The sequence below is a fragment of the Xyrauchen texanus genome, chromosome 30 (genome assembly GCF_025860055.1).
Source record: "Xyrauchen texanus isolate HMW12.3.18 chromosome 30, RBS_HiC_50CHRs, whole genome shotgun sequence".
NCBI lineage: Eukaryota > Metazoa > Chordata > Actinopteri > Cypriniformes > Catostomidae > Xyrauchen > Xyrauchen texanus.
In genome coordinates this window covers 13,181,668-13,251,603 of record NC_068305.1, presented here as the reverse complement: position 1 = coordinate 13,251,603, position 69,936 = coordinate 13,181,668, and the positions used below count along the sequence as shown (strand labels likewise).

Sequence of the window (69,936 nt, the reverse complement as noted above, 5' to 3'; positions counted from 1 at the left end):
CAGTGTTTTAGACCATAGCATGATTGTTGGTGCCAGACGGGCTTCTTTGAGTATTTCTGTAACTGCTGATTTCCTTGGATTTACACACATAACAATCTCTAGAAAGAGAATGGTGCTAAAAACAAAAAACAACCAGTGAGCAGCAGTTCTGTGGATGGAAATGGCTTGTTCATTACAGAGGTCAAAGAAGACTGGCCAGACTCATCCAAGCTGACAGGAAGATGGCAGTAACCTAAATAAACACACATTATAACATTTATATGCATAAAAGCATTTCTGAATGTACAACACGTTGGACATTGAGGCGGATGGGCCGCAGCAGCAGAAGACCCCTCAGGGTACCACTTCTGTCAGCTAACAACAGGAAACTGAGGCTGCAGTGGGCACAGGCTCACCAAAACTGGACAGTAGACGATTGGATAAACATCGCCTGGTCTGACAAATCTAGTTTTCAACTGAGGTACACAAATGGTGGGCCCACTACAACCTCGGTTTTCTGTTCTTGAAAATATAGACTAGCTGCATAGTGGGAAAATATCTTGAGAAATATGCCAGTAGATGTTACAGTGTTAACTCTCGCTCTTGTAGAGATAATTAAAATAAAATTCTCTTATTAAAAAATCATTATAAAAACACACACACACACACACACACAAAACATCAGAGATAAGCTGGCCGTCACCAATAGCAACCTGTTTCCAGTGGTTTGAGCAGAGGGCAAAGTGGTGCTGTCTGAATGGTAGAGGTGATTGGAGGGGGTTTATGAGGGATTTGGTGCACATGCCGCTCATTAAGGGACAATCAAATCTCAGTTTCTAATTAGTCCCAACCCAGATTCCTGCTGCAATATGACATAGCACAGCAGCTGGAGGTGCTAATCCATTTGTAGTTCTGCAACATATAAAAGGTCCATAGTAGTTGGATGGTATTTATTAGTAGGGACAACACACATGATCTGCTATGTCAAACATGATCTTTTTTATGCCTATATAGCATATGTCAAAACACAATGCAAATATTGCTTAAAGAATTAAGGAGGTACAGTATGTTGAGGAAATTATAGCTTCAACCATGTTGAATGTGACAAGAAATGAAAATATTACATTAATGAATATTTAATTGATAAATGTAAGTAAATAACAAAGGGGTAGTTGACGCACAATGTGTCAATGGATATTTTTGTAATTATTACCATCAAGATTTTAGGTTATAATGTATACGAATGTATAAGGGAAAGTGTGTATATCCTAGGTCATGTTACAAATTTCAATCACCTTTTTACCTTCACTATTTAAGTTTAAGTGGTTTTGCAGTGAAAAATATGACTACAAATGTTCCATGTAGTTTTTCAATTAAAGGGATAGTTCACTCATCATTTATCACCATCATGCCATCCCAGATGTGTATGACTTTGTTTCTTCAGCAAAACACAAATAAAAATTTTGTAGGTTCATTCAATGCAAGTGAATTGTGACCAGAACTTTGAAGCTCAAAAAAGCAAATAAAGGCAGCATAAAAATCATACGACTCCAGTGGTTAAATCTGTAATCAGAAGTGATATGATGTGTGTGGATGAGAAACAGATTAATATAAAATTATTTTAATATTTCCACTTTAACTTTCACATTCTTCTTTTGTTTTTGCCGATTCACATCCCTAGTGCGTATCGCCACCTACTGGCAAGGGGGGGAGAAAAAGGATTAAAAAATGTATCTGTTTCTCATCCACATCTATCATATCGCTTCTGAATATATAGATTTAACCACTGGAGTCTTATGGATTACTTTTATGCTGCCTTTATGTGCTTTTTGGAGCTTAAACGTTCTGGTCACCATTCACTTGCATTGTGAGGACCTACAGAGCTGAGATAATCTTCTAAAATCTTAATTTGCCTTCAGCAGAAAAAAAAGTCACATCTTAGATGGCATGAGGGTGAGTAATTGATGAGAGAATTTTCATTTTTTGGTGAACTATACATTTAATATGAGGTCATAAATGTGGCATACATAATAATTACAAAATAATGTATGGCGCTGTAAAGTGGCAATGTGGTAAGAATCAAATAGAACACTTTCTTATTCTAGCCAGTGTTTTATATCATGCTACTGGTAATAAAAAATACAAGGCTTGCTGCTTGTTGTGATAGAGTTGGTAATTTCTAGAAATGTGTTGAAATGTAACATCTTCAATGTTTCTGTGTGTTTGGCGCAGGTTTTGGGATGACAACACCTGTCACTATCGCAGGCAAGATTTTCCTGATCTTTTATGGGCTCATTGGTTGTGCAGCCACTATTTTGTTCTTTAATCTCTTCCTGGAACGTGTTATCACCACGATCGCATTCGCCCTGAAGTTCTGCCATGAGCGTAGAGAACATCGCAGAGCCGGGCCACCTCAAAACTGCCAGCACTCCTCTACTAGCTGCAGAGAGCGCCGCACAGACAGCTTGGCAGGCTGGAAGCCTTCGGTGTACTGCGTGATGCTCATCTTAGGAGTCGCCGCCATCTTGGTCTCCTGCTGCGCATCTGCATTGTATTCCGCAGCGGAGGGTTGGAACTACCTAGACTCCCTCTATTTCTGTTTCGTGGCCTTCAGCACCATCGGCTTTGGGGACATGGTGAGCAACCAGTGTGAGATGTACAAGGCACAGGCTGCCTATAGGGTGGGAAACTTCCTTTTTATCCTAACTGGGGTGTGTTGCATCTACTCGCTGTTCAACGTAATCTCCATCATTATTAAACAAGTTCTCAACTGGCTTCTGCAGAGGCTGGAGACTCCTTGCCGGTGCCCAGGCCGAAGGAACCGTCATCCACGGAGGAACATGGTGGCACCTGGGCACCTGAGAACCCATCATGACAACTCCATCGAGACCGATGCAGTCAATGATAGTGAGGTGGATGGACGCCGAATGTCTGGAGAGATGATCTCCATGAAGGACTTTCTGGCAGCTAATAAAGTTAATCTAGCCATCATGCAGAAGCAGCTGTCAGAGATGGCCAATGGGCATCCTCACCAATTAGGGTCTAGCTCGCCGCACAATGAGTTCTCTGAAGGGATTGGTGCGCTGGGAATAATGAACAACCGATTGGCAGAGACATGTGTAGATAGATAAGTCTACCATTCAGAAATGTAAAAATTCTGAAATAAATTTCTCTCATCATTTACTCACCCTCATGCCATCCCAGATGTGTATGACTTTTTCTCTTCTGCTGAAAGATTTTGAGAATATATTTGCGCGCTGTAGGTCTATTCAAAGCAAGTGAGTGGTGGCTAGAACTTTGAAACTCCAAAAAGCACATACAGGCAGCATAAAACTAATCCATACTGGTTAAATTCAGTGGTTAAATCCATGTCTTCAGTAGCGATATTATAGGTATGTTTGAGAAATAAAAAAATATTTAAGTCAAATCTCAAGTTTCACATGTACTTCCACATTCTTCATCTTTTGTTTTAGCCTATTTGCATTATTCGTGCATATCGCCACCTACTGGACAGAGAGGAGAATTTATAGTAAAAAAGGACTTCAATATTCATCTGTTTTTCACCAACACCTATCATATCACTTCTGAAGACATGGATTTAACCACTGGAGTTGAATAGATTACTTTTATGATGCCTTAATATACATTTTGTTGCTTAGAAGTTTTGGCCACCATTCACTTGCATTGTATGGACCAACAGAGCTGCGATATTCTTCTAAAAATCTTTGTTTATGTTAAGCAGATGGCATGAGGGTAAGTAAATGATGAGAGAATTTTCATTCATTTAAAGGACAAGTTCAACCAAAAAATAAAATTTGGTCTGTAATTACTCACCATGATGTCATTCGAAAGCTGTATGTGGATATTTTTCTGCAGAACACAAAAAGTAGAAATGTTGGACAAAAAACACAATTCAAGTGTGGAGCTGATTTTGTGCTGATTTTAAATAAGTAAATTAAGTTATAAAAATGATAACCAATTAATTTTCAAAAAGTGTCTGCAAAAGAATGTGCTAAAATAAATAAATATTCAATTTAGTCAATTTAAATGCATTTGCTGATATGACATTCCTTTTTCACTACAATCTTGAGGTAAAATTGCCATCATTAAAATGAAATGGCAAATGTGAAAAAGTTCATAACTTATCATTTTTTCAAAAGCATTTTCTGAATGTTAACGCAATAACAGTGACAGATTACAAATTAAAATGCCTAGTTCATGGGTTTTTATCTATTATTTTTTAAGTCTTCTGAAGAAAGAAACAGGCTGAAATTCAAGTCATTATTCACTGATAATCTTCACGTCAAGCCTAGATTAAAGTCCAGATTCAAAACTGGTCAAAACAACATCTGTTTTCACATGTAACCAAATATAATGTACCATTTTTTTTTTTTATTCTTGGCCAACTTTTAGGTCTGTTCTCACACAAAGTCAACATAAGGCTTCAAAAGACTTGGAATTTAATGCGCAATTCATTTGGAATACTTAAATGATACTTTTATGGCGCTTTTTGTCCTTTTTGGTACTAAACAGCTATGGTCACAAAGAAATGCCATTGAATGGGAAGAGCTGCGTGAAGATTCTTCCAAAATTCTCCTTTAGTGCTCCACAGAAAAAAAGGATATGTGTTTAGAAGAAAATGAGGTTGAGCAGAGCCTCGTTCACAAGGCCAGCAACGAGCGACAACGATCGTTGGCAACAAGATGTGGGCATGGCGAACGACACGCCAAAGTTGAGAAAAGTTTTACTTTATGCAAATGATGAGTGACATTCGGGAGGGACTACCAATAGGAGTGAAGACAGCGGAGCTCATGTCATCCGTCTCCTCTAAGATACTGGAGTCGAGTGCAGGCAAGACGGTGCCAAGAGAAGTTATGATGTTGTGAGGGATTTTTACTGTTCAGTATCATTTGACTGTAACCACATACCTGGATATAATAAAATAACAGTCTGCATTCTGAGTGATTTTGATTCATATTTTAATATATTGTACGTTTTGTTCAATATATGATGCATTGAGCACTGCTGCAGGTTATATAAAACACTCTCCACTGCAGACTGTTCATTTTCAGAGGTAAGAGAACTGATTCCTTGTCTATTTAGAATGATGACTTAGTTTTACCAGTAGTACATTTTATCTGTGATCACATTTTCTAAAGCCATGGCCTGTTGTAAAGCTGACCACTACTCATAAAATGTACCTACTACCTGATGGATATCACTTAAAAGGGCAATGTGGTCTCATGAACATAAAGTGATCGTGGCAATATTTTTGAAAAACGAATTGACATGATTAATTTCACGTTTGGCTGCAGTTTCCCAGTGAAATGTCCAGCGGGGGGCACCAAAAGCGGATGAAATGGTGTCATAATCATATGAAGGTTTTTTAGGTGAATATTAGATTAGAGGTTTTAATAAAATGTAAAACATACCTCCCTAACCTAAAACTTTAACCTAAACCTAATCAAAAATGTCCTAAAAGCAAATGAGAGATGAACTTTTGAGATGAAAATTAGAAAATCACATTTTCTAAAGCAGTCACGTCATTTTGTGTGTTCTATGACACTTGTGTCTCTCACATGTCAGCTTGCGTGCTTGGCTAGACTTGAGCCTCGGTCTCCCGAGTCCAAAGTCCAAAACTCAGGTGAGCTGCCTTGGAAGCTAATCACATTAGCTTGTATATGTATGAGGGTCTGTAATTCAAACGTTAAAGGGATAATTCACCCAAAAATGAAAATTCTCTCATCATTCACTCACCCTCATGGTATCCCAGGTATGTATGACTTTCTTTCTTCAGCAGAACATATTTGAAGAAAAATATCTTAGCTCAGTAGGTCCTTAAAATGCAAGTGAATGGTGATCTGACTTTTGAAGCTCTACAAATCATAGACAGTCAGCATATACATCATCCATACTGACTCCAGCGGTTAAATTAACATGTTCTAAAGCAAAACGATCGCTTTTGGCATGAAAAAAATCAATATATTAGTACTTTTTAACTACAAATCATTTTCTTCCATTCAGCAGCGGAATGCACGTGTGACGTAATCGCGACACACCCGGAAGAGCAGCTGTATTCACAACTGAGTAGGAGGAATGCTGTACAGAAGCTTAGTTGATTTTAATAAAGATCTGTATTTGTATCTGTAGAAAATTAAAGGTGCTGTAAGCCATTAGCAAAATGACTGAAATGGCTTACCGCACCTTTATTTCGTTAAAGGGGTCATGGCTCGAGGAATTACATTTCTTGATCTTTCAACATATAACAGGTCATTGTACTTGTTGTACTTACATGTTGTAAGTTTCAGAACTCAAAGAGCATTTGTTGAAACCAGTCTGCCAAAACGACCCGTTCTCTACTTCCTCCACATTGCGATGTCACACTGTGGTAGACATTTGCGTCTGACCGCCTCCACAACAACACATCAATGCCTACTTTACCAAATCACTACCAAAGCCCCACCCAGCAGCGAAGAGCAGAGGGCCAATCATAAGAGTGGCGGATTACTGTCTAGTCTTAAAGGAGAAGCAGCACCAAAACTGAGTGTTTCTGACAAAGGGTGGTAAATTATCGTTTTACAAATATATTTATGTTATAAGTGAACCTCAAGGAACACATTAAAATAGTAAAAAAAGGCATGTCATGACTCCTTTAAAGCAAAGAAGTCTTGAACTTTCAGTCCTCCCCATTCCAATAGAGGACATCAGAACATAAAAACTAAGTTAAGTTGCATTATAATGACTGTCATTATGCATTGCAGAATCAAACATATTTTGTAAGTGTATAGATAATGAACCAGATAATGAATGAAACCATTCATGAATGAAACCATTAGTTTGTGACACTTTAACAAAATAAATAAATCTCTACATCCAACCCGTCTTGTCCTGAATGAATTATGGTCTTTGTTGTTGTTTGTGAGTGTATTCCTGGGGTTGCCAGACACACAATACTCATAATAGCTAATGGTTTTTATCACTTTGTGACAGCACTCGAACACAAAGATGGAGTGGAACATCTTTGGATAAAATTACCGGAGCTATTATATTCCAACACAAACAGGCAAGCTTAACAACATGATGCTAGAAGGTTGCTATGGAAACTATTATACTTAATGTGCAAAAAGGATATCTCATATTCCCCAGACTCAGATGGTAAAATACATTTATGCCTTTATTTCTGTGGTGTTTGTGCATTGGTCTTTGTCTTTTGTTTGAGCATGTGGCTTATAATGTGTGTGTGTGTGTGTGTGTGTGTGTGTGTGTGTGTGTCAGCCATGTGCTCCCTTGACTCAGCCTCCTTGTTTCCCCTTGCCACACCCACTCTAGTTTAGTCCTTGTGTTAATTGGTATCACCTGTTCCTCCTGTGTTGTCCTCCCTTTATATTGTGTCCTCTACTCTCATGTCTTTGCCTGTTTGTTTCATGGGTTTTGATGAAATGTTGTTTTGGCCCTCATCAGCTGGTCTTAGATTATTTATGTTTGATACTCTGTTTAAGAGATTGTTGCTGTTTTTCCTCCATCTTGAGAGTTTTTTCCCCTGTTATTTTTACGTTATAATAAAGCTCATTTATTGCACTCCTGTTTTTGTGACCTCACTTCCAGTCATGACAGTTTGAAGGAATTGTTCCCCTCAAAATTAAAATAATCTTATAAGTTACTCACCCTCATGCCATCCCAGATGTGTGTGACTTTCTTCTGCATAACACAAATGACATTTTTTAGAAGAATATCCCAGCCATGTTGGTTTATACAATGCAAGTGATTGGTGACCAGGGCTACATTTCCCAAAAGCATAGTAAGCCAAAGTAGATCGTAGAGACCATTGGCACTAATGGCTTTTATGATCTACTTAGGTGTATGATGCGTTTGAGAAACGCAGCCCAGAACTCAGAAGGTCCAAAAAGTACATAAATGCAGCATAACAGTAATCCATATGAATACAGTGGTTAAATCCATATCCTGAAGCGATATGATAAGTGTGGATAAAAACAGATCAATATTTAAGTCCTTTTTAACTGTAAATCTCCACGTTAACTTTCACTTCCACATTCTGGTCTGGAAATTACTTTCACTTTCACATTCGGTAACCTGGCTGGGGTTGGTCAAAGGTGGAGATTTAAAGTAAAAAAAAAAAAGGTCTTAAATATTGAACTGTTTCTCACACTCATATCACTTCTGATCACATTGATTTAAGCACTGGAGTCGTATAGATAACTTTCATGCTGCCTTTATGTGCTTTTTAGTCCATCTGAATTCTGGTCACCATTCACTTGCGTTGTATGGACCTACAGAGCTGAAATATTCTTCTAAAAATCTGTTTCTGTTTTGCAGAAGACAGAAAATCATGCACATATGGGATGGCATGAGGTTGAGGAGATTATGAGACAATATTAATTTATTATTCCCTTTAACTGAAAACCTGACCTGTAATTATAATTCTATGTAGGCCTACAGTTTATTTTTATTTAGGCTTTTCTTTTTGTTTGGTTTCAGATGGCTGCAGCTAAAGAGCACAAAAAGTAAGTGTGGCCTTTTTGTTTTACAGCAACAGGCTACTCATTATTACAAAAGTTTGAAGTTGATTTAAGAATTTACTAGCCATAGAAGAACAAGTACTGTGCGCGCTCAATGGGCATACACAAAGGTCTAACATGCTACACATTCTAATGTGCCAACTGCTACTGTCCCAATGATGCTTGTTCAATTTGCACATATGAGACAGAGATTTATACATTTAGTTTAGATGACCAGTTGTATATGTTAACTATTTGTATGATTTTTAAGGATATAATGATATATAAAGGGCAGCCAAGTATTGAAAATACATTAGCCTATTTTATATACTTGAAGTTGGAGAGAAAATCCAACATGTGTGTACAGGATTGGCTATAGGCTACTTGTGAGGACTACACTTTTTAAAATGACATTTGAAGAAGTCACCTTAAAATCCAAAAATGTCAATATGTAAGAATGCAGGCTCATTCAACTCAATTACGGGAGACATGGTTGTGTGATCATAAAGAAAAACTTTTATATGGCCAATTCATTTTTGTCATTGAATGGCAAAACCAGCTTAGTAACTTGGCTTTGTTAAAGTCCTTATTCTGCCTTTTCATACACTATTTAAAACAAACAAACAAACAAACAAACAAACGAGTACTTTGCATTCACGGACCTCCCATTTCCCATACCTCACAAAATAATATTTTTTTATTTATCTTACTCGCCTAGTTCAGAGAGATAATTCACGCTCATATCCTAAAGCTAACATAATCCCCACAACTAAAAGGGTTGATAAATTAGTTTCCTTAGCCAAGTTTATGAAGGATTGGCTAAAGCCTATCGTGAATAAACAAACGCGTTTCGCATTGCATTTCTTTTGTCGCATGACGCTCTCCGTAGTGACGTTAATTGTGAGAGACCAGCGGTGAAAATGGTGAGTGAGCCAGCATTTTATTCTCTGACACATTTTTTATAGTTGAATCGGGTTATTTATCTTCGCATTAGTGATGTGATTATAAGATGAAATATGTGAAAACAGTAAACTGACGTGAGAATTGTGTATGTAGTACATAACAGAATTAACCACATCACATCAAACACGACTTCTTTCGAAAGAATAAATCATCTTAAAATCGTTACAAGGCAACTACTAAACAGTAACTACTAAACATAAACATGTTGCGCAATCTAGGATAGCAATTCTATACTCTTTTGCTATATTGTTTAGGCGAGGATTAAAGAAGCCGTAATTGCATTGTATTATGTATTTCTCTATAAAGCACGACGTATTAAGATGTTCATTGGTCATAATGAGAGTTTTCTTAACCCTTGTGCAAAGTTCGTTTTTTAGACTTTAGTGTTCGCTGCCAAATTTGATCGAAAACGATAAACTTGTATTTGTGTGTGTGTGTGTGTGTGTGTGTGTTTTTAAGAAAGAAATGTAATAACACTAACTTCAATACGATAAATACACTAATGTGAGAATGTGTCATGTAATTGGGGCAGATTGCTGCCATCTGGTGTAAAAAAAAAAAAAAAACATAGCTTGAAAATGTATTTACAAAAATAGCCAGTAGGTGGCTGCAGAGATCCACTAATTTATCCCAGTAATTTGTGTGTATTTTTTGTATTGTTGCTAGGGATGTCAATTTTCAGACATTTTCATAATCGATCATCTTGGAAATTAACGATAATTTAATGGATAAATCATTACCATTAATATCGCAAAACGCACACGGAGGACTCCGAATAATGTGTGCATTTAGCCTTTATAATTTATATTAATACACTTAAGGAATGCAAGTATTGGCATTTTCCTCTTTAAATAATTTTTTTTTTAGTGTATTTTAATAGATTTAGGCTGTGTTTGTATGAATTTGTGAATTGTATAATTTCTGTTAAAGAATTTGGCAACTGTTAAAAATAACCTGTATACAAAATATCACTTATGCATATTTGAGTTAATTAAAATTCATGTTGTGGATCGTGGGATATTTTGGTCAAATCTTGACACTCGGCGTAAACAATATTACTTAACATGCTGTTTCTAAAATGACGATGATGTCAGCTGAATGTAACTTCGTGCTTTCCCAGCGATCACTGTCGTAATTGTAGGTTGGGATGAAACGAGGAGATCAACAGTGCTTGTTGTTATATACTTTAACATACTGTCACGGTGTGTGCAGAAAACATTAATGTTAATTTAAAGAGAAACGCTCCAACACTGTTTAAATTTAGCCTGCTCCATCTCACATCTGTGCATCGTCTTCTGTGAACCAGATAATGACATGCAGCCCGCAGGTGACGTTATAGACAGTATAATCAACGTCTGCTGGCTTGATAGCAGCAAACATTTATCCTGAATTAATGAATCGATTACCTATAAGCTTAATTGACCAAATTATTAATGATTATGATTGAACGATTAATCATTAACACCCCAAATTTTGGCTGAATTATTCATTTTATTTCACAAATGAAAAACAAATGCTCTGTGTTATAGTCTTGCCCATTCATTTCCTATGGTCAACTTGGTCAAATTTGACCCCAAACTACACAAGTGCTGATGTTTTTGTAGGGCAGCCTAAACTCATTTTAACCGATCCTCAAGCCCCTCAGATGAAGTGTGACTTTTTATGAAAAAAACAAAATTGATTTCATATAATTGTGACCGAACAGCACACAAGGTCTAGTTTACTGTTAGTATGAAACCCCTTGAGTCAAGAAAACCCTTTCTTGTAATTGCAAGGCCATTGTCACTAAGGTTTCTTTTGTGTTTTCTTGTTTTTTACAACCGGCTTCAGCCTACAGCTAAGCTACTGTATGTTTAAGACAATAATCATTCCTATTTCTCATCACAGGGCCAGAGCCAAAGCGGAGGACACGGACCAGGAGGTGGAAAGAAAGACGACAAGGTGATCAAAATAACAAATGTTTTAAAATAGCCAGAGTTTTCTCCTCATTTAATGTTTATTTAATGGTGATATCTGTCATCTGACAGGACAAGAAGAAGAAATATGAGCCACCCATTCCAACTAGAGTGGGCAAGAAGAAGAGGAAGTCCAAGGGTCCTGATGCGGCCAGCAAACTGCCTTTAGGTACAGGAAGTAACCTTTCCTGTTTGAGATTATGGTCAAATGTTATTACCTTGGTTTATAACATTACAGGCTGTCTTGAAGACATGATGTCCATTGTGATAAAAAAAAATGTGTGTAACAAGAATGTTCTCTGATGTCTCTCACTCTGTGTAGTCACCCCTCACACACAGTGCAGGTTGAAGCTCCTGAAGCAGGATAGAATCAAAGATTACCTGCTGATGGAAGAGGAGTTCATCAGGAACCAGGAGCAGATGAAACCTCTAGAGGAGAAGCAGGAGGTGCTGTTCCACCCATCCATCCATCCATTCATTCCATCCATCCATCTATTTTCCATCCTCACTCACTCCCTCTAAAATGCCTTTGCTTACATTGACTTTTCTGTTTTCTATCTTCTTAGGAGGAGAGGTCAAAGGTTGATGACCTCCGTGGTACCCCCATGTCTGTGGGGACTCTAGAGGAGATCATTGATGACAATCATGCCATAGTTTCGACGTCTGTGGGCTCAGAGCACTATGTCAGCATTCTCTCATTTGTCGACAAAGACCTGCTGGAGCCCGGCTGTTCCGTCTTACTCAATCACAAGGTAAAAAATCCACACGGCCAAGACTATACCATAAATCGGGCTGAATTTTTGATACACAGATATTAATCTCTAATCAAAAGCTTCAAGTCTCGCCCCATTTTAATATTTGTATTTGTTTCGTATAGGTCCATGCTGTCATCGGGGTGCTGATGGATGATACAGACCCCCTTGTTACAGTAATGAAGGTGGAGAAGGCTCCCCAAGAGACATATGCAGACATCGGTGGACTGGACAATCAGATACAAGAAATTAAGGCAAGCTGACTTTATTTGATTGGAAGACCAGATAAACTTTGGACAGGGTTACATTTTAAAATTGAAAAGTCATGGTATTAAAAAAAAAAACATTGAAAGTCATGGGAAAGTAATGGAAATGTAATTATTATTCACTATGCTCAGATCTAAAATATGAATCTGTTAGACATTGCTCTTTTGGAGTGAAATCGCTAAATAATTATTTTGAAAGTCCTTATCCAGTAATAACAAACAACTGGAAAAGTCATGGAAATTGAACCGAAGTTGTACCATTTAACAAAGTGTCAACATACTTTAATGTCAGCTCCGGAAACCATCTAGTCCTCATATTAAGCAGCTAATAGTATTTTTAATATTTTTTAAATTGTGAAGTAGTCTAATATGTATCTCTGTTGCTAAACTAATGCTGTGGCTGTTAAAATGAATCATAGGAGTCAGTGGAACTGCCCCTGACCCATCCAGAATATTATGAGGAAATGGGGATCAAGCCACCTAAAGGAGTCATTCTCTACGGTGCTCCTGGAACAGGTGAGTTTGATTTTCATTCATCTAATAATAATTTCATTAAATATGACCATCGAAGACAATTGAAATATTTGAAATAATATGATAACCAAAAAAGTGTGTTATGGTGCTGTGGTACCCAATTGTGTTTAGGGAATGTGATGACGTCACAAATATTGATCAATTGCATAATTGTTCTGATGCTCAGGTAAAACCCTTCTTGCCAAGGCGGTGGCCAATCAGACATCTGCAACATTCTTGCGGGTTGTTGGTTCAGAGCTGATTCAAAAGTATCTCGGTGACGGCCCTAAACTTGTACGCGAGCTCTTCAGAGTGGCTGAGGAACACGCACCTTCTATTGTCTTCATCGATGAGATTGACGCCATTGGAACTAAGAGGTAGTGCAATATTATGGATGTCAAATCTGTGAAATTTATGAAAAATTCAGCATATGCCTGCAATACATAAGCTTTTTAGGTCTTAATTGAAGATATTGTGTAAATGGTCACACGGTACACCCTGGATGCCTCTTTGCAGATATGACTCAAACTCAGGTGGTGAGCGTGAAATTCAGAGAACCATGTTGGAACTCCTCAACCAGCTGGATGGCTTTGACTCTCGTGGAGATGTGAAGGTCATCATGGCTACCAACAGAATAGATACCCTCGACCCTGCCCTTATTAGACCCGGTAAGAGACTTACTAACTACTGCAGGTCCAGGTGTAAGTAAGGGACATCTACAGTGTTCCTTTTCCCTCTGTGGCAGCAAAAACACTAATCTACAGAAAGATCTATCTACAACCATATTCATGATATTTAAGTGTATGTTACAGGGCGTATGTAAACAAAAATTTTTCTTGAATCTGTGTGAAATATTTGGAGGCACAGTCAGAGGTCATTGCTATTAAGACTGTTAAAGAATTACTACAGAATTCAAAAACAAAGGATGCTTGATACATAACAGACACATTCTCTGTTTAACCTTTTCCAAGTTAACCTTGCATTCAGCACCAAACATCAGTCTGATCACATTAAGGCAGCATAAAAGAAATCCATACGACTCTAGTGGTTTAATCCTGTGACTTCAGAAGCAATATGATAGGTGTGGGTAAAAAAAGAAAAAAAAGATCAATATGTAAGTCCTTTTTTTACTATAAATCTCCACTTTCACATTGTGAAAGTAGAGATTGAGAGAATTCTAATTTTTGGGTAAACTATCCCTTTAAGTGATTTTATTGATTGAACTGAAGCTGAATCAAAGAATGTCAGTATCATTTTTATATGTTAAGAAAAAAAACATAAACATAAAAAAAATACTCTGGCCATGACTGGTCATGTAAATATGGAAACGGCCGCAACACTTAAAGGTAGTAAACGCACATTTCTGTTTGATGTGCTAGAATTTTCTTTGTTTTTAAACATTTTGCAACAATGTGAATTAATGTAGGGATAAATATTTGTGTTATGGCATTATGCAGGTTGTCATAGAGACAAATAATTCCCAAGGAAGAAGAATTCCAGCCACACTGCATTAAGGCAAAGTCTTTCTAGCAAGTCAAAAAGATTGATTGGCTCTTTTATCTGTAAGGCGGTACTTCCTTTGGGCTTTTTCTCTTAGAGTGGTGTCAGTGAGCTTGTGTTCATTGATGGACTCATGAACTCTGCAGTGTAAAGACAAATTATGAATGCAAACTTGCAAAAATCGGTTAAGAAATTATTTAAGACACGGAAGTGGCTCTTTCGACAGGATAACGATCCAAAGCATACCAGCCTTCTATTGAAAGAATACTTTGCAAAAAATAAAATTTGTGTCCTAGAACGGCCCTCCCAGAGCCCTAAAACCTGTAGAGCACCTATGGAATGCAATGGAGAAGAAAATGTCGATGTTATAGTGTGGAGAACTGAAAGCTTTGGTGGCTGAAACCTGGAGGAAACTTTCACCACAGAAACATGTTGATTTTATGCCCAGACGTTGTCAAGACGTTCTGCGAACAAAAGGATTGCAAACTAAAATCTAAAAACACTTGAACATTTAATCTTTAATGAAACCATTATCAAGTGTCCAAATAATTTTTGTCTTAACTTTAAACCATATATAGTGCATTCATAAAGTATTCATACTCTTAATCTATTGCCTTATGATAAAATCCTTTAAATTATTAATTTGTTTCACATCAATCTACACTACATACCCCATAATGACAAAGCAAAAACCAGATTTTTAATAACTTTGCAAATTTATTAAGAAGAAAAAAAATGAAATAACTGATTGATATGGGTATTCAGACCCTTTGCTATGACCCTTGAAATTTGACTGGGGTGCATCCCATTTCTCTGGATTATCTTTGAGATGTTTCTACACTGTGATTTGAGTACACCTGTGGCAAATTCAATTGATTGGACATGATTTGGAAAGGCACACACCTGTCTATATGAGGTCTCACAGCTGAATATGCATATCAGTGCAAAAATCAAGCCATGAGGTCAAAGGAACTGCCTGCAGAGCTCAGAGACAGGATTATGTCGAGGCACAGATCTGGGGAAGGCCACAAAAAAAAAAAAGAAATTAGGCTGCATTGAATGTTCCCAAGAGCATAGTGGCCTCCATAATTCTTAAATGGAAGAAGTGTGGAACAACCAGGACTCTTCCTAGAGCTCGCCGCACTGCCAATCTTAGCAATCAGGGGAGAAGGGCCTTTGTAAGAGAGATGACAAAGAACCAAAAGATGGTCACTCTGGTTGAGCTCCAGAAATCATGTGTGGAGAAGGGAGATCCTTGCAGAAGGACAACCATAACTGCAACACTCCACCGATCTGGGTTTTATGGCAGAGTGGCCAGATAGAAGCCTCTCCTCAGTGCAAGACACATGAAACCCTGCTTGGATTTTGCAAAAAAGCACCTAAAGGATTCTCAGACTGGGAGAAATGAGATTCTCTGGTCTGATGAAATGAAAATTGAACTGTTTGGGCTCAATTCCAAGCTTCATGTCTGTAGGAAACCAGGCACCACTCATCACCTGTGTAATACCATCCCAACGGTTGGTGGTAGCATCATGTTGTGGGGGTGTTTTTCAGCAGCGGGGACTGGTCAGGGTTGCAGCAAAATATTCCATAGACCTAAAAATGTCTGTCCACCGATGGTTCATCCAACCTGACAGAGCTTGAGAGGGTCTGCAGAGAAGAATCGCAGAAAATCCCCAAATCCAGGTGTGCAAAGCTTGTCGCATCATACCCACATAGACTTGAGGCTGTAATTGCAGCCAAAGGTGCTTCAACTAATTACTGAGTTAAGGGTCTGAATACTTATGTCAATGTGATATTTCAGTTTTTTCTTTTTTATAAATTTAATAACTTTATTAAAAGTTATCAAAAATCTGGTTTTTGATTTGTCATTATGGAGTGTAGACTGATTTTTTTGGTTTTCATAAAGCCCCATTCACATTGTCAGTGATTTTGTCACTAGATGTCGCTAGTTTCTATATTCCTTGTTGCTAGTGGGCATTCCTACTGCTGTCGCTCTAATGTTATTGGTTGGCTGCACAACTGGCCATAGCTTCAGAAAATCTGATCACAGATGAGCTAGATTGCCAGTAAAACAAATATGTCCTCATTATTTGAAAAGGAATTATTAGTTTTGCCTCTAATAATGAACATATAAACTACAGCTGTCTCAATGCATCCTATCATGAACAAGAAGAACAATCTATAAATGTATGAATTAAACTCACTCACAATGTAGACTATTTCGGGTACATTATCCCGTTTGACAAGAAATCAGTTTACTTGCCACTAAAAAGGATCATTCTGGAAGGCAAAGTTTTATAAACTGCAATACTCAATGCATTATATCAACACAAAGATTGATCTTTCAATGAATCAGTCAAACTCACTCAGAATGATGACAATTTCTGACACTTTCCATGCAACACTGTGTTATTATATCCATAAGTGGTTACAGAAACATGACATACAACAGTGAAATCGATGACACCAACATCAACTCCATATTTCCTGCACTCGTCTCGATTATCTCACAGGAGACAGATGACATGAGTTTCACTGTCTTTTCTCATTGGTTGTTGCTCTGCATTTACATCAAGTTGAACTTTTCTCAACTTCGTCATGACTCTTGACGCGCTCACATCCTGTTGCTCGTGTCGCCGAAGTCGCCAGCTCTCATTGAAAATCAATGGTCTCTTGTCGCATACATCGACAAAATCACTGACAATGTGAATGGGGTGTAGCTTAAGACTGCAACATAACAAATGTGAAAAACAAATGAAGGGGTATGAATATTTTATGAATGCACTGTATCTGTTGTTTTATCATTTAAATTGTAACGAGCATCTTTTGTGTTAAATGTTCTGCTTGAAAAGTGTGCTTATGTTTTCTTTCTTTACAATTAATTCAAATTGGTTTGAAGTTTTGTTCTCAAATGCAAACGAATTCATGCATTAAGTTCAGCTTAAGCATACAAATGCTTTTTGGGGCTCTGAGGGTTTGGTTTCAAGATGCGATTTTATGACGTGATAGTATGTCCTGATACTTGCACACTTTTTTTCCCCTAATACACACTAAAAAGTAGACTCCTTTCCATCACAAAGTAAAATTAGGCAAATTGGGACGAAGTGTCAGTTTCTGCGTTTGCTTGAGTGAGAGATGTGTGCTTTAAAACGATGCTCTTAATGCAAAAATAAGTAGCGCGTCACTTTTAAGAGTACTTTGAATATGAGGTAAGATGCTTTGGGAAGTTTTTATTCTGATGGCAGGCTACAGTGTCATTTCATAAGTTCGGGTCTTGCCAAAAACCAGTTTGGCCAAAGAATTTTCCACATTCGCATGCAGTAATTTTCACTCCGAAATGCTCGCTCCGTTGATACCCAGGTAAAGAGACCTAAAACATTTTTGCTAATTGCATTTAAACTACAAAAAGTATATTTAAAAAGGGAATTATCCATTTGGTCGGGCACCCACGTTGAGCTTTTTGCCGTTGGACGTGTGTGCTTTTGGTTCGTTTTTTGCAGGCCATTTTTCACCTCTTTGCTGTCCCCCACCTTAGGTCGCATTGACCGTAAGATTGAGTTCCCGTTACCTGATGAGAAAACCAAGAGAAGGATCTTCCAGATCCACACCAGCAGAATGACTGTGGCAGAGGATGTGAACTTGGACGATCTCATTCTGGCTAAAGACGACCTTTCTGGAGCCGACATTAAGGTTGGCTAAATGGTCCATTTTTATATGTTAACATTAGTTAATGCACTCTGAACTAACATGAACTTACTATGAACAATTGTATTTTTACATTTATCAAAGATTAAGAAATGCTATAAGAATATTGTGAGCCAGTTTTCATTTGAAAGTGTTGCAGAAAAGCTCTGTTGCCCTCTTGTGTTTGTTTGTTTGTTTGTCCATATAATTTTCAGAATGTACTAATGTCAATAGAGTACATGGTGAAATATAATGAGTTGTTCATAACATCCTGTCTCTGCAGGCCATCTGTACAGAAGCAGGGCTCATGGCCCTCAGAGAACGCAGGATGAAGGTCACCAATGAGGACTTCAAGAAGTCAAAAGAGAATGTTTTGTATAAGAAGCAGGAGGGTACCCCTGAGGGTCTCTACCTCTAATCTTTTCCCCATTTTCATTTCTGTGCTAACCAGTTAGTGTTAATCTCCTTCTTGAGTGTATGCTTGGCTAAATTTGTGCATGCCAGTTTATTTCTTGCAGTTTGTTTTTCTGTCTATTTGATCAGAAAATAAATACTGGAACTGTAGCAGAGGGATTTTAATTGTGCTGTTTCATTGTCATAACCATTAGAAGGTGAATAAGGGATATGACTCTTAATCTTCATTGAATTGGAAAAAAAAAAAAAATATAATAATTTTGTATCAAAAATGTAAGAGGTTAATAAACAAGGGACTGGCCTCATCTGCAACATATCAAACAAATCAAATCATTAATTCTTCTGCAATTATGTTACACATTGTTCAAAGTTTAATGCTTTTTAATTATTTTACACAATTTCTCCTGATTTTACTGATAAATAATAAAATAAGCATTTGTGAACGTCAAAATGAATTTCAGAAACCAATTTTAAATGAATAGTTCACCCAAAAAGGTAAATTCTCTCATCATTTACTCACTCTAATGCCATCCCAGATGTGTATGACTTTCCTTCTTCTGCAGAAAACAAATTAAGGTGTTTAGAAGAACATTTCAGCTCTGTTTGTCCTCACAATGCAAACGCATGGTGACCAGAACTACTTCTAAAACATTTGTTCTTTTTAACTGTAAATCTCCACTTTAACTTTCACTTCCACATTCTGGTCTGGAAATTACTTTCACATTCGGTCACCTCCTGGGGTTGGTCAAAGGTGGAGATTTAAAGTAAAAAAAAATTACATGATCACGTTGATTTAAGCACTGGAGTCGTATAGATAACTTTCATGCTGCCTTTATGTGCTTTTTAGTCCTTCGAGTTCTGGTCACCATTCACTTCCATTTTATGGACCTACAGAGCTGAAATATTCTTCTAAAAATCTGTTTCTGTTTTGCAGAAGAAAGAAAATCATACACATGAGATGGCATGAGGTTGAGGAGATTATGAGAGAATTTATATTTTGGTGAACTATTCCCTTAATCAAATATGTTTAATGCTCCATATTCTTTTATTTTAATGTTCTCAGTTTTTAATTTCTAAGAATTTTACTGAGATTTTCTAGAGTTTCTCTGAATTTCATTATTCTAATCATCAGAAAGTCACAGTAACAGACAGTGCCTGCAGACAAAAAACATCCTCCGAGAGAAGAGCGATTCATTTCCCTGTAAGAGAAGTTAATTACTAGAGGACCAGTGGCGGCTTTCCTACTTCTGCAGAGATTGACATGATTATTCCAGTTTTTTCCCCATCTTATTCTGTTCCCTTTAATTGTTTAAAATAACACACATCACACACTGTACTATATTTTCAGATGTGTGCGCTGCAGCTCCTGTCTGTCAACAAAGTCAATCCCATTTAAAAGCGTTTTAGGAGTATGCTACAGTATAACAAACGAAACACTCTGAAAGTGCTTTAAATCCACTAAGAAAAATGTTTTCTCAATTTTAAACCGAATGCTGCACAAAAAAAAATGCTTTGAGAAAACTAAACCAGAGAAACAGTTTAAAGGCTGCCTTCTTCCTTCAATTTTTATTGACCACTGCATAGCAGTGAGAAGAGTGATATAAATGCCTCCCTGTGATATAAAAAAGCAAGTAATGAAAGTCTCCCGTCAGCAGAAAGCTGCAGTCTGTGGCCCTTCACAATACCAGTACTGCACTCCATAAATCAGTTGAAGGATACAGCCTCTGCCTGCACATTCAGCAAACACAGTCTGACTGTCTGTCTGTCTACTGTATCTGTCGGGCTATTTAAAAACATATCCATCTAAATGATCTTCCACACCAAGTTTACTCTTAAGGAAACTAGGTGTCATGTGAGACCATGTTTTGGCATAGGTCTTGGCGTATCTTTAGTTTTTAGTGTGACTTATATTACTGAGAGTCTTATAGTAAATAAAATGTATGAAATTGAATTATTTTTGGGTTTTTTTTACTCTCAAACATGCCACATCCTTTATAAATGTGTTTTTTCAGGCTGTCATATATATATAGTGTGTGTGTGTGTGTGTGTGTGTGTGTGTGCAGAACATGAATATAACTACTTTTGTCATTGAGAAAGTATAAAGTAAATAACAACTTAAATAGTTGGGATACGATGCACAGTCTCGTTTGTTTTCCCCTGAATGTGATGCAACAGGGCTTTGCATTCTAAAGCGGTTAGAGCTGCTGTTCAGGTGATTTGCAGTATGAAGTGCTGATCGTTCAAGGTGGGTATAAGCCGATGCGCTCCGTCTGTATTCTCATAGCGAATGCACTGCAGTGTGATACATTATGAGTAATGCAGCCAAAAACGTTCTTTCTAAAGTAATAAAAGAAACAAATATTTTTGATAAGTTTTTACTTGAAGGCATTTATTTCTATTGCACTACTGCCTGGTGCATTGCAGATCTAGGGCGGCCAATAATGCCCCTCCCCCCTTAGCATTGTGTATAATATTGCAGGTCCGCGTTAACCAATCAGGTGCTCTGTAACAAAACGACGCAACAAATTCTGAAGCGAAGGAATATCCCAGCGTATCCTTCCGCAGAGGGAAACTAGTGCACCACATATCCCAGCTTGCGTGAGCGATTGTCCATCATAAAGCCGGCAGAACCGACGGAGCACGATTTTATTTAGTATTATGCAAGATTTTAAATTATCTATCTATCCATGCTACCTGTCTGTTTGGCTGTCTGTCTATCTATCTAATGTCTGTCTGCCTATCTGTCTCTCTAGTTTATCTATGTCTGTCTGTCTACCTGTCTGTCAAGGCTATTTGTCTGTCTGTCTAGTTTATCTATCTCTTGTCTGTCTGTCTGTCTGTGTAAATTTGACAAAGTGTTGTATTTTTTCTGGAGACCAAATATAACTTTTGTAGAGGGGTCTTACATTTGTTCCTATGCCCAAAAGGGCCAACTAGGAACTCAGAGGGAACTTTACTAATATCTTTCAGGTCATTTTGGTTTTGAATGAATTTTCCTCAGTTCCTTTTATTGAAAAATCTGTATGGGAACAACCAGAAAAAAAGGGTCTCCTTTTATTAGAAGAACATTAGATAGAAATGTTCTTTTTAGACATTTTACCAATCAGGATTCTATGGATAACTTGATGAAACAATGCAATGCCTTAATGTTGTTAAAATAAAACTGGAATTTTGTTATGAAACCATCGGACAAAGGTTCAGCCAGTGATTATGGATAGTAGCCAATATCTTTTACAAGCAAATATGCCTCTTTCAAATTCAATACAGGAAGAGACCCAAAAACGCATAAGACAAGTAGTAAATGTAGATACTTTATGAGAAAAAATATATAAAAAGCAATTAAGGTACATTTTAGGCCCAGATAATCCACATGCGTGTCAGTTTTATCTCTTACCAAAAATACATAAGGATCCAACAACATGGACGGTTCTCTTTGAAGTTCAGTGTGGTCAGCCCATAGTATCGGACTGTGGCTTGGCATCATGTCGGGTGGCAGAATATATTGATTATTTTTTAAAACCTCTTATCACAGATGCATCCCAGTTACATAAAGGATACATATCATTTTGTTCAGAGACATAGAAATATTGTAGTAACTGAAAATATGTTTTTGTTTTCTATTGATACTGATAGCCTCTATAAAAATATTGATACAGCCTTGGGACTCAAGGAAGTAAAGAACAACATTTTGAGATATCCGGATCCAAGAAGATCCGTTGAGATCATTCTGTCACCGCTGGAAATGGGTCTAACTAGAAATGATTTTGTATTTAATTCTAAACACTATTTACAAATACATGGCACAGCTATTGGAAAGAAATTTGCCCCAGCTTATGCAAATATTTATATGGCAGACTGGGATCAAACTATTTGTCAGAAATGCCCTGTTATACCTGTCATGTATTGTAGAAATTTGGATGACATATTTGGGCATATCACAGGACATACACAATGTTTGAGACCCTTTAAGGTGATAGCAGCATCTAGAAGATATCGAAATTTAGAAGATATGGTAGTGCATGCTCGATTTACACAACATTCTGCTTATAAACCTAAGTTTCTATCTTGGCATCTTCATTTTCCTACTTGGGGAGTCCCATTTGACAAACTTTTACATTGCAATGTTGCAGTGATTAATGTTATAGTGTACAAAGTGTGGGGAATTATACATAGCTGAAACAAAACATACCATAGCAGTTAATTTAAAACAACATTTATATCAGGTGGGTTGCCAGAAGCCTGGCAAAATATTATATTATCTTTTTAGAGAACAATCATTTACAAACCTTAAGATTTCAGGCCTAGAAAGTAATCGGCGAAAAAGAAAGAGGTGAATTTGCTAAAAACAGCCAACATTTTTAAACCAAAGATATTAATAGAATATAGTTCTAGAATAATTTTGCTAAGGCTTCTGGCTAATTTTAACCTCACCCCTTTTTTCTGATATTATCAATTTGTAGTCCTGGATTCCATCCCTATACCGACCCAATATATCTTTAAAAGTTCCTTGTCATAAGAAAAATGTTTAGGGACTTTTATTTTGAATATTTATTTAAATAGCTATCAGAGTCTTTAAACAGTGTACAGAGGTGTTATTTGGCATTTAGTAGTTATTCCATCAGCCCGACGCTCAACATAAAGTCTATTTACTACACTGGTAGGAAATAGTGCGCGCTTCGTGCTGAGTGCGCTGTAACGGCGCGTGTCATTGGCTGAGAGGGAAAGGCGGGGCGTTCCGCTCGCACTCAGTCAGGAAGTGAGTGGCGGATGAATACACGTCCAGTTCTCGCCGAGGACAGAGTCAGAGCCGCACCAGTGGACGCGCATCTCGGAGAGACCTGCGTTTAGTCTAGTCTGGAGATTATCACTCTCTATTCCCTACAAATATGGTACGTAATCTTTTATGTCATATAGTGCGTTATGGCTATTTTAAGCCGTACGCAATTGCTCTAAAACAGCCTGTTTACCCTGATAAACCTAATAAGAATATACAATATGTTGGTAACATCCAGAGATCATTTGCTGTTTGGAAAACGTCTTAAACCTTTTATATCGGTATTTATTCCTGCCATTGCAATCTAATCTAGTTTAGCGACGCAACAGTCAAACTCAGAATCCACAACTGCGCAATTCTTACATTCTTTATCTTACATACGGGGTACACACACCAGATGATGTGGAATAAACACGTTTCTCCACAGGAATACATGCAATAAATTACTTTCTTAATGTATCCTATAGTACAACACGGAGGTGTTTTATTTACATCGACATGACAGCATATTTAAAAGCTGTGTTTGCGCGCGCGTGTGTGTGACAGTTTATCCAGGTTTAACCTGTTAATTAGACAGGCGAAGTGGTAGAGGGTCAGTGGGTTTGGATGATGAGGATGTTTATGCTGGTGTTTGTTTTATATAATCGCTGGTACATGATGGTAGATGGTGTCTCAGATGAGGATGTGGCTCTGTTGCATCATCCATCTCTCTTTTTATACACCCTCTAAAGACTGGATTTCCCATCTAAAACCACTTTACAGACATTTAAAGGCCTCCTCGCCAACATGCAGTTGTATTTTAACCACACCACAATGTTGCATGTGTTATAGGGTGTAGGCTTATGGTAATGGCTGCACAGTTTCCTGTATTTTCTCTGTTCTCATTGCAGCTTATGCAAATAAAAGGTGTGTCATGGTGAAATATCTGTCATCAGGCTTTTGTTTGCTGTTGAATCTGTTGAGGGGTTGTTTGGGTTTTCATAAATGATGTAATTGTGGTGCATTCTATTTGATCAGAAGCGGTTGGTTTTTGATGTATTTTCCCATAGGAAAAATCACAAATGAAATCTCTTTATTATTTCAGTTGTTTCTCTTAGACATCCAATGGAGACTTTAACTTAAGGAATGTTCCGGGTTCAATGCAAGTTAAGCTCAATCAACAGCATTTGTGGCATTGTGTTGATGTACATAAAAAAAACATTTGATTTGTCCCTTATTTTCATTAAAAAAAAAAGTCTGAGTACAGTGGGGCACTTGCAATGAAAGTGAAAGAGGACAATCCATAAACATTACAATGTTTCAAAAGTATAGCCACAAAACGTAAACAATATGTGTGTTAACATGGTTTTAGTGTGATAGAAGTTTTAACAAAATTATTCATATAAGTGCTTTTATAAATTTATAAGCATCACATTTGTGTCTTTTAAACCTTTCCAAAATTGGCCCCCAGTCACTTCCATTGTTGGTGCCTCACTGCAACCTCCATTTTTGCTTTTGTGATTATCAACATTGTCACAAATGCTGTCGATTGAGCTGAACCTGGAAAATTCATGCTCACCTTTTCTCCTGAGAAAACAAGACTATTATAAACGAATGTGTTTCTGTCACATTGGGTTTCAGAAGTGATTTCAAGTTTCAACAATGCTAAGATGTGCCAAGGTACAAAAGTCTCAGTCAAAAGTCAGAAATCTCAAATTGAGAATAAAGATTACTCATCAAAATCCTCTGAGATCAAATGATCTAAGCTATTCTATCCACATACATTTTAGCCCTACGCTCTGACTGTATATGTCAACAAATGTCTTTTACCCCTAAGGAAATTTAGGAGAAACAAATTTATTCTTAACTGAGAGCTCCTTTTGTGTCTACATAATTTTCTTTGGGTTTGTGTATGACAAAGTATTCCTGGGCTGGTATTGTCCTATAATAGACATCAGCTTTGTGAAGGTGTTTTGATCTTCATGGCATCTTTGTATTGGGCCTGCATACATTATATTCTAATAGGGTGGAATAGCATCTGGTAGGAGACAGCTGTCCTGGGTGAAGTTATGATGTAATGAAGCCTGAAACTCAAATGTTATCTGTTTGGACTCCTGAGGATTATGAAGTGTATTCTGACCTACATTCATTTGCCTGGAAATTTTTTAATGAGCCATAGAACAGCATTTTAGACAAAAACATCTCGCACAAGAAGGGTGACGTTAGTGTCACAGTGCACAAAGTGCACCAGACAGGATTCAGTTGTGTACTTTCTGTGCGTTATCCTATAGAGCTGAAGTGACTGTGAATCCTATAATTTGGGCATTCAGGTGCGTTCCCAATGAAATAAAATAGTGCTGCAGCGATTGAAATTTCTCATATTTCAGTTTGCATCACTGTTCTTTAGTCATAATTTTGGTAAGTAGCTGACTTGGTATGTCACTATTAGGGGTGCACCAATAAGGAAGACAGAACCAATATTTGAACACAGCGATTAGGCACTTGACCACAAAATTCATCATGTGCATTGTGCTGCAATGTCGACACCTATTGAAATAGACAATATAGAAAACAGATTAACAATTGAAAAGGGCTTCTGACTAGGGATGCCCATTTTAAGACATTTTCATAATCGATCGTTGTAGAAATTAATGATCAATAAATCGTTAACGTTAATGTCGCAAAATATGTATGTAGCCTATTGTATAAATATAATTTATGTTAATACACATAAGGAATGCGAGTGTTGCCATTTTCCTCTTTAAAATATTCTTAGTTCAGTGTATTATAATAGATTTAGGCTGTGTTTAGTTCAAATTTGTAAATTCTTAATTTAGTTAATTAATTTCGGCTACTGTTTAAAATGTCCTTGTATACAAGTTATATCACGTATGCATATTTGAGATCGATTTTCTGTACCAGCAGAACCAGCACAACTATCGTTTGAATCTCAAAATGACCAAATATCAGACTGGCCGTCATTTTGAGTCACCGGCCAAAATTGGAAAAGTACCATCAATCACATGTTTAGGTAAAACAACATGTTGTTGCATATGTTACTTTTGGGAATTGTTGCATCTTGACACTTGCTTAAAGAATGTGTGTCTTTATTATGTTTATTTTGACCTGCAACCACCTCACTGTTAGACCGTACCATGGTTTTTCTACAGTAACGTACTGGCAACACTGTTGCCAGCTATTTACTGTAAAAACCTGATAACGGTAAGCTACTGCAATTGTTGTGTACAGTAATTTACTGATTACTGTATTTGGTAGCTGAGGTTTATTACTGTAAAAATATAAATTGTATAGTAACTTGCTGTAAATATCCCTTTCATTATAATTTTTTATATTTGATTGTTGTTATTATTATAATATACAATTTATGAATAATAAAGGAAACACTTTATTATTTTTTTATTGGAGCATGACAAGAAAAATGGAGCTGGATCATTACATACAGTGATTCTATATAGTAAAACATTAAAGGGATAGTTCACCCAAAAATACTAATTCTCATTATTTCCTCACCCACATGCCATCCCAGATGTGTATTACTTGCTTTCTTCTGCAGAACACTAATAAATATTTTTAGAAGAATATCTCAGCTCTGTAGGTGCATATAATTCAAGTGAATGTTGGCTAGAATTTTGTAGCTCCAAAAATCACATATAGGCAGCAAAAAAGTAATCCATAAGACTCCAGGGGTTAAATCCATGTTTTCAGAAGTGATATCATAGGTGTGAGTGAGAAACAGATCAATAATTAAAGTCCCCCTTTTTTTTTTTTTTTCTGTAAATCTCCACCTTTGAACAGCCTCAACCAGGTTACATGCGCAAAGAATGTGAATCGTCAAAAAACAAAAGAAGCTTAATCTGGAAGTGAGATTTAACCACTGGAGTTGTGGATTACTTTTGTGCTGCCTTTATGTGATATTTTTAAGCTATTAAAAAGTTCTGGTCACCATTCACTTGCATTGTATGGACCAACAGAGCTGAAAAATTCTTCTAAAAATCTTTGTGTTCTGCTGAAGAAAGAAAGCCTACACATCTGGGATGACATGAGTAAATAATAAGATATTATTATTTTTGGGTGAGCTATCCCTTTAAGTAAAAGACAACACAACATATACAGCAATTAAAAAGGTAACAAGGATACAAATGTATACAGATTGAAGGAGAAGTTGTCATCAGTCATTGCAGGGCCACTAGGATCAAGTGAACACTGAAATAATAATATATGATCAGTGTTAATGTTAAGTCATAAAGTCATCACACACAGTACTCTCCAAAATCTCCTTTAACCGTGTGGCCGTTTACATAAGACACGTTTTTTTGCCCAAAACAGCAAGATGAGCACAACACAATAGTGAACGCGTGGGTCTCGTTTATCGTGACACACCGTCTTAAAAACGCAACTCTCACGATGCAAGAAAAAGCAGCCTAACTTGGGTCTCGAAGCGCATTTTCAAACGTTGAACTGCTTTCAACTGACGAACCGTCTTAAAAATGCAAGATTCAAGAAAAAATCAGCGAGACGTGACGCAGCGATTTAAGACATAACAACACTTAAAAATAAGGCAGATGGAAAGAAAGAATGCATCCTTTGTGAACAGCCCCAAAGTAAACTGTAACCTTTCAATAAGAAAACAGTTTTCTTATTTTTCTGTAATCATTTATCTTGAATTATCGTGTTATTACTGCTTGTACTTACTGAATTTGATGTTTTCCACTCGGATTCCTTGGAATCTGCTCTGCTGAAATACAGCTTTCCCTCAGACAGGTGTGCGGGGCGTCAGGTACCTGAGGTAAAGTTTGCATGTCACCGTTGGGGGTGGAGGAAGGCCGAGAAAGAGACAAAGCCAAGATTACAGTTCATTATCATTACAAATATACAGTTTATCTTACTACCAATACCAAACACTTCATCGTTAAATTTACCTGCAGTTGTCTCTTTGTGTACTCCATAATAAACCCTGATGGCGGAGGCGCTGAAGGCGCATTTTTCCTCTAGAAATGTTATGAGATCAAACGGAGTCTGCCTATGTGCGTGATAATGCAAATAATTACTGGGATTTATGAATGAAAAAAAAAAGAGTGGACACCGAAAGACGTAATCCCTTCAGGAAAAGACATTATGGGTTTCGCGCTGATATACAAATGCAGTCATTTGCTGTATTTAGTTACAGTTTGTTACTGTAATTTAATGAATGATGTCACAAAAATTACCCATGATGATTATAGTATAGTAATTTACTGGTAATTTTACAGTTATTTATGCTATAAATACAGTAAGGGTTAACAGTGTACTTTCCATTTATTGAAAATGGTCCACACAACAGGACAGATAGTCTTCCTTGGTTGATGCTGGATGGCAGGGAGTCCCAGAGCAGTTGTGTTTGTCCTCTGGTGCAGTTCCCCATCTCCCAGACAGGGGTGAAGGGGGTAAAATGGGTACTGGGCACACATACAGCTGGAATCAGGAAGGCTCATTTCCAACAACAATCCACCATTATAGCTGTCAATAGGGCTGGGTGATATAGCAAAAAACTTATATTGTGATATTTGTCATCCTTTTGAAGATGCTCAAAAAAAATGTTTGAGCAAAATGCACATTATAATTTTCTTTTTTTAACTTTTTAGAATGTAGAATTTTTATAATTTTATCAATTAATATTATCTCATGAAATTGTATATGCAATAATGATACAAGCTGTCGATGTTTGAAATAATGTGTACAGTTTACAAGGAATAGCTGCCTTTACATTCATTTGTATAACAAGTACTAAAATTGTACTGTCACTTTAAGAGTCTCTGGCGTACTGAATCTCACTGACTCGCACAGTGTTCTGGTTCTTTAACAAGAGAGAAGTCCCGTTTTTTTTTTCTTTCTTTTTTTTTTTCCACATCCATGCTGTTTATTTAAAATAAATTTTTCTTTTTTTGTTTCTTTATCTGACTGTAAGGAACAGAAATTATATTAAAAGACACATTATTCAATGAAAGTGGATCTCATCTTTAATGGACACGTTGCATGGAAGAAGTGGTCCGTTTTCATTTCAAGCGCTTTTCATCATATCAAGGTGATTTTTTTTTCCAGGTATTCCATTACTTAAATTTCTAAAAGCTAAATTCAAGAACTTTAAACACTTCAAGGACCTTGCGCGAACCCAGTAAACAGTGTAGAAAAAAGACTATATCTTCCCATCTCTATTCTTTATACACCAATCAGCCACAACATTAAAACCACCTGCCTAATATTGTGTAGGTCATCTTCTTACCGCCAAAACAGCGTGCGAGGAACAGGGTGAAATGTACAAACTTATGAACTGATAATTTGCTCCTTTACTTGGGATTTGTGTGTGTAAGGAAGTATAAGTCATTGTTATTGTTGCACTTCTAGTGTTCATTTTCCCAGGAACTGCTACGATATGTTCACAAAGCCATGTAAAAATCATTTTGTAAAAATATAGGTATAGTAACATGATTGTATGAGACCATGTTGAATGACTCACTCATTTGGAAACTTGATGGCCAAATTAAAAGAAGTGCATTAAAATTGTAGCGATATTGACAATGTTGCTTAATTTTATATCGCCATCAAAATCATTGCAAATATGTGAATATTCAATATATCTTCAGCTGCAACCACTATTGTACCAAGCATGCATGCATTAGAAAAGATCTTAACTCCGTTATCTTAGCAGCATGTCATATGTCATGCGAGTATGGCTGCTTAATGCACAAATTAAGTAGAATGATTAGGAAGCATGAGTCTTCCTTTGTCTTTGGCCCATTAGCCCCTCTCCCCCTTTATAATGTGGGTTATTTGTTTCACTAGCATCCACTTTAGCAAGCTCTTGAGAGTCCTGCATTACTCACAAGCCGCTTTTCCATTATCGGGCAACTTACAGCGGGACGTTGTTCCAGCACACCATCCATGATCTCGAACCATGGAAAATAAGTTCAGTTTTTTGGCAATTTTCAAACATTGTATAGCCTTCATTCTTCAAAACAATAATTGACTGACAAGTTTCTAGACAAAGATGTTTCTTTTTTGCCATTTTTGACCCAATATTGCATTCAAAAACACAAAGACAATGTTAAGTTTCATTTAATGAACCAAATAGCTTTCAATTGTGTTTGATATAATGGCAAGTGATTTTCTACTTCCAAATTATCAATTTATCATGATTACTCAAGGATACAGTGGTGGAGTGATGGCTGCTGGAAATGAGGCCTGCCTAGATTTAATCAAAAATGACTTTTTTCAAATAGTGATGGTGCTGTTTTTTACATCAGTAATACTTTTAGAGCAAATATCTTGAATATGCGTATATGTTTTCTTTAATGCACAGAAAAAACACATCAAAATACACTTTAAGATACATACTCTTAAAGCAAGTCTAAATATCTATGTTGCTTCTCAAGTAAATGTATCTTGTTTTAAGGATTTGTAGACAATGTTTAATGGAAAACAAGACGAAAACACTTGATAACAATAAGAGTTTTTGCAGTGAAATGTTTTATTAAACAATACAAATCCAAGTAGTTTTCCCCTTTATTTCAGTGATTGTCATTTAGAGGTATTTTTAAAAGATCATTTTGTACTCTTTATTGTTATTAAGCACGTTTAATACAACCTTTTAAGTCGAGGCACAAGCTGAATAGTCTGTTAATCTTTGCTATAATCGCCCGAATTGTCGATTATGAAATAATCGTTATTTCCAGCCCTAAATTCATAACAGATTACAGAATACATCATGTAAAATGTATTTGTAATGTATTCCATTAGATTACTCAAGGACAGTAACATTTTCTAAGTACTTTGGATTACTTCTTCAGCACTGGTAGATTTGTTTTCACTTATTTTGACTATAAAAACTCAAAATACAAAATAATAATAAATGATGATAATAATAAAAGACAAAATATACATGTTAAAATACATTCTCTGAGAAACCTAAATATCTTATGCAGTGTTGTTTCTAAAACAAGATAAATCAAACTTATCTTATTTTAAGGATTTTTAGATATTTTAACAGGAAAAAAAACTATAAAAATATTATTATCAAGAATATGATTTTTGCCCTAATATAAAAGGTCTTACTAGAAAAAAATAAATTCTGCTCCAATGTGAATTTTCTTGATAAATAAATATGATCATGCCTGGAAACGTGTGCATGTAAAATGGCTAATAATAGCATTTTAGCTTAGTGTAAAGCTGACAATTTACACAAGGTTTATTTCTATTTCTTTTGCTACAAACTTACTTCAAATTTCTCTGTTTGCTTGTATGAATGTAACACATCATAAGAAAGTGTTTCGCCTCTGTTCAAATTCACTTTGGATCAAATAATGTATATGTATAAATGTTTTCCATCTGAAAGGAATAAAATATTAAATTAAACAAATTACAATAAAATGCAAAGTAATCTCTTCAGTAATCAAAATACTTTTTGAATGTAACTGTATTGTAATTACCAATTATTTAAATGATAACTGTAGTGGAATACAGTTACTTGTATTTTAAATATGTAATCCCATTACATGTATCCTGGTACTCCCCAACACTGTTTATGTATATACACCAATCAGCCACTACATGAACACTGAATCTCAAAATAGTATTCTGAGATTATATTCTTCTCACTACAATTGTACTGAGGTTATCTGTTACTGTAGACTTTGGCCAGACTGGTTCGAAGTGACATTCTCTGTTGACCTCTCTCATCAACAAGGCATTTCCATCCACAGAACTGTTGCTCACTGGATATTTTTTGTTTTTGGCACCATTCATAATAAATTCTAGAGACTGTTGTGCATGAAAATCCCAGGAGATCAGCAGTTACAGAAATACTCAAACCAGCCCATCTGGCACCAACAATCATCCATGCGATTATCTAATCAGCCAAACGTGTGTCAGCAATGTAGTGCATACAATCATGCAGATACAGGTCAGGAGCTTCAGCTAATATTCACATCAACACATCAGAATGGTGAAAAATTTTTTATCTCAGTGATTTGGAGCGTGGCATGATTGTTGGTGCCAGACAGGCTGGTTTGAGTATTTCTGTAACTGCTGATCTCCTGGGATTTTCATGCACAACAGTCTCTAGCGAGCGAGCATGTGCGATCACCTGTTACTACACCAAAAATCAGAGATGCAGCTTTCTGAAGGTCAGTTTTCTCAGTGGAATATAGAGGTCTAAGCGGGGTATTCCTCTCTATTTCGGGGTAGCCGGTGCACAAATGTCATTCACTATAGAAACAGCAATGTCCTCCGCCATTCTAAACAGTATGTATCCAATGTGGAAACTCACAGAGCGCTGTTCTATGTAAACAATGACTAACGGATTCACTTTACATCACCAATTGGCTCATATTACACACATAAATTATTTTTTGCCACCACCTGCTGGCTAACATATGTAATTTCAAAAATAAAGCCAGTAACTCCTTACAGATACACTTTCAGTTTAGAACAGCATGAATATGGAGTGATACACACATACAGCTGTCACACCATCAGTGCTCATGGAACTCTCGTCCAGTCAGATTCGAGGACTGGAACTAACTGTGGTGTGTATATGTATGTATATATATGCTACAAGCTTAATTTGGTTAGCACTTAAAAATAGAGCATTTTAACAGAGCCAAATCCATTTCATTTCAAAATAAGTGTCCCCGGTGTGTTTCAGACTTTGTTTATATTCACAAAATATTTCTTTTCAATTCACAGATTAACAAAATGGTGGCCAGTATAGTACATGTTTGAGCTGGAATGAAAAAAGACAATTTCTATGTGGATTGTGCACCAATATACCATTGCAAAGGCTACTTTCTTAATTTTTTTTATCAAAGAATATTTGACATTATTATTATTATTATTATTATACATTGTCAACAAATTCTAGAAATGAACACTTGAGAAAATAAAGAATAAATAAATATAAAATAAATAGCTTTAAAACGTCACTACTGTATGTTCAGTATCAGTCAGTTGCTGACCATTAAAATGAAGAATAAATACATATAAAAATACAATAAATGGCTAAATAAACAACAGTACTGTTTAGTATCAGTCAAATACTATATTAATACTGCCAGTCAATTATTGGCAGGTTGTAAAACAAGAAGCATTTACACCTTCAGAGTCAAGAGATAAACAGCGGCAGCGGTGTGACACTGTATTCTGCTATACAAGTTCAGGGGAAACATTCAACGGTGGAAAACCAGACTTTTAAATATTACTTTTTATAAATGCAATGACTGGAATTGTTCAGTTGAAGAAGGTACCAAACTGTGAATGCTGAACAAAACAGTTCGGTGAATACATGTTTACACATTAGCTTCCACTTAGTTGATAAGCAATGAAAGTAGCTTCGTGATTAGCTAGTTAGCTATAAGCTAGTTGTCACGAAGAGTAAAAGATGAACCAGCATTGCGTCTCACCAACTAGGTAACAACGAAGCATGAAATCAACACTCAACAGGCACAATCCACCACCGCACTGCTGAGCTGAAAAAAGATGCTCTGATACTTACCTTTCAATCTGCTACATTACTGACTGCACTGACAAACTATAGCTGGCTAACAGCAAACAGACATAAGTGACATCGGTCATTGTTTATTAACTTTCCAGTATGTATTTCACAAACTATTTAGCAACTTCCCGAGAAAACACGCTTAACGCTGCACCGCTTAACACTGCACTGTCAGCTCAGAGTCCACTCTGTAAATAATGGATCTCTGCTGGGCATACTACATTATGACACCAATTCTAAAGCATTGTTTTCTGCATTATATGTTCTGAAAAAAGTTTTCATATCTGCGCATATTGGTAAACATATATGCTGATACCGATATATCGGTGAAAGCCTAATATCGGCTGGCCGATATATCGGTTGGGCACTATTACTGAGTAACCAACATCTCTTTTTTTTTTTTTTTCTCTCTTTGATTTATAGGCTGATCAGTTAACAGAGGAGCAGATTGCAGGTGAGAGATGACTTGTATAGCATAATCACTTTTATTTGAGTGTTTTGATGTGTATTTTAAATATAGGCATGACCCTCTTCCCTTCTCAGAATTCAAGGAGGCATTCTCCTTATTCGACAAGGATGGCGATGGCACCATCACGACCAAAGAGCTTGGCACAGTCATGCGGTCGCTTGGTCAGAACCCCACAGAGGCAGAGCTGCAGGACATGATCAATGAGGTGGATGCTGATGGTGAGTGGATTTGAATAAGGTCAACATGAAAATTAAAAGTGATTAATTTCTGCGCAACTAGCAGCACCAAACAGAATGGAACGCAACAGTGTACCTCCATGTTTTGAGCCGTCTTGGTTCTGGAAGTATTTTTCCCATTCATTTTTTTTCCATAGAGATTTCATAAAATCCTTCATAAATTAGTTCTAAGCAATGAACTAAAGCAACCATCTCTGAGGTGAATCGCAACACTACAAACTTCGATTTGAAGCCAAAGGTATTTTGAAAAAGGACATCAACTAAAATAACTCGAAGCATTGAGAATGATGTAATCAAATAAAAAACAATTGAAAGTTTTTTTTTTTTTTTTAAAGTAGGATGAAATAATGTGCACTGACAGCTTCAACATAAACATATATTGTCCATCAACAGCCTCTGAGCTTACAGTAGATCTTAGGTCTTTAAAAGTTATCTTTAAAAATCTATTTACCTATGGGAGAAATGAATGAGATTATTTCTTTCTCTATTGCGAATGACTGTTCCCAAACAAGTTTCCCCAAACACTCCCACTGTCTGCCTAGGCTAGGAATTGGCCAGGATAGGAGGAACCTTTTAAAGGTGAAATGTTTGATTTCTGCTCCTCTAATGGAGCCAATTTTCCTTTCATTTAAAGAGGCTGGAGAAACGATGTGGTTTTAGTTTTGGTTTGCGACTGTCATTGGAGGAACTTGTCCACTCATCGCTATGACATAACTTCATCCAAATGGAGTGACGGTCCTCTCACTCAGCACTACGTCTCTCTAAAGAGTGACACCAGAAATCTCAATTATCAGCCTCCTGTCACAGACCTCTCAGACGGACAGCCGCTAGCACAAGCAGAGGTGATGTGGGTTTGGGAGGCCATGAGAGTTTTGATGCCATTAGTTTCAGAGCCGTTCTGTCGGCCTACATTGATCAGCGAATCAATAGGCCATTGGGATGCGTCCTGCCTCTTTCCCACTGACGTGATCTAGGTCAGACGGCAATAATGCAAGTAGTGGAAAATAAAAGTAATTGCATAATCCACTCTTTGCATTCGTCATACATCTTGTTCCCACACACTCGTCGAACTCAGTTGCTGGGAAACAGGGAAAGAGCTTATTTTGAGAATCGACACTGGAAGTGACCTAAAGATGGCTGATTTCAGCACTATTGTGTGCTGTTGAGTGGCCGTTCTAGTAATGAATTCAGTTCTGCTTTGTTTGCCCCTTTGGTACCTGTCAAAGGCTTTTCTGATATGACTCAACATCCTGTAGCGACCAAAGATCTAATATTTTTACCTACCATGCTAAGATTGAGGCTCATTGTACAAGTCTTCATTGTCAGTGTCTGAAACTGTGTGTGTGTGCATCTCCTGGGCAGTGTTATTCTCACCAACGCAATAATGCATAGAATGTTCATTGATTATGCTGTTTTCTATTTCATCAACGATAAGACAAAAATAATAGATTTTGATGATAACTGAATTTTTCCCCCATTTTCTTTTTTTTATTTATTTATAAAAAAGAAAAATAAATAATAACTTTTCCATCTGCAGTGTCATTGCTTAATTTTCCTCTACTTCTGTCTGTCCATCTGTACTTGCTTGATCCCTCCCGGAATCTACGCCCCCGACATACAGTATTTCACTTGAAGTTCATTATAAGCGGTACACAAAATATGTCTTTTAAAAAAGGAACAAATACATCTTATTATTGCATACCAATAATTGCATACAGTATTATGAGTGCTCACTTTTTAATTGTTCAATAGTAGCCTTTATTCATTTGTAATAATATTTAAATGATATGAAAGGATTAGTTCACCCAAAAAAGAAATTCTCTCTTGATTTACTCACCGTCATGCCTTCCCATAAGTGTATGACTTTCTTTCTTCGGCAGAACACAAATTAAGATTTTTTGAAGAATATTTCAGCTCTGTAGGTCCATAAAATGCAAGTGAATGGGTGCCAAAATTTTGAAGCTCCAAAAAGCACATATAGCCATCACAAAAGTAATCCATTCAACCCAGTGGATTAATGAATGTGTTATAAAGCAAAACGCAAAGTGTGTATAAGAAATGGATCAGTTTCAGAGCTCCTTGCTCACACCACTGCATGAACTCGTACCGCGGCCCATAGAAACAGCTGCTAATAAGGGATCGATGTATAAATATCTATGCAGAGGAGGCTTATGTGCTTATGTCATGCGAGAGGCAATTTGAACTCCACCCTCGTCAACGTACAAACCTCAAGCTGGCCGGAAGCGAACATTTTTCTTACACCTAGCGTTTCACTTCAAAAGACATTAATTAGACCACGATGGAATCGTATGGATCATTTTCATGATGGCTATATGTGCTTTTTGGAGCTTTTAAAAGTTGGCACCCATTCACTAGCATTGTATGGACCTACAGAGCTGAAATATTCTTCTAAAATCTTCATTTGTGTTCTGCTGAAGAAAGACAGTCATGTACATCTGGAATGGCATGAGGATGAGTAAATGATAAGAGAAATTTCATTTTTGGATGAACTGTTCCTTAAGCTTTCAATTTAAATGAATATAAAATAAAGTGAAATAAAAATGAATATTCTAAATAAAGTTTTTAAGCTATTAATATTACTAAGCTTGTGTGTTCTTGTTTGTGGACCTATATGAATTCTCTTACACGTTCATACAGAATATCAGCTGCATGTGCACGTACACTAATCTTAAACTCAGGATCAAAGCCTGAGTTGACAGAGAAAGTTGATGAGCAGCATCATGGTACCAATTAAGCCTGAATTGGTTTGGATTTGTCCACTCAAAACCAATCCTGTAACCCTTAGTTGAGTGTTCAACAAGCTTCATGGGACCGGACCCAGATTTTCACAACAGGGACCATTTGTATTTTGTTTAAAGGAATATTCCAGGTTCAGTACAATTAAGCTCAGGCAACAGCATTTGTGGTATTATTTTGATTACCACAAAAATGTATTTTGGCTCATCCCTCCTTTTATTTAAAAAACAAAAGTAAACATCAAGGTTACAATGAGGCACTTGCAGCAGAAAATGTTTTGGAGGCTTTAAAGGCAAAAATGTGAAGCTTATAATTTTATAAAAGCATTTGCATTTATTCTATTTAAACTCGTGTATCATTTGGGCTGTAAAGTTGATTAAATCATCGTTTTAGGGTTTACAGTGTTATTACGTCATGGTATGGAACGATTGTAAAACTGGATATAACTACACAGAAATGGTTAGTAAGCGATTTTTAGCTAAATAAAATGGACACACATTTTGCTTGCATTTCGCCTTGTGGCTACACTTTTTTTTATTTTATTTATTTATTTATTTTTTCTCCCCAATTTGGCATGCCCAATTCCCAATGCGCTCTATGTCCTCGTGGTGGTGTAGTGACTCAATCCGGGTGGAGGAGGACGAATTTGTTGCCTCCACGTCTGAGACCATCAATCTGCGCATCTTACCATGTGGCTTGTGGATGCTCACGCTATTCTCTGTGGTATCCAGCACAACTCGCCACGCACCCCACAGAGAGCAAGAACCACATTATAGCGACCACGAGGAAGTTACTACATGCGACTCTATCCTCTCTAGCAACCGGGCCAATTTGGTTGCAAATTTTGGTCTGAATAAAATTTACTAAAATTTTAATATTAATTATGAATTAATGACTAAATTTGAAGGACCTTTTTGTCAAAAGCCAAAAACTGTAAAAATTAACACTGCCCCCAACTTTGGTCTCTCTATATTACACCAAAGAATAATCCCACCCATTAAATCACCATCTGCTCCTGCACAGAGTACCATGGAGTCAAAAATCATTGTCCCTTTTAGGTTGGCTAATCCAGTGACTCCACATATCCAGTCAGTAATCCAGCCTGGCTTTGATTACCGCCGGTTTCAGACCTCTGTTGACATTAAACTCTGAACTGAAGTTAAATTCTTATATGGTCAGCTGCGGTTCGTCCAGTCAGACATGGAGATCTGTAGCCCAGTGACTCCTTTTATTATTCATCACTCTCTCTCGAGGAATATCATCCTCTACTAATCCACATTGAGTCTGACATGACTCTTGATCTCTTCAGATGAATCTCCACCTCCATGTACACTCATCCGTTAGATGGTCATTGGTAAGCTGTCGGTGACCACAGTGTGTCCCAGGCACCACTGCAGTTTGCATTATGAATGCACATAGAGCTTCCTAGGCTTATGAATCTGTGGTGAGGTGCAGATAGCATCACCAAAAATCGAATTACATCATTACATTTCGGTCTGATTTGTGAATGGTGGCATATATATTTGGTATAATCACCATTAAAGACGAACACAAAATTTTTATTGAAATCGTCCTGAATATAGGCTTCATATGCTTTATGTCTCATTTACTAATTTAGATGTAATTTAATTCATTTAAAAGTTCAACTTGACCAAGACATAAACATATACAGGTTTTGTAAGAATCACCCCAGTACCTACTTATACATATTATGCCTTACTTAATGGTTGGGACACCTCAAATGACCACTATAGCATTACTCCTGAACTCAGTAAAAGTAATGATCTATCAGTAAAATAGCTATTTTGCTTCATTTTCTCTAAGGCAATGGAACCATAGATTTCCCAGAGTTCCTGACGATGATGGCCAGAAAAATGAAGGACACAGACAGCGAGGAAGAGATCCGTGAGGCCTTTCGGGTATTTGACAAGGTGCATTTGAACAGCAACTTTTTTTTGCATTAATCTGTTTATTTCAGCCAGAATTGACCCTAAACTCAATGTAGTGGCAATGAGGGTAAATCGTGTTGTGTCCTGCTCTTTGTCCAGGACGGAAACGGCTACATCAGCGCTGCGGAGTTGCGTCACGTCATGACAAACCTCGGTGAGAAGCTGACAGACGAAGAAGTGGATGAGATGATCAGAGAAGCCGACATTGATGGTGACGGTCAGGTGAACTACGAAGGTAAGTTCTAATGTCCTGTTAAGTCGCTTGTCAGTGCTTTTCTCTACTGTGCCTCTTTTGGTCTTATTTTATTTGGTAACAATATCAAAAGCTATTATACAGTATTCCACTGTTATACACAACTATTTGGGGTGTGCCATATAGACATTTTGACAGATAACGATGCCCATTCATAATTTTTTACAGCTGATAACCAATATGATTACGAATATTACAAGTCTGTATGTCTCTGTTTTAAAAAAGACAATTCTACATGTTTCAAGTTACATTTTGCAACCTCATAAGCACAGGTTTGGCCCATAGTGGATTTTGCCAATTCCGATAACTAAGGTGGTGGGATAAGCTGATAACGTTAACCAGAAGATCGTTTAAAGGGGGCTGCCATTTTAGAATCACATGACCAGCTGAATACTACTCGCTTTATCTCAGTAACCATCTTGTCATTGGACAATTTCCCTCTTGGATTAAATGAATCATGGTTGATTTTGAATGGAGAATTTCTACAAGGGCATTTGTAACTGAAAACTATTGATTTTGACTGGAAAAGTGGAGCCCCTTGATTAGATGCATATGAAAGCTATTTGGAAATGGGATGCTAATTACCGTGTAAATGCTGCCTTCACTTCTTGATTAAAAAATGAATAAACCATTTAACAATTTAGCAGCTTGGTGCACATCATGGCATTTGGCCAAAAGCAAATGCCTAATCTCATTTTCTCTCCATCTCTCCTCTCAGAATTTGTACAGATGATGACCGCAAAATGAAGCCTCCTTCTTCTGCCATGCCCTCTTAGAAGAGAAAAAAAAAATCAGTCAGATGTTTTACTTGCCTCTTGGGGAAAAAAAATGTTTATTTATTCATAATGTTTCTGTTTTAAAATAATTGAATGTTAAAATAAATTATCCTTCTGTCCACATAGAAAATAATGGAAAACTCTTTAAATATCTGCATGAAAAGATTAGTGATCCTGTCCCCAAAGATCAGTCTAGCATCAGTTATTCAAGAGAAAAATAATCTGTAACTACCTTCAAACTGAAGAAAAACAGCATTTGGTGAACTCTTTCAGTTCCATCTGCTCTTGATAATGTTTGGGCTGGCCATCCTCCTTTCATTCTCTTGTTTTCCTGTTCTTCATGCATGCAGCTTCATTCACGGAGCTCATTCTCCAGCCAATCAGAGCCTGTGGAGTCCACTGAAGTGTTGTATTGTGGGTTTTTGTAATTTAAGAGGAACCATAAGTAGAGAGAAAGCTTGTAAATTCAAGTGTAAAGTGGAATGGGGCTTTATTGTATTGTGGGGGATAAAAACGTAAAAATCAAATAGAAGAAGAAAAAAAAATACAAAAACAATGTCTCAAATGTTTGGCATGATTTATTGTTTCAGATATATTTTTATTTTTGTTGATTTGTTATTTAGTTTTAATTAATTTTCTTTTCTTGGACGGCCTTCTCCTCCGTGGTGTGCTGCACCATGATGATGGAGTTGACGGTGGCGTGTTCTAGTTGGTTGGAGGAGTGTGGCTGAGCCTTCACTTTCTCTCCTCTGTTTCTGTTCTCTTGACCGGTGAATTCTCCCCTACTGTGGGAGGAGTCTGCACTCCACTCTTCAGTTTGCATTCATTCCAAGTTGTACATGCTACTGTTTTAATATTTTCTTCAAATAAAGTGACCATGTACTTTACGACTACTGCTCTGCTGTTTGAGTTGTTCCTTATGTACAAAACTTTATTCAGCATGTGTCTGTTAAAGAAATAGTTTACCCAAAAAGGTTTAATATTGTCATTGTTTTTCTCACCCTCATGTCAATACAAATGTGTATGCTGTTATTATTCTGGAATGCAAAAGGAGAATTTTCAACAACAGTTTGAGACACCAGATGTCGAGCTCTAAAAAACACCATAAAAACATCTTAAAGGTGCAGTATGTAAAAATGTTCATGTAATATTCGCCTTTTTTTTGCCAATGTGTGAATGGCTTGATACGCAACTTAAAAAACAAGACTTTCTAGGTTGCCTATTAAAGCCTGCAGACTGATTTTTATGCGAAGGGATCGGGTCGGTTTTGTCGGGGAAAATCCAAAGGATGTGACATTTTTGTGCGCTCCCTAGAGCCTTATACTGAATCCTGTCTGGCTAAGCGGGAACATGATCGTGGTCGAGCGAAAACTAGAGTGAACATCGGCAGGGCATTTGATTCCTGGAGGGAGCTTCGTTCGGTTTGGGGATCAAAACCGACCCTGAATTGGCATTCTACTTATTGGACAGGTCAGCTTGCATAACTGCAACGCATGTGAAATATAGTGCCATAAGGATTGATCTGTGAAATTGTAGCTAACTTGATCTTGCCTGCTAACGCGGACGAATTGCAAGCTACCTTACTTTGTAACTTTCAAATAATTTAAACAATCTTCTCTTTATACTAAAAGTCAGGTTTACAGGATAAATTTAAGAAGTACGCTGGTTTCTTGATCATAGTAAAACATACAATAGTGCAACATAACTGCAACAGTAAACTGTCTGGTATAGTTCGGTAGTATGTAGCTGTATATGTGTATCATCAATATGAGACGTGATTTTGTCCTGTATTTAAACTGGTCAGATGGTATCATGGCGAAATCGTTCCAGATTCATAATTTAACATTGATACAAGTAGGAAAATTGGGGTGAAATTACCAACCCACATCTCAGAATAGCATTCTGAGATGATCTTCTCACCACAATTGTACAGAGCAGTTATCTGAGATACAGTAGACTCAGTTAAAACCAGTCTGGTCATTCTCTGTTGAGCTCTCTCATCAACAAGGTGTTTCTGTCAACAGAACTGCTGCTCACTGGATGTTTTTTGTTTTTGGCACCATTCTGAGTAAATTCTAGAGAATGTCAGTTTTTGGTGAACTATCCCTTTAAGTGAGGTAAAAGTTTACTTCCCTGCTGTCAGTTTGCGCTTATTCACGGTCTCTTTGGCATCCTTCCTGTTGGAGCTCTAATAGATTAATGACAGAGCACTAGACCCCCTGCGTTCCAACTAAATGACAGATTCCTGTTGAGACTAAGAAGCCATCAAACATGTATTGCCCTATTGTCCTCCTATTCAAGTTCTCCCCTTTCTCGAGGGTCAGTTTACGTAGTTATGTAAACTTTATGTACAGACACAATTCTCTATTAGAAATTACCTGCATAAAGCAAAGCTTATTCTTGACTGCTGCCCACCCAGAGCTGGACACCCTGGCCAAGAAGCAGGAGAGTGTCTCACTCAGCAGACGCACACATTTTGACATTTGAGCTGCCCTGGGGTTAAATTAAGTGTATCAATATTTCACGTGAAAATTATGCACCAGTAAGAGGAGAGGAGGATTTACCAGTCTCCTCCGCTCCTCCTCTAAACCATCACCGGCACAGAGACTAAAACCCTTTCAGATAACTCAGGCACACTACACAGATGCCATTTCCATATTCAGGCACCAAAATCAATTGTGACATAATTCAGTAATGTGTCATTTTACCTAAATGTATCTGTATAAGAGCTTATTACCTGCCTGTAGCTATCTTCAGACTGAAGTAAAACAATTCTCTGATCACATAAAAATACATTTGTTATTATTCACTCACCCTTGTGTCTTTCCAAACCTGTATGACTTTCTTCCATGAGGTTAGGCAGAATGCTGGCCTCAGTCACCATTCACTTTCATTGTACAGAAAAAGATGCAATAAAAGTGAATGGTGACTATGGCTAGGATTCTGTCTAAAGCCCATAGTATACTTCGGTCATGCCCCACTACTTCTGTAACTAGAAGACAAACAAGGGTCTGGAGATTTTTATTCAATTTGTATTTCGTTTTGAAAGGTTATGAGAATGAGAAACATACACTGCTTTGCCAAAAGAACTGTATGTAAACACCTTCTGAATATTGGGTTTGGCTATTTCTGCAATTCCAGTGTAGGCTAATCTTAATACTACATCTTACAATGACATTTTAGAGAATTCAACTGTGCGGCAACAGTCTGCGGAGAGAGCTTTTTCTGTTCCAGCATGACTATGCTCCTGTGCACAAAGTGAGGTCTATAAAGAAATGATTTACAAAGTCTAGTGTGGAAGAACTTGAACACTGAACACCTTTGGGATGCACTAGAACTCCCACTGCGAGTCGGTCCCCAACAGTGCCTTACTGATGCTCTAGTGTCTAAATGGGACCCAATCCTATAAAGTGGAAATCCTTTTTGTAAACAATAATAACACCTCAACATCTCTGATTCTATGGTAATGACTCCCCCCTTCTGAATAATCTCAGGTCAGATTGTATCAATTTCTCTTAATGTTTATTGTACAGTGTGCAACTTAGCGATCGACACATGAAAAGACATGCAAACACCCCTAACAAGATTTTGAAATAGCTTCATAGTTGTGTTTCAACAGTAGGGTTTGCAGTAGGGTTTCCTCGGTACAACCGCAGGCTAAAGATACATAGTGTGTATGCGGGTGTTTTGCATATGTTCAAACTAGCATACTACCATACAACTCCTACTCTCACTGCTTTATATTGTATGTATATTGTGCATATTATTTACATTCTTCATATACAAAATACCCAGATGATCTTGTGCAGTATTGAAATGTGATTGAAAATCATTGAAAATCATTGTGCAGACTGAAAATGTGCGGCATGCAACAGAGCTTAAACATGAAAGGACATGCACATCCCCTAATTAAATAATACACTTTCAGACAGATTTTGTAATAGACTGCTTAGAAGAATTTTACATTGCATCAGCCCAGCGAGGTTGCAGAGAGGAGGGGTTTCCCCAGCACAACCACATGAGACATGCATGTTTGTGTGTGTGTGTGCATGTTTTGCATGTGTTAGTGTGTGTGAAAATGACTGCAGCAGCTCTCTGACCTACATACTCAAACAGCATTTGAGCAGATGCAACAAACAGACCCTTCAATTATAGAAGCAGAGAAAAACAGCCCTCAAGCTCCTCAGATCAGATATTCTGGGAATAATTAATGCATTTTTCACAGCGTAAACAAATAGCTTTGCTTTACTGCATGAATCTGCTACAGCGCTTCAGTCTGATTGACTGTGAGGTTGTGTGCTTGTATGCACACTTAATGTTTATCCTCAATATTCTTAATAAAAAAAGAATACAATAATAATAAATAAATAAATAAAACAAATTATACAATCGTTAACATACAGTAAGAGTATACTTTATATACTCAGGCCGTACTCTGATTTCCTTGCACATTTTCTGTCAGATCTAGTAGTTTCTATGGATAGAGCTTTAATTGTTGGTGACTTACATTGGGATTAGCATTTATCGATTATATTTATCGATGTGACAGGACCAAATTATCATCATAATCATACACTGGACTTAATTGTGTCATATGTAGCAGCACAGTAGTAATGACTTCATTAATTTCTTACTGATAAAATGGAAACATTACAAACAGATTTACAATTGTGCAACAATTGTACCTCAGAAGACATTGTCTCATAGTATCCCCTACGAGCAACTTCAGTTCTTCGCTGTCATAGGTCAGGAAGAGCCAACAAAATTATTAAAGCATCAAAAGCTACAACATGTTTTTTAGACCCTGTACCTACTAAGCTCCTGATAGAGGTGCTTCCTGTAATCTCAGAACATCTTCTTGATATAATTAACTCCTCACTATCCTTAGGGCATATCTCAAGAAACTTTAATGGCAGTTACCAAACCGCTTATCAAAAAAACTCAGCTTGATCCTGGAGAGTTGGCTGATTATAGACTGATCTCAAATCTCCCATTTGTGCCGAAAATACTAGAAAAGTTAGTTTCCTCTCAAATATGTAAATTTTTACAGAGAAATTGTATCTGTGATGAATTTCAATCAGGACTGAGGCTCCATCATAGTACAGTAATCTTGGCTGCATTTCTCTTCTAGTGCTTTTAGATCTTAATGCTGCCTTAGACACCATAGATCACATCATTCTCTTAGAAAGGCTTGAGAACTATGTAGGCATTTGTGGAAAGTTATTAGCTTTGTTTAGGTCCTACCGACCACTACCACTTTGTCTGTGCAAACGAGGAATTGTCGGTTCAAGCTAAAGTTAAGTATGGAGTCCTACAGGGATCAGTGTTAGGGCCTCTACTTTTCTCTTTATTAATGCTTCCCCTGGGAGACATTATCAGGAACAGTGGAATTAGTTTTGACTGTTACGTCAATGATACCAACATTATATTTCCACAAAACCCAACAAAATGTCAGTGTATCAATGATATCAAAGATCGGATGGCTAGAAATGTCCTTCTTCTCAATTCTGACAAAACAGAGGTACAAATTATTGGACCAAAAACCTCGAAATATAAGCTGCTAAAATATGACAAAATTACATAATAATTTGACTCTTGATGGATGTACTGTTTCATCATCTTCCACAGTGAAGAATTTGAAGTTATATTTGATAGCAATCTGTCCTGTGAAAGTCACATTTCCAGTGTTTGTAGGACAGTACTCTTCCACCTCATAAAATATTGCATATTTATGACAAATGATCTCCAAAAAACAAATGAATGCATTCATGACCTCAAGACTAGATTATTGTAATGCATTACTGGGAGGACATCCTGCACGTTCAATAAATACACTTTTAATTTGTTCAAAATGCAGCAGCTAGAATGCTGACATAAACTAAAAAATGTTATCATATCAGTCCTATTTTACCGTCGCTTCATTGTTACCTGTTAAGTTTTGTATTCGTTTAAAAATTATGTTAACAAATTACGTACAAAGCCCGGAATGGTCTAGCTCCTCGGTACTTAAGCAACCTTCTTTCATGCTATAAGACATCATGATCACTATGATCACCTGTTAATAATACCTAGATTAACACAATCCACAAAGGAGGCAGATCCAGAAACATTTCTCATATTTTATATCATATTTAATAACTATTTTATAGCTATAAAGTGAATAGCATCTATGCTATTATTGTACACATTTTTCCCCGGTCTCAGCCTCGGGATACAGAACTAGAGGTTACCAGAGCCTGTCAGATACTGCTGTGGTTCTGCCCGATGTCCAACTCACACTCCTACATGTCACTGAGTGGTGACTACTAACTGCAGGCTATGCCAGCCAGACACAATTCAGTCAACTGTGATGGACTTTACAGAGGATAAACTGCTGGCAACTCCTACTGTAAAACATGGGATACCTGACCAACTTCGCCAAAGAGGACACAGATCACCCTTATGATACCATCACTCAAAACAAATATTTGCAACAAAACACCATAATATTACAAAAAAGCTATAACCTCTATAACAGGGGTGCTCAATACGTCGATTGCGATCTACCAGTCAATCACAAAGGCAATGCTGGTAGATCGCACAAAATTTAAATGTAATTTCGTTAAATTTTAATAAAAATAAATATAATGTCTTTCCTTCTTTTAGTTTCTGTTTGACTTGCACTTAACGAGTAAATATTGACCAGGCAAGGTTTTGTTTATTCAGTTGCCATGACAACTAGGTTTGAGCATTGGCTACGCACCTTCCAAGGACTTCTGAGAACAGAGCGCGAAATTGTCTGATTCCATTCAGTTTTGCCTAATCCGGGCAGTAGCAGCGCAATTTCACGCTCTGTTCTCTTGGAAGGCGCGTATGCGCAAACCTAGTTGTCATGGCAACTGAATAAACAAAACTTCGCCTGGTCAATATTTACTCGTCATCAGAACAAGGTAAATGCCTTGGCTATTGTAATCTATTGTGCTGTAGGTGTTTTGGGTTTAGTTTTAAAACTGAATGATATCAACATTGAACATTATTATATATTTTTGTATTAATTAGAAGATGAATTCCATGTAGGGATACATGCAGTTGTCCCAACAAGCATTTTCTTATTTTAAATGAAACTGTGTTTTTTTAGTCGGTAGATCTTATTGAGTTGGTCATTTAAAAGTAGATTATCACACAAAAAATGTGTGCACCCCTGCTCTATAACTAAAACTAATTAAATGCCCCCTTATGTTACCTTTGACCATGGAAACATAAATAAATAAAGCGCAAGGGATTACAATTATCCCCCATAGCCTTAATGTTGTACTCATTCGTTTGAGTTAATAATGTTTAAAATCTTAAATCTATAGATTTTTTAAGATAAATAAGTTCAAGGAACAAATATATTTCAGTTGTGAGCCCAAAACCTTTCAATTATTGTTTAATTAAGACAACTTCATATTTCCAGTAATGACAACATTAGGATTTACAGTGTGGTATCTTTTTTAGGAGATAAATAAGTAAAAGTCAAAAGTCAAAAAACAATCATGATTTAACTGAGATATTCTTTGCTGCATTAATCTTTGGCTGCATCAGTTTGCCTTTGTGTGTGTGCATGTGATCTGGAGCTCTGTTCAGTGTAGGGGAACATCCCTTACTATCATGTAAGACAGAGAGCCTAAACTATGGAAAGCTTCCCTAGGAAAATTGCAGATGTGGGAGGGGGAGGACTGTCAGCTTGACAAGTGGGGGAATAAGCACTGAAGACAGAAGGGAGGTGCAGCAGTTTATTGGGTTCCCAGCCTTTTCCATATAGGGAGAAAACCCTCAAAGTCATCTCTTGCTTTCGTTCACTATTTCTCCCTCTGTATCCCTGTCTTCCCTTCTGAAAAGACCAGCTTAGACCAGCATGAATTAATGTTCACCAGCAAATAAAGTCTGGTTAACCATGGTCTTCTAGAGAAGCTAGTTGACCAGAAATTATTGGTTGTTAAGAAGCCCAGTGGAGACTATCCCAAAACACAACATTTACTGGTGATGAGTAGAGTTGGTCCTTCCAAAACATGAGAGTGAGTGAATGATGACAGGATTTTAATGTTAAATGAATAATACTTTTAATATGCTGTGAGCTCCCTGTGAGAGATCAACCAGGTTTGATTCCACCCTCCACTCAACGATCACTCTCACCGGATTACTAATCACACACACCTGTTCACAATTAACAAACTCACCAACTTGCACTATAAAGCACTCACCGAAACCCCAGTTCAACGTCAAGCCTCCAACAGGAACAAACCCTCACCGTGATCTTCTGAACCCCTGAAACTTCCCGATTGCTGACAAGTAACGTTAAAACTTACCTGAATGCTTCTAACTTCTATGTCCACATTCTGTTGTCTCCAGGACTCCTGTTACATTTCCTATCGCCAGTGCCCGTGTATCCCTCTGATCTGCCAGTTAGTCTTCTGATCCCGTTTCCAAGTATCTGTTTCTTAAAAGAGAGGATTTGCATCACTGTCCGGTGATTACTTGATTCCCACATTCCCGAAGTGGTTGTGCTTACCTGTGGCCTGTCCGGCATCGAGTGATCTTCACCGTGTCTGCACTTGAACTACCAAATTACTCACCCTCACTCTTGCCACCTAAAATAAAGCTGTGTTTGGATTCACTTACCTCTGCCTCCGTGTGTATATCCTGACAGAAGGCTTGGCCGACACCGTCATGGATCCTACACAGCCCGAAGACGGCACTTCCGCAAACCCCGCTTCTTCTCTGGTGTATGTCGCCAACTCCATCTCCCGACCAGCGCCCTTCTCAGGTCGGGCAGAGGATTGCAACGGTTTCTTGCTGCAGTGCTCGCTCGCCCTTGAGCAACAACCTCAATTGTATCCTACAGAAAGATCAAAGATCTCCTTCATTATCCAGCAATTATCCGGGTCAGCATTAAGGTGGGCTGAGACTTTATGGTTTCAAGGGACTTCGTTAACCTCTTCACTGCAGAGTTTCATCACTCACTTCAAGGAAGTGTTTGGGCGCCCGGCAGAAGATTCGTCTGTCAGCGAGCAGCTGTTACGGTTACGTCAAGGTAAAAGATCCGTCTCTGAGTACTCTCTGGAATTCCGAACTCTAGCATCAGCAAGTGGGTGGGACGAAAAGGCTCTCCTTGCTGTTTTTCGAAGAGGACTGAACCCCACGCTGCGTCTCCAGCTTGCCATTTACGACGACTCTCTAGGACTTGAAAAGTTTATGCAGCAGACTCTCCGAGTGCATCAAAGATCTCAAAACTGCTATCTCGAAATCCAACCACAAGCCCCGTACTTCATCAAGCTTCACCTGAATTCTACTCAGAACCGAGGTTGGAAAAGATGCAAGTGGAAACCCAACGACTGTCTCAAGCTGAACGCAATCGCCGCCGAGAATTAAGATTATGCCTATACTGTGGGACTGAGGGTCATTTCCTCCGTGCATGCCCATCACGCCCCCCTCATCGACTCGTAAGTTCAGTTCTTCACCACCCTGTAGTCTCAACACCGTTAACCATATCAGTAACTCTGAAATCTCCAAATTTTCACGCTTCAGTCACGGCCATCGTGGACTCCGGGTCGGCCGGTGATTTCATATCAGGAAGTCTCTGCAAAAAACTCAAACTCCAGAGATCCTACACAGCCAAACCATACTCCATCCATGCCGTGACTGGTGAAATCATCAACAAAGGGTACGTAACATCTCGCATCAACCCCATTACTTTATGTGTTGAGAACACTCATCAAGAGTCATTTGAACCGCTCATTCTTGAAAATAGCCTAACTGACATAATCCTTGGGCGCCCATGGCTCATCCGTCATCAACCTACCATTAATTGGAAATCTGGCAAGATTCTGAATTGGGGTTGCGACTGCCTACCGACTAACCCTGCATCCCCTGTATCCCCATCCATCGAAGCACCTAAGTCAATTTCAGTGAGTTCAACTTCCGTCGAAAGCCCGACAGAAAACCTATCTGTGATTATTCCTCCAGTGTACTCCTCTTTTGCTGATGTGTTCAATCCGGTGGCAGCTTCCAGGTTGCCGCCACACCGACGATGGGACTGCGCTATTGACTTGACTCCAGGAGAACCCATTCCCAGGGGTCGAGTATACGCCTTGTCCATTCCTGAACAAACAGCTATGCAGAAATACATCGAGGAAGCTCTACACCAGGGGTATATCAGACCATCCACCTCACCTGCTGCCGCCAGTTTCTTCTTTGTCCCCAAGAAAGATGGAGGGTTAAGGCCATGCATAGATTACAGAAAACTCAATAAGATCACCGTCAAATTCAGTTACCCACTCCCTCTTGTCCCATCTGCCCTCGAACAACTTCTTCACCAAACTCGACCTAAGAAGTGCATACAACCTGATTAGGATACGAGAGGGGGATGAGTGGAAGCAGCATTCATTACCCCCGCAGGACACTATGAATACTTGGTGATGACGTATGGCCTGGTAAACGCCCCTTCTGTGTTTCAAAGTTTTATGGACTAAGTTCTCCAAGATTTCCTGAACCACTTTGTGTTGGTCTATATCGATGACATCCTAATCTACTCGAAAAATCCAGTTGAACACCAACGTCATGTCTCCCTAGTGCTCCAAAGGCTCCGAGATTTCTCCCTGTTCTTGAAGGCAGAGAAGTGCCTGTTCCATCAGCCCACTGTCGAGTTCCTGAGTTATCACCTTAGTGAGCAAGGAGTTGAGATGGATGACCACAAGACCAGGGTCATCACCTCCTGGCCCACACCGCAGATGGTAAAGGAACTGCAAAGATTCCTGGGGTTCTCAAATTTCTACCGCCGGTTCATTAATAATTATAGCATGTTAACAGCTCCACTAACCTCCCTCCTAAAGGGAAAACCAAAGACCCTTTCTTGGAACCCTGATGCCGAACACGCCTTTCAGTCTCTCAAGATTGCCTTCACCAGTGCACCCCTGCTCCGTCACCCAGATCCTGAGAGGGTCTTCCTCGTCGAGGTAGATGCCTCTGATACCGGGGTAGGAGCTATCCTCTCACAGTGCTCAGAACACGCTTGCAAACCCATGCCCTGCGCATTTTTCTCACGCAAACTATCCACTGCGGAGAGCAATTATGACATCGGCAACCGAGAACTCCTGGCCGTTAAACTCGCCCTGGAAGAGTGGAGACACTGGTTGGAGGGGGCCAAGCACCCGTTCATCGTCCTTACTGACCACAAGAATCTTCAGTATTTGAAGGAAGCCAAGAGACTCAACCCCCGTCAAGCCAGATGGGCCCTGTTCTTTACTCTGTTTCACTTCCACATATCCTATCGTCCAGGCTCAAAAAACATTCTAGCAGATGCCTTGTCGCATCTCCATGCCCCCGAAGCACCCCAGGAAGAGCCCGAAGCCATCCTGCCTGAAAAGTTATTTGTTCAACCCATCCAGTGGGATCTCGACGAACAACTCCGTGAAATGTCACTACGCGTCCCTAGTCCCCCGGAATGTCCCGCTGGTAAGATCTATGTGCCAGAAGATTTCCGCACGTCTCTCATCTCCTCTGCCCATTCGTCTGTTGGGACAGGTCACCCAGGTATCAGTAAGACTCACTCGACTCTCCAGCACAAATACTGGTGGCCAAATATGCAAGGGGACATTACGACGTTCATTCAGGGATGCGCTCTCTGCGCCATGACTAAGGTTCCTCGTCATCTACCCACTGGAAATTTGCTACCACTGCCCATCCCACACCGGCCCTGGTCCCATATTGGGGTAGATTACGTCACAGACCTTCCCGCCTCTGATGGCTATACCTGCATCCTTGTGGCCATAGATCGATTCTCAAAAGCCTGCAAGTTAATCCCCCTAAAGAAACTGCCCACAGCCTTTAACACCGCAGAGTTACTCCTAGAGCATGTCTTTCGCAACTTCGGTATTCCAGAAGATATCGTGTCCGACAGGGGGCCCCAGTTCATCTCCAGGGTGTGGCGAGCGTTCTTTACCCTGTTGAACGTGACGGTAAGCCTAACATCAGGCTATCACCCACAGTCTAATTGCCAAACCGAACGCAAGATCTAGGATGTCAGCCGTTTCCTCCGTACACTCTGCCATTCCAACCAGCACACTTGGAACCAATATTTGATCTGGGTGGAGTATGCCCAAAACTCTCTCCGGCAGGCATCTACAAACTTAACCCCTTTCCAGTGTGTTCTGGGTTACCAGCCACCACTATTCCCCTGGTCTGGTGAGCCCTCCGAGGTACCCGCGGTCAACACATGGTTCCAAGACAGTGAGAGAGTATGGAATCAGGCGCACCATCATCTCCAGCAAGCTATTAATCGCCAGCAACACTTTGCCAATCCCCATCGCCATCAGGCTCCCAATTACCAACCCGGGCAACTAGTATGGCTTTCCACACGGGATATCCATCTGAAACAACCCTGCCGTAAGTTAAGCCCTAAATACATTGGTCCCTTTCCCGTTGAAAGACAAGTCAACCCAGTCACCTACCAACTTCGCCTACCTGCTCAGTACCGCATCCACCCCACTTTTCACGTCTCCCTCCTGAAACCCCATCACTCACCTGTACTTGCTCCCTCTGCAGACCCTGTCCCTGAGGATATTTCCCCAATACCGCCCATTGAAACCGAGCCCATCTACACAGTGAAGGAGATATTGGACTCCCGATGTCGAGGTGGCCGACTCGAATACCTGGTGGATTGGGAAGATTACGGACAGGAAGAGAGATGCTGGGTACCCCCGTAATGATATCCTCGACCCCAATCTACTCACCGAGTTTCATGCTCAGCACCCTGGGAGACCGGCACCACGACCTCGAGGTAGGCCCCCATGACGTCGGGGTCCAAGGTCTGCTGGCGCGGACTCTGGAGGGGGGGGTACTGTGAGAGATCAACCAGGTTTGATTCCACCCTCCACTCAACGATCACTCTCACCGGATTACTAATCACACACACCTGTTCACAATTAACAAACTCACCAACTTGCACTATAAAGCACTCACCGAAACCCCAGTTCAACGTCAAGCCTCCAACAGGAACAAACCCTCACCGTGATCTTCTGAACCCCTGAAACTTCCCGATTGCTGACAAGTAACGTTAAAACTTACCTGAATGCTTCTAACTTCTATGTCCACATTCTGTTGTCTCCAGGACTCCTGTTACATTTCCTATCGCCAGTGCCCGTGTATCCCTCTGATCTGCCAGTTAGTCTTCTGATCCCGTTTCCAAGTATCTGTTTCTTAAAAGAGAGGATTTGCATCACTGTCCGGTGATTACTTGATTCCCACATTCCCGAAGTGGTTGTGCTTACCTGTGGCCTGTCCGGCATCGAGTGATCTTCACCGTGTCTGCACTTGAACTGCCAAATTACTCACCCTCACTCTTGCCACCTAAAATAAAGCTGTGTTTGGATTCACTTACCTCTGCCTCCGTGTGTATATCCTGACACTCCCTCTCATTCCTCACACTCTTCCCTGACTCTTGGCCTCTGCTAAGGCCCCAGAGACTCTTTGCAATCCATCTAATGGTTTGCAATGCAGTACCTCAGTAGCTCTCTGCCTGCCTAACAAGCGTCTATGTAAATCAGCCCCAGCCGTCTCCAGATATGCAAATACATTTTGGCAATGAGCTTTTTTTCCCCTCTCTGCTCCACCATTCTTTCTATCAAATGCATGTGTCCTCCAAGGCTATTTCTTAATGTCTTTATCTTTTAGTGGAAGTGTGACTGCAGGTCTTTGAGAAACACAGTCACCATTGTGGTTAGCAGTATTAAGTTCTCCATGACCCATATAACACTATAATGTAAAGAAATGCTTTTAGCCTAGATTGTAAAGCTAGTCTACCCGCTAACAGTGTTTCTGTTAGTTGATATATACTGATTTTCGGCTGTTAAATCTCAATATCTCAATGTTTGAATTTGTCTGGTGACAGTATTAAAATAAAGCAGACAAGTCTCATTTTTGTTTTATGTTAGGGAATTTCCTTCGGAGAAAATATGCTAAATAGATTATGTTTTGGGCCTGGGTAGCTCAGCGAGTAAAGACGCTGACTACCACCCCTGGAGTCACGAGTTCGAATCTAGAGTGTGCTGAGTGACTCCAGCCAGGTCTCCTAAGCAACCAAATTGGCCCAGTTGCTAGGGAGGGTGGAGTCACATGGGGTAACCTCCTCATGGTCGCTATAATGTGGTTCTCACTCTTGGTGGGGCACGTGGCGAGTTGTGCGTGGATGTCGCGGAGAATAGCGTGGGCCTCCACACATGCTACATCTCCGTGGTAACGCGCTCAATTAGCCACGTGATAAGATGTGTGAATTGACAGTCTCAGATGTGGAGGCAACTGATATTCGTCCTCCGCCACCCGGATTGAGGTGAGTCACTACGCCACCACGAGGACCTAGAGTGCAATGGGAATTGGGCATTCCAAATTGGGGAGAAAAAAAAGTATGTTTAAATATTGCAATTGCACACATAAATCTTTTTTTTTTTTTTTTTACAATTTCTACTGTAACTTGCACTCTTATTGTATGCTCTTATGTCCTTGGTACATACATTCAAATAGCCAAAACCAACCTGATCTCAAGAGAATTTGTGAGAATAGTACGAGATTGCAAATTCTTAAGAAATCATATGGCTTCACTGTGCAGCCCATGTGTCCATGTAGACCCCAATGTTTAGTTTCTTTCTTGTTAAACTTAATTTATGTTGTGGCAAAGGTAAACCGAAAAATTTATTATAATACCTTACCCAGACTCTAAACCTATCCATGACATTATTTCAAAAAGCGGAAGAAAGAAAAATGCATCTCAAATGCGTGTTCATGATATTTTCACTAATTTTAACCCCTAACCCAAAACTCCATTCCTAAACCTAACCATAAAGTGTAAAACCTTACCCAGACACTAAACAACCATAATAGTAATGTAAAAAACTCTGTTGTGTATGATGGAAGTGAAACTTCCTGGTTCAGAAAGCGCATTTGTTATATATTTCGTAATATTAACCCCTAACCAAATTTGAACCTGTGACCATGATTGAAATACACTTTGTGTACAACAGAAGAAAGAAAATATGGGGGTTTTGAAGGAGATGAGGAAAGTGTATGTGATTGGTTGGTGTAGAAGTCATCCGTTTCGTTCATGCAATTTACTACAAATTTGCTATCTCCTACTATTCTTACAAATTCTTGTTAACCAAAACAATACAAGACATGCTAGCATGCAATAACACAATAAGCAAATATGTCTAAGCCATCTTTCGGATGAGATGGTAAACTACGGTCCTGACTCTCTGTGGTCATTACAAATCACAGGTAATTTATCGAAAAGAGTAGGGGTGTCCTGGCCAAATGATAAAACAATGGGGTTTAAATACACAAGGATAATGACACAAAGGTGAAAACAATCAAGCTGGCAGTGATGAGGGCAGGGAATTATGGGAAGTTGTAGTCCGGGACAGATGACAAGTGAGAAACACAGGGCAAACAACAGGGGATCGTGACAATATATATATATATATATATATATATATATTAATCTTTTGATCTGAAGGAGTATGCTTAAATTTTTGAAATTAGTTTTGTAGGCAAAAATATAATTGTGGCACCATATTAATTTATTTCATTATAAAACTAAAATTTAATAAAAAAGAAGTTTTTAAATTGATGACTTGGACCAAATAATTAAGAAAAGCAGCCACTAAGGGCCCAACATAGATGGGAACTCCTTCAATACTATTTAAAAAGCATCTCAGGGTGAAACCTCAAGAAGTTGGTTGAGAAATTGTCAAGAGTACATGTCAGCAAATTCTAGGCAAAGGGTGACTACTTTGAAGATGCTAAAATATAACAAAGTTTTGATTTAGTTTGGATTGTGTTTAGTCACAACATTATTCCCATAGTTCCATTTGTGTTATTCCATAGTTTTGATGACTTTACTATTATTCTAAAATGTGGAAGAAAAAAAAACATTTTAAAAAAGAATAAGTAAGTGTTTCAAAACTTTTGACCAGTAGTGTGTATATATATAAATGTGCATATGTACAACTACAAATCTTATGCAAGTGAATGTATGGCATAAGAGGTAGGGTATGTTGGATAAATATAAATAGACTAAGCTGTGTATCGCACATCGTTATTGCTCAGTGGGGCAGTTTTAACTTTTCCTGATGGAAAAAACTGTTCCTGTGCCTGACGGTTCTGGTCTATAGTACCTGCCAAAATGCAACAGTTCAAAAAGGTAGTGGGCAGGGTGAGTGGGTCCAGAGTGATTTTTCCAGCCCTTTTCCTCACTCTGGATGTGTTCAGTTCTTGAAGGGAGGACAGGGGGCAACTAATAATCCTCTCAGCAGTCCGAACTGTCCTTTGTGGTCTTTTGATGTTCAATTTCATTGCTGAACCAAACCAGACAGTTATTGAAATACAGAGGACAGACTCAATGACTGCTGAGTAGAACTGTATCAGCTGTCCCTGTGGCAGGTTGAACTTTCTCAACTGTCAAAGGAAGTACAACCTCTGTTGGGCCTTTTCGCAATGAAGTCAATGTGGGTCTCCCACTTCAGGTCATGTGAGATGGTAGTGCCCAGGAACCTGAATGACTTCACTGCTGCCACAGTGCTGTTTAGAATGGTGAGCAGGGACAGTGTTGGGGTGTTCCCCCTAAAGTCCACAATCATCTCCATTCTGAACATGTTCAGCTCCAGCTTGTTTTGACTGCACCAGTGAGCCAACCGTTCAACCTCCCTTCTGTATGCAGACTCATCGTCATCTTGGATGAGGCAGATGACAGTAGTGTTATCTGCAAACTTCAGGAGCTTGACAGAAGGGGTCCTTGGTGGTGCAGTCATTGGTGTAGAGGCGAAGAGTAGTGGGGAGAACACATCCCTGGGGGGCACCAGTGCTGATCAAACAGGTGCTGAAATTAATTTCCCCTGTCTCACTAACTGCTGCCTGTCCGTCAGAAAGCTGGTGATCCACTGACAGATAGATGTGGAAACAGAGAGCTGGTGTAGTTTAGTCTGGAGTATAGCTGGCATGATGGCGTTGAAAGCCAAATTGAAGTCAACAAAAAGGATCCTTGCATATGTCCCTATCCAGATGTTGCAGAATATGATGCATCCTATGTTGACTGCATCCTCCACAGACCTGTTTGCTCGATAAGCAAATTGAATGGGGATCTAGAAAGGGTCCAGTTATGTACTTCAGGTGGGCCAACACCGGTCTCTCAAATTACTTCATGACCACAGACGTCAGAGCAACAGATCTGTAGACATCAAGTCCTGTGATTTGGGTTTCCTTTGGGACAGGAATGATGAAATGGAAAGTGAAATTTTCATGGCTACAATACGAGACCATCCATGGAGTGAAGAAAATTTGTTGCTCACAATATGTAAGTTCTGGAGTATGGACAAAGTACAGATTCACTAAAGGATCAACCAATATGAAAATTTCCCCATGAAATCAAAATTGGGGGTAGTGACTTTTAGTGCATGACTCTTTGAGGCCATCTTTATATAAAGTTGATTAAACACATTTCTATCAAATATAAAGTACACATTTAAAATGCACAGTGTTTCTCTTCCAATCTTCCAAAAAAAAAATATATTGCACTCCAAATTCTTGCGTATCCAAATTCTTGTCAAATAAAATGCTCTCTATCAGAATGTTCTCTACTGTCCTAATACCACCTGTCACTCACTAGCAAACCAGCTTGTACCAGCAAAAAGGAAATTCAAAAAGCAGTTAAATTTTTTTTTACCAAGGCTGAAGCTTACTGTTATCATGCGAGACTGACCTGATCTGGGGGTCTGGACAAAACAATGCTGTCGTTGCTCTAAGAGGAAGTCAGTGTGACAGTTATGCCTACTGCTGAGAGAGGACAAAAAAGTATATGAGGTGCAAAAGAGACATTGCTGACACATTACTGTGAAGAGAGGAGCCTTCAACCACACCATCAGGTTTTGCAAAGCTTCACATTTAACTTCAGTTTAACTTACAATTTCAAATACTTCCCTCTCACACATATACACACGCTGCACTGACCGCAGTGTCAGCAGGGCGAGGTGCTCATAAACCTCTGGTTGGCTGACTGGAGAGAAAGTGCTGAGCTGGGATCCTCCTGCCAGGGGTTTCCTCACGCTGATGTACTTTCCCCTATTCCGCACTCTGATTTTGGATTTATGCCACCTGAGTCAGAATGGGACAGTACTGCAGCCTGCGGAACTGACTGCAGAATGACCTCTTGGCTATCGGTGGGAGGGGATGGCCTGTATGGCAGATGCTTTGCAGTGGCAATAAAATGCTAATGGTAACGTAATTCAGCTGCAGTTGGCACGTGACACTGGGAGTGAAATGGAGCAGCAAAAAAAAAAAAAAGAATGAAATATATGGAAAAGAATGATTTTCTAATAAGTATTTTTGTGTTGTTTTCCACTAAAAATATCTAAACAACATAAAAAAAATAATATTTTACTTGAGAATCAAAAATGCATAAGATGTTAATATTTGTTGTCATAGAATATCTTGAATTAATATTTTATTAACAAGTTGGAAAATAGTTTTTCATTAACACTTTATCTATATGTTCCATTTGTTAAGGATTTATAAAAAAAGTTAATTAAGGACTAATAAATAATTTACAAATGCATTATAAATTATATGCAGTTATAACAACATGAATAAAGAGTTCTTCTTTTATGCTATATTGGCCATGTTATGAATGCTTAATAACTGCAGTTATTCAAACTTTTATTAATCAAAAACATAAAATGTCACACTGCAGCAAAATTATTTTTATTATAGTGATATTAAAAGGAGGGATTATATCATTTTGCAGCACTAAGCTTCACATTTATATGAATTACTATAATGTCTTCACTCACTTGTGCTACTTTCATTGTCATGCTAATGTCAAAAGAATGGTGCAATTTAAAATGGTGTCCCAACTTTTCTAGTCCTAGTTAATAAAAGTCTTCTGCAAACACTTTTCAGCTCTTCATGCATATTTCAAATAATAAAGCCTGACCATTAAACCATACAGAAATGTATGTACATAGGTTTCTAATGTTGCCAGTGTAACGGGAGCCAGCTGGTAGATAGCAGTATGTAAACCTCACTCTCCTGACCTCAAGAGGTGCACTAGCGACTGACGCTAGCCTTTAGCCTCCTTGTTAGCGCACCCGCCTCCCACGCCGGAGATGCCGGTTCGAGTCCCGTTCAGAGCGGGGCGTCCAGGACCGGTTACAATGGTGCCGTGAGCCGGATGGGAGTGAGGTTTAGGGGGGTGAGTGTAACGGGAGCCAGCTGGTAGATAGCTGTGCAGTGCGTAAACCTCACTCTCCTGACCTCAAGAGGTGCACTAGCGACTGACGCTAGGGGCAGTAGCCTTAAGCCTCCTTATTAGCGCACCCGCCTCCCACGCCGGAAACGCTGGTTCGAGTCCCGTTCGGAGCAGGGCGACCAGGACCGGTTACACCAACTCCTTCATATATGTGCACTTGGCATTAAGGCACATTTTCAAAGGTTACCAATGTTGGATAAGTGTTATTAAGCATTTAGAACATTACAAATAAAATGCTCACCCGCCCTTGTTATTAATGTTGTTAGAATTGCATGTCAATGACTAATAATGAATTTGAGCAACATAATGCATTAAAATAATGCATTTTGAGAAAAATTTTGCTGTGTGTAATTTCTAAAACATGAATTGAAAGAAATATCTCAATTACTGTATGTTCACGTCCTGCAGTCGAATTAAACTGAGTAAACTTTTTGAGTCTCCCAAAGAGCCGCTTTGTAACATGGACCAAGAGAAGCACTTTCCCCATTTTCCTGCCAGCTTTCCTTCGTATTGATGGTGTCTGCAGACCTTTGGAGCAGTGAGGCATATGAAGCTGACGCTGCCTTTTAACGGAGAAATGCCCTGACACGTTTTCTGCAGTGCGACAGGAAGGAGATTTTCTCTTGTATCTCGATGGCCATTTCAGCGGTAGGGCCGCTGCCACGGGCGGAGGAGTGTCCCCACGTTCCGCCAGAAAAGCGGAGGCGTGTTCTGTCCACTGGGTGTCGAAGGTTTGACTCCAGTCCTCCCGGAGAGGAGCGGCTGTCGTCCGCCTGAGAGTGTGGAGGAGCGATCGGTGACCACGCAACGGCGCATCAGAGAACCGGTGAGTGAGCTACTCCTTTCTCCTCTCTCTCTCTCTGTCACTCTGTGTTGGCCTTTTCCCTTGCCTATTTTTTATTTTTTTCCCCTCCTGTCTCCTCCCAGATCGAGGAAGGCTGGGATGACCAGCCAGCAGACAGGGCGCAAGGCACGCCCTTCCTCAGGGAAAGTAGGGCAGGGCCGGGCTGGAATTATGCATGCTCCGTCCCCAATCAGCCTGATGGGGTGCTGAGGGATAATGGCGGCCGGTGACGACAGTCCTGAGATACAGAATTACGGGCAGCTGCCCTGAATGTGTTTGTGTGTGTCTTTTTATTTACTTAAATATGATTTATATTGTTAAGCTGGTTCTTGCCTCCTCGCCCATCTAAACCCCCTTACAATAGTTAATAGTTTATTCATGATACTGAATGCATTAACTAATGTTAATGAACGGAACCTTATAGTAAAGCGTTACCAATAGGTCTGTTACAGTTTGATACACATTTCTGTCATTTTGCACAGTAAAATAGACAATATTTTATGAATACGACATATTGAAATACTTACTAAATTTAAAAATAGTTTTCTAAAATAATAATAATAAATATGCAGACTACATGTGTGGTTCACTTGCAACAAAGATAAATGTGTGCCGGTGGGTACTTTGATGGGTCACAATGTCCAGTGTGAAATCTGGTAACTGAAGCAAAACCAAATGAGAGCCATGGATTTAGAGCATGTTGCAAGTAAATAGTATGCTATAGAAAAGTTCTTGCTGTTTTTAGTAGAGACAATGAGATGCATTAGCATTCCAGTAATATGCAGTGAACTTCACCAGTTCAGGAATATCCCTGCAGTGGAACCAATGAGGTTTCACATTATATTCCACTGTTGTCATGAATGCTAACAGGAAGGAGGACCCAAATGCAGGAATGAGTGAAAATTAATATATTTTATTAAACAGAAAAACAAACAGGCAAACACAAAACTCTCACAGGGGAGAGAAAACAAACTAAACATAAACCAGATTAAAAAAATAATAACAAGGACCGACTGGAAACAGGTTCAAATGAACTGACAAACACAAGAGGAAGAAGGCACAAAATATAAATGAAGACACATAAGGAATAGGGGCAGACAACATGACAAGGACTTCTCCGCTTCCTTTACAATCATTAGATCCTGATCTAATTTCTCTTCTTGCTTTAATAAGAGTAACAATAGATGCATTAGGGCCGGGTGCAGATTACAGTGACCCCCCCCCCCCCCAAACACACACACACACACTTTTGGGTGGAGGGGGGCCCTTGGAGATAATTGGAACAGGGCCTTAGCAAGTCATAATCTGTCCCTGATTAGGGCCCTTTTTCAGAAAGATATCATCTCTAGTCCAGCTGTTTTAACCTTTTGTAGTAGTCGAGTTGATGGTCTTATTTGCAACAAAATTTGGAATTTACCCCATAATTATCTAATTACAAACACAATTAAAGAAATTTCCTTTAAGATTATTCATAAATGGAAGCGCAGCGTAGACCTAGCGGGAAGACTAGCAGCTGTACATCATCACATCATTAGCTGGGTAATTCCTAGCCAATCGCATGTAAGCCATTGCTTTATAAGTCTGCTCACAATCTATCACATTGCTGTTTCAGTGTGCTAAACACAGGAAACCTCCACCACCCCACCACCACCAGTTGAGCCCTGTCCCACACAGGGGTAGGCTCCTCGCCCCTACCTCCTATCTCCGGCAGGACATGACGGTTCCGGGCACAACTCCCTCGGACCGCCGGACGGGGCCTACGTCAAATAGAGAGACATTACTTTCTGTTTTACATTTATCAAATAAATGGCATCTTAAACTTCACTCAAGTCTGTGTGACTTCCTGATAGAAATATTATCCCTGCAACTATTACAAAGAAAGTAAATAGAAAAAAAAGTAAACGAGGAGGCGTGGCAAGAGGAAACAAGTGGGCTGGGTCAGAAGAGTGAATTGCAGACAAAACACACAGCAGAGCCATGTGCTCTCACACAAAACAGAAATCAACACATGAACAAGAACGAGAGGGCTGTCAGACCGAAGTTGTGACAAATGTGGAAAAAATTAGGGCACACAAACTTTGAAAGGCAAATTTGTCTGAGGCTAAAGCAAATGTAATGACTTCATCACTTGATCTCCATGTGAAACAGCAGAAACTGAAACTAAGCTTTAGGATTATTTCAGAGAAAAGAAGTTTAACTGGTGGTGGTAATAATAATCATTCCATGTACCTATGCAAATTCTATAATTGATCATTTCCATCACTTAAATCAAGCCATTTTACAGCATTTAAAGCTGACGTGTGTCATTTTCCGCACCACTAGCATCACTGAACAGGTTTCCGAATACACTCCCCATCTGGTGTTGGTTGAACAAGCAGATAGTTCCCGCCCCCAACTCAAGCTATTATATAAGTCAACATTGTTGTGTTAGGCTGGTTGTGCTGCTCAAACAGTCTGATCTGTTCTTAAAGAAATGTGAAACACTGCCACCATTGGCCAAAATGGTAGGTGTTGTTGAACGTATGGGTAAGTGTGTGCTCCATTTTCCGGGTAAAATGTCCACGGAGGGGCGCTAAAAGCAAGCTGTAAAGCAAGTTATTTTCAGCTGTACAGGCTGTAATACAGTGAAGATGAATGCATATTTTATAAAAATGACCAGCCACAAGACTGTCCGCAATAGGCTGAGAGAGGCTGGACTGACGGCTTGTAGGCCTGTTGTAAGGCAGGTCCTTACCAGACATCACCGGCAACAACGTCGTCTATGGGCACAAACCCACCTTCACAGCTTCATTGGACGGAGCTTGTTGTCATTGCAGGCACACGCTGTGCGTTACGGGGAAGACATCCTCCTCCCTCATGTGGTACACTTCCTGCAGGCTCATCCTGACATGACCCTCCAGCATGACAATGCCACCAGCCATACCGCTCGTTCTGTGCATGATTTCATGCAAGACAGCGAAGAGCCCAGATCTCAATCCCATTGAGCACGTCTGGGACCTGTTGGATCAGAGGATGAGGGCTAGGGCCATTCCCCCCAGAAATGTCCAGGAACTTGCAAGTGCCTTGGTGGAAGAGTGGAGTAACCTCTCACAGCAAGAACTAGCAGGAATGCAGCGGAACTCAGTGGGAAAAGGAACCGAGGGGTCAGACTGTAAAATACACCACAGTACTATTTCTGCTACAGTGTGCATGTCAGATTACCTTCAGCCATTTGTCTTCCAGAATTTAGGAGCTACAAATAGATAAGTGACACTGTTCTGAGCTATTGGAGGTAATAACCCAGTGGCATAACCAATTATTGAGTCACTGGATCCAAAACGATCAGAGTTCATAGGTTGCTAGTTGATGCAATCTCCTCATAAATGCAGGATTAGGGGCCATTAAAGGAATGTTCCTGGTTCAAAAGAAGAGGTGGTGGAAAAGATAATATGAAACTGTAGCTTGTCAAACTGGGGACAAACTGGACTGGCAACACAAAGAGAAAGAGATCAGAAAAACTGGACTTCCATGAGTGATTTCCAAAATATGTGCCACATAGGAAGAGAGTGAGTGATAGTGATCGGCATAAACAATAGAGAAATGTATCAGCTTAGAAAACAGCTGATACATACACTGAGTAACTAGAGAGAAGAGCTCTCAAGAGAAAATCCAGCGGAGAAACGAGGAGGAATAAATACACAGCAGGTAATGAGAAGATGAGAGACAGGTGAGTGTAATAACAAGACGCGTGGCTGCGAGACTTGATAAATAGAGACGCGCCATATGCACCGACATGTGGCAACTGTCAAACACCAAAACAAACACACGCCCAGGGAGACAAAGATCAGACACGCATACACATGCGCGCACACACACACACACACACACACACAACAGGCAGATCAGCCACGAATCCCGGCAAATAGAAAGTGTGATCGAAAATATACTGTAAATAGAGCTTAACTTGTTTTGAACCCTGAACATTTCTTTAAGCTAGATAAGTATTTATTGTAAGTGTTAAGAGTGGCCATACGCATACGACTCACATCAGCTCTCTGACGCTCATGTAATATTCATTTGATCTGGAGGCTGTCATTTGGCACTATTTAAAATTACACTTTTGTTTTCAAGTTTGACCTAAAATAATGTTTGAGAAATTGCATTTCTGACATGGATACACATTGGACAAAAATTCATGAATTTACAGCATGAAATTGGATAAACAGAACTAAAACTACATTTAAAATCTAGAGGTTTGTATTTTATGAATGGGAAATGTATTAAATAAAATGTCTACTGACCTCCTCTGTATAATAGATTTATTTAAAGGAATAGTTCACCCCAAAATTAAAATTATGTAATTTTTTACTCTAATTTATGTAATTATTTACCCTAATGTTGCTCCAAGCCTGAATTACTTTCTTCCGTGGAACACAAACTGTGAATTCTTTTTAAGTCTTGACAGGGCGGGTTTATTTGGCATATAATGAAAGTGAATAGTAACTGTCAAGCTCTGAAACAAATAATAGAAATACATTTTTTAAAAATCGCATTTAACCACAGTAAAATAATGAATATCTAATCAATATAACCAGTCTTGGGTAGTAATGGACTTCATATAATATGGATGGCATAATACAATACAACAATCCACTATTTGTAATAAAATTACATTTTAAATGGTGTAATCAGATTACATTTACATTTTATGGATTACATATATATAGTGTATTTGATTTATGGAGTGATTTCATTTGATTTGAGAGTGAATAATGACTAAGGCTTCATTTTATTCATCACACAAAGTGATCGTATGGCTTCAGAAGACATGGAATATACAGTTTTAAAAATTCATGTTTTGTGCAAAACAACAGAAAGAAAGTCATATGAGTGACTCTCATTTTTGGGTGAACTATTAATTTAAACTAGTGTCCCATTAGCAAATATCACCCAACCAGAGTTCTCCTTACACAGCCTCTCTGCCACCAAACTATAGGCACTAAAAGGCTTACATTCATTTCCTGGAAAATGGTGAGCCTCCTCCATTAAATTCTTTGGATTTTAAAAACAATATGTGTCTTCCTGTAAGGCTAACATACCCTTAAATTGAAATTCATCAGCATTGCTCCATTCACACCAGTTTCACTCTCTCTAAGTATTTCCCATTCGAAAAATGCATGCAGAGATCTCTCTCTATTCAATTGCAGTTTTGCATGAACACAAAGCTGAGATGCAGTACAATGAGTATTTGAAGTGTGTAGTGTACAGCGGCAGACTGTGGGCTTCCTCCTGTCCTGGAGGCCAGCTAACACCCAGGTGAAGAGGCAGGCAGCATTGGATGGTGTTTCTTTCTCTTCTCTCATCTTCTTTTCTGTCAAGGTTAAGTAAGAGTCTGAGGCAGGGATGTGCGGATGCTGCCGGAGGCAACTGTGGGCTGTATGGGATGGGGTGGGTGCAGGAACAACTAATATTTAAACAATGGTAAACAGTTAAAGCCCCAGTTTTATCTGTAGAGATTAACAGTATAATAAAGCGAAATAATATAGGGGAGACCGGGGGCTAGTCATCACCCTTCTTACCCCAGTGAATATTTCTCAGGGTAGGTTTATTTTTGAAAGTCAGTTTCTGCATAGGCAAATACCTTGAAGTCTTGGCTACAAAAATAAAATCTATTGAATATTTTTGCAGTTATTGGCCTGGAAAAAAAAGACTTTTAAACTAGTTCAGAACACACTGACCTTTGGTGACAACTTGCCCTAATAGCAGGACATGTCGTCACAGCATGTGTTGGGTAAGTATAAGTTAGGTAAGAGGGCAAAATGTTTGAAACCAACATACAAAACCTCTGCTAGAAAAACACAAATTTCCGCAATTGGACTCATGTATCCAAATCTTATTGTTACTGAGCATCTTCCCTAAGATGATAATGCTTAGTTTAAGAGTGTTATCATGTGACTGATGCATAATTATTTTGTAATGTTTACATGTTTACAATAACGCACTAACAATGGAAGCAAATTTCCATTTTTCTGAACTATCCCTAAAAAATGGAAATTATTTTGCTCCAAACTCACATGAAGTGTTTTCTTCTGAAGAAATTTAACGACATCAGTTTCAGTTTCTTCCTTAGACAAAGCTATCATATGGCTTTAGATGACTTGGAATATACTTTTAAAATTTCTAATCGTGCTTTGCCCTTTTTTGGAACTACACAGCTGTAATCACCATTCACTTTTATTGTAAGGAAGACAGCAGCCTGGACATTCTGCTAATTATCTCCTTTTGTTTTCCACACCCAAAAGAAACATTAAGGGGTTTGTGTGACATAGGGTGATTAAATGATGATGAAACTGTAATTTCTGATGAACCTTTAAGGCAACAAACGTGAATCAAGCCATTCTAGATAGTTGTACAGCTGTGAACCAAAAGTGATTTTAACACTTGTTTTTCACTAAATACTAAACCCTTCTCTTCTCCAGGCCCTATTGCAGTTTGTAATTTTAAAAGGTTGGTCAGAGGTCTATGTGTCAGCAGACTAAGAGACTGTCCAAACAGCATGGAGTGTATTGTGTGTTCACTCTGTCCTTACGACTGCGAGATACAGTTTCAACACTGTCAACACGTGTTTTATTTTTCACAGGCCATCTTTTAGCTCATCTGGCTTGTCTGTTTGACCCACGGTTGAACTAGAGATTAAATGTTAATGAAGTCTCTATTTTGGTATCCCATGCATTGTTGCTGAACAATTCAAGCCTTGTGGAACACACAAAACAGTTCAATGTGCAGTGACGGTAAGGGAAAGGCAAGATAATCTGAAATCTACTTAAAAATGCCACTGTAATTCAGTCCTTTTTTCCAGAGTTACCTACCAAGCAACATTCTTAGCAACTAGACAATAAAACAGCTTCACTCACAGGTTTCTCTTAGACATGGACGCAAGCTTGGATACATTATGGGAACTTTCCATTTGTGTGCATTGTTCTTATTATGAGGTCATTATTATTGCGGAACCTTAAATGAATAGTTCACACAAAAATTAAAATTCTCTCATCATTTACTCACCCTCATGCCATCCCAGAGGTGTAAGACTTTCAGGAACACAGGAACAACACAGGAACGTGACAGCCATCTACTGGGTAGAGAATTAAATATTTATTTGTTTCTACCCCACATATATCATATCACTTCATAAGACATAAAAAAAAATTTGTATGGATTACTTTTATGCTGCTTTTATGTGCTATTTGTTACATTTATAGCCGGTGGGTTGTAAAGAAACAACATGGGATACAAAAATATCTTTTGAGGTTTTATTCTGACGGCTGTTTATAAAAAAGAAAAATACAGCAGTGGATGGGGCCGTATATAAAAAAAAATAAATAAATTAAAAAAAAATACTAAAAAAATGTAATATGGTGCTATGAAATACAAAAAAAACATTTATACAAAAATTAAATCTGAAAAATTATATACGGTTATAATTAGAGGTTAATGTCAAAATAAAATACAAACTGGGCATTAGCCTACCCATAAGCTTCAGCATACATCACGATAATACATACTTTATCATTCACAGTACCCTTTGCACTTAAATACTTGCTCAAACCACTCAAAGCATTTTATGCATTTAACACATGCTTAAATCACTCAAAGTATTTTATGCATTTAACACATGCTTAAATCGCTCAAAGTATTTTATGCATTTAACACATGCTTAAATCACTAAAAGTATTTTATGCATTTAACACATGCTTAAATCGCTCAAAGTATTTAATGCATTTAACACATGCTTAAATCGCTCAAAGTATTTTATGCATTTAACACATGCTTAAATCACTAAAAGTATTTTATGCATTTAACACATGCTTAAATCGCTCAAAGTATTTAATGCATTTAACACATGCTTAAATCACTCAAAGTATTTTATGCATTTAACACATGCTTAAATCACTAAAAGTATTTTATGCATTTAACACATGCTTAAATCGCTCAAAGTATTTAATGCATTTAACACATGCTTAAATCGCTCAAAGTATTTTATGCATTTAACACATGCTTAAATCGCTCAAAGTATTTAATGCATTTAACACATGCTTAAATCACTCAAAGCATTTTATGCATTTTCAACCAGGCATTAAGGAGATGTATAACAGTTTAAACAATACAATTCTCATTACACATGTTTTCACATATAACATATATTGCACTCATTCGCTAAGCTGAAAAACACTATGGGCAATAAATCATTAAATAAGATATGATTAATTCAAAATGTGCATACCCTGTCTTTTCATGTGCAGAAAACGTGTTTAAACTCCACACATGCAATCCATATGCATCCTTCAAAAATGATAGAAAACAAACACTGAATTTTAACATATGACTCTTCTGAACACATATTTAATGCAATTGAACATCAATTTGTGCAGAATTTTATATTTACCCAAAGAATATTCAACCAATGAACAAATGTCTCTAAAATGTCTCGAGAGAGTGCAGGAAAGCGTGTCGCAAAACTTCGGTGTTGCAAAACTTTTCTCTTGAAGGAATGTTCCCATTTTGTCCCCACAAGGTAAGCAAAACATACTATATTACAGAAAAATAAAATACAAAAGTAAAACATAAGTAAAATAATTACTCAGTAGATAAATAATTACTGAATAACAAAGGGTTAAAATTTACATGCACATTTTCGAATACAAAATCTTTTTTAAACGTTCTGTTCTGATTAAACTCAGTGAAATTGATTGAAATGTGAGAGGTGAGAGTACTACATTCCATTGGAATCTGACAGAAGTATTAAATTACATTTTAAAATTTAAATGTGATCTTTTATTTAAACATTTATTCACAAGTCTCTCGCAGAATACGAAAAGTAGATAATGCGTTGAATTGTTTGAATGCCAGGCACCCAAATCCTGTGGAAATGGGCAAAGATTCCTGTGGAATACTGCTGCTGCAGATTCCGTCTAAGAAAAAAATTTTTTTTTTAAATAGTTACCAAAAGTTTGCAATTTGTGACATTTTGTTTTGGTTTCTTGTAAGTGGTGTAAATTCCTGCAGATTATAAAACCACTTATGAATGTCACACAAAGGCAACAGAATGTGAAATCAAACAGAAATATCTGTTAACAGCTGCAAAAAGTGCAGAGAATAACCTGATGATTTAAAATCTCTTGTAAACTCGTTTTCTTGCATTTTGGGATTTTTTGAATAAACTGATTGTGGGTTGTTACCAGTATATTGGTGTCTGTGTAAACAATTCAGTGAGGATCTCGAGAACCAGATCAGTTTGATTTATGAATGAATCATTCAGATCATTTTGTGAACTAGATCAACGGATTCATTGAGAATGTCAGACTCAAAAGAGCCAGAGCGGATGCCAAGATTTTCAGTGAATAATAATTGAAATTGCTTACTGTCCCATAAAAAGGTATTATATAATTTCATAATATAGTGCAATATAATGCCTCACTTATTTTCACAGAGTTTGATAGAATTAGTTGTGTTTAAAATATTG

At 38.4% G+C, this 69,936-nt stretch overlaps 3 protein-coding genes across 3 annotated transcripts in view; all 3 read left to right on the top strand.

Annotated features, from left to right (window-relative positions):
* The window catches only part of LOC127623729 (potassium channel subfamily K member 13-like), a 6,910-nt gene extending 3,800 nt beyond the window's left edge, over positions 1-3,110 (top strand). Inside the window, exon 2 of the mRNA XM_052098209.1 lies at positions 2,212-3,110. Coding sequence (XP_051954169.1) covers positions 2,212-3,110 — 899 coding nt within the window. The remainder of the gene's footprint in view (positions 1-2,211) is intronic.
* Positions 3,111-9,375: 6,265 nt separating this feature from the next.
* LOC127623727 (26S proteasome regulatory subunit 4) lies at positions 9,376-18,695 on the top strand. Its single transcript, XM_052098207.1, has 11 exons — positions 9,376-9,418; positions 11,346-11,399; positions 11,486-11,582; positions 11,736-11,860; positions 11,980-12,165; positions 12,291-12,419; positions 12,851-12,947; positions 13,132-13,321; positions 13,461-13,612; positions 17,983-18,137; positions 18,415-18,695. Exons 1-11 carry the CDS (start codon positions 9,416-9,418, stop codon positions 18,547-18,549), a joined length of 1,323 nt encoding a protein of 440 aa, XP_051954167.1. The 5' UTR covers positions 9,376-9,415; the 3' UTR covers positions 18,550-18,695.
* Positions 18,696-23,291: 4,596 nt separating this feature from the next.
* On the top strand, positions 23,292-41,177 carry LOC127623744 (calmodulin-1). The gene is made up of 6 exons (XM_052098227.1): positions 23,292-23,434; positions 34,268-34,298; positions 34,388-34,531; positions 39,131-39,237; positions 39,355-39,490; positions 40,227-41,177. Exons 1-6 carry the CDS (start codon positions 23,432-23,434, stop codon positions 40,253-40,255), a joined length of 450 nt encoding a protein of 149 aa, XP_051954187.1. The 5' UTR covers positions 23,292-23,431; the 3' UTR covers positions 40,256-41,177.
* Positions 41,178-69,936: the final 28,759 nt, after the last annotated feature.

Bases quoted from the DNA above. Each gene is read 5' to 3' on its own strand.
- LOC127623727 (XM_052098207.1), top strand. The intron at 11,400-11,485 runs GTGATCAAAATA...GTCATCTGACAG, and splicing joins GTGGAAAGAAAGACGACAAG to GACAAGAAGAAGAAATATGA. The intron at 12,166-12,290 runs GTAAAAAATCCA...TGTTTCGTATAG, and splicing joins CCGTCTTACTCAATCACAAG to GTCCATGCTGTCATCGGGGT.
- LOC127623744 (XM_052098227.1), top strand. The intron at 39,238-39,354 runs GTGCATTTGAAC...CTCTTTGTCCAG, and splicing joins CCTTTCGGGTATTTGACAAG to GACGGAAACGGCTACATCAG. The intron at 39,491-40,226 runs GTAAGTTCTAAT...CTCTCCTCTCAG, and splicing joins CGGTCAGGTGAACTACGAAG to AATTTGTACAGATGATGACC.